General features: G+C 43.4%; 2 protein-coding genes across 2 annotated transcripts; one reads left to right on the plus strand and one right to left on the minus strand.

The window, feature by feature from the left end:
- Nucleotides 1-621: 621 nt before the first annotated feature.
- Nucleotides 622-44062, plus strand: kidins220a (kinase D-interacting substrate 220a). Its single transcript, XM_070919761.1, is given in 31 exon segments — nt 622-749; nt 4501-4659; nt 5778-5876; nt 6590-6688; nt 8035-8133; nt 8626-8724; nt 8906-9004; nt 10042-10239; nt 10390-10488; nt 10857-10955; nt 11307-11405; nt 11571-11748; nt 11906-12070; nt 12257-12436; nt 12945-13110; nt 13287-13446; nt 13934-14029; nt 14136-14321; nt 14527-14667; nt 15702-15939; nt 16157-16248; nt 18931-19075; nt 19670-19832; nt 32659-32837; nt 35242-35453; nt 35947-36063; nt 39619-39735; nt 39991-40089; nt 40923-41141; nt 41942-42163; nt 42584-44062. Coding segments are annotated over 30 exon segments (5073 nt in total). The 5' UTR covers nt 622-749; nt 4501-4527; the 3' UTR covers nt 43460-44062.
- A 1395-nt stretch (nt 44063-45457) lies between these two features.
- id2a (inhibitor of DNA binding 2a) lies at nt 45458-47861 on the minus strand. Its single transcript, XM_070920014.1, has 3 exons — nt 47433-47861; nt 47068-47128; nt 45458-46098 (listed from the first exon to the last, which is right to left on the minus strand). Exons 1-2 carry the CDS (start codon nt 47784-47786, stop codon nt 47072-47074), a joined length of 411 nt encoding a protein of 136 aa, XP_070776115.1. The 5' UTR covers nt 47787-47861; the 3' UTR covers nt 45458-46098; nt 47068-47071.
- Between the last annotated feature and the right edge of the window lie 24228 nt (nt 47862-72089).

Genomic DNA, 72089 nt, shown 5'->3' on the forward strand with positions numbered 1-72089 from the left:
ACTCAAGCCAAAGAAGCAATACCGTAATATAAAAATACTCCATTATGAGTAAAAGTTTTGCTTTTACTCAATTATTATCAGCACTTACTTGATGTATCAAAAGTATTGATTATGCAGAAATTACCCCTGTGAGTGGTATCGTGTTTATATAATTACATTATTCTTAATGACGCATTCATGTGTCAGCAGCATTTTAATGTTGTAGCTGGTTGAGCCAGAGCAATTATTTTATATTCTGTTGGGTAGTTTAATGTACCAATGTAACAATAATATTTTATATTCTCATTATAGGTTTTTAAGCTCTGAATCTGAAAAAATAGTAACTATGGTTGTCAAATAAATGTAGTGGAGTAAAAAGTACAATCTTTCTTACTACTTCTAACCTCACACACAGTATTTGAGTAGGGTACTTAATTATTAAATACGTGGATAGTTGTTATGACAAGTCCAATTGGTCCTTACAGTAAGATCTTTTTAAAAATTCAGTGAGACATCCCAACTGTCAACAGTAATCGTCCCGCTAGACAGATATGATCAGAGTGGGGGAGGGGCTCCTGGCCTCTGCCACATGTTACGCCGCTGTAACCGCAGATAGTAGGGGGCGGAGCTACTGACGTTACAGTAGCTGCCAGCAGGTTAACGTTACTGTGAAAAACATAGAAGCCAAGAAGCCACAGTATGACGTGAAAAGCGGCATTTTTGACTATATTCTCCCGACATAAACACGGATACAGAGCAGTCCAGTCTAGGTAAGATGGCTTTCAGGTTGAGCACTCTACTTGTTTTCCTCTTTTAGAGGTGTTAAAAGTAAGGAAGGACCTGTTGGAGAGCTAGCCACTCTGAGCTAACGTTAGCCTGTTAGCCGTGTTAGCGAGTGTTTTGCTGTTGCTTCCTCGTGATAGTACTAAACACGGGAAGTCAGTCTGTTTGTAACATCCTTGTCAAACCCCGGCCATTAGAAAAGTATATTATTACTTTACTCTGTGTCACTTTTGAGGCCACACAAGTGTGTCTGTATGTGTGTGTGTGTGTGTGTGTGTGTGTGTATCATCCAGATGTTTACTTTTTGACAGTCTGATGTGTCTGATAGCCGTTGCTGTTATAAATGTTATTTCAAGCTGCAGATGCAGGCAGGAAACATGCAGCATAAACCCACAGTATACTTGTCACCACTATGTTGAAACGGTGACCTGGTTGGCTGTTTGTCAAACCTTTAGTTTCTCAGCTGCTGTGACCAAGGATTTGTTAAATGGATATCCTTTCAGAGTAAAACGCAGACCCGCCTCAAATCTCGACCATAGACTGGTGTAAAAAGACCGGTTCTAGGCTTTCCAGACAACTCAGTAAACCTGTTTTTTGGAGCAGACCCTGGTATGTGTTAGGGAACTGAATCCTCAGCAGTTTCATACCCACATGACAAGCCATGAAGAGCTGACTGGTTAAATTTAGAGGTCCTATCCAGTGCTGCTTCCCCAAGTTCACATTTGTGTGTGTTCAGGTAACAACACAGCTGACAGGGAGTTTATTTGAATGTTCAAGATGATATCAAGTGTTTTGTGTTTTGACAAAAATACTGCACCATGTTTGACCTGTAAGTAGATGTTTTCTGTTTATTGATATAAATAATATTGATGTGTAGTGAACCCAGACAAGATCCTCTGGTTGCCCCAAATGTGTGTTTTCCTGCTTTAGAGTTGTGTAACGAACATTTCTCTGTTTATTTTTGTGTTTTCGTGGAAAGGCTGGAAAAAACAGAAACAGCTTGGTTTGGAGAAAAATTGTAACATGTATTTTTCACTATTTTCTGACATTTTATAGACCAAATGATTCATCAATTAATTGAGAAAATAATCGTCAGATTAATCTATAATGTTAATTGCATCCCTACTGTAAAGTATATTCCATTTATTGATACTTTATGCTTGTAATTTAAAATATAGTGACATTTCTTTCTGATTATGTAAATATTTCTCAGTCCAACCAATAGTGTAATATAGTAATGGCCAGTAGTAGTAGATATGTAAATAAAACAACAGTGTTTCAGGATTAGTTTATATTTAGTTTAGTTACATATTTTTAGCTTTAATTTGTGAGCTTTATTGCATTACCCCTAAAATTAAATCACACAAATCAGGCCAATAATTGATTTAATGAATTGTCTCTCCCCTTTTTATCTGTATCATTTGGTGTTGAGCCAGTGTATGCATAAATGAAAATCTGGTCGCGTGTCCATTGTGTTGGGAAGAGATGGGCGTAGTCCGGCCCCCTCATCTAATATTCAGCCCTGAGTGAAGGGGGGATGCTGAGCGTGAGCCCGGCAGTGCTTGTTGATACTGTGTGCGAGTGAGCAAGGGGTAAAGATTGGCGTTGAATAGACAAATAAATATAAGCTTCACTCTACACCAAGGTAAGGGGTTCCTCTGTTCACCTTTTAAGTCTTTCCTAGAGACCATGTGTCACTCTTTTAGTGGCTTTAATCATCTTTTTTAATGGATTTTCCTGCTTTTATTGGTGTTTTGTCTCTGCTGGTTCTTACTGGGTGCATGTTTTGTTGAAGGGATGTGTGTGAGCTCCCATCTGATCATTGCTCAATGGAGAGAGAGCTAAATGTTTACTGATTGGTTCTTGTGTGGTGTTATCATCCACCCATTGTGCTGAGAGACAAGGAGCTGAGGAGGGAGGGTGTGTCAATAGGCTCCTATTGCCTTCACTGTTAACAAAGGATTTTTTTTCATTTATGCGTGACACTGTCTGACATGAGAAAACAGTTGGCAGGTGATTCCTGACTGAAGACACAGACATTTTTTAGAAAAAAATATATAATATGTAGTTAATTGCTGAATTTGACTGAAATGTTTTGGGCCTTTGTACTGACAGCTCAACAGGCATGTGACATTTAAGCGTTTATTGACCTTTGCCTGAGCTGCTTGTCTCACAGATTATGTTGAAATATTGAGCAGCATGTTTGCTAGTCTTAATGTGAAACCCATTGCCAAGGTGGCTTTCCTTGACTGCAGCTGATTAATTCCATGTTCCTGTGGCAGGAAGTGAGTCTGACCATGATGGAAGAGCCCAACTTGATGAATCATTAATGAGTTTTTTATCGACTGGCTGAATCCTTACTACAGCAAAGACATCACTTTTAAGGGTGTTTTCTTTGTGAAATAATAATGTAATGTCTGCGAAGCTTTCACATTTTACTGTTTGTTATTTTTCTGAGGAGGTCTTGTCAGTGCAGAATAGTTACAGAAGTGTCATTTGTGAGTACGGCTGTTGAACTCTGGGGTAAAAATTGTTAAAAAATAATGACTCAGTGAAAAGAGGAGCATGCTAGTCTATGTCTGGGTTTAGAATAATTCTTTAGAATGGTGCAGCCTAATTATAGATAATCTCTCCAAAGTGGCCCATCTGCATTGATTTGTCAGATGCAATTGCCTAACTGCGTCCTACTGCTATTTTCCCATCAATGCAAAGCTGTTTCAGTGAAATAGTGCACAACTGTGCACCTATTGTACTTTCAGGCACTTAAAAGAAGCAGCACTTTTCTTGTTTAGTGTACACAAGTTCCACAAAGTCCTATTTAAGGCAGTGGAGGAGGGTAGAACTGAGGTTGGTCTGGATATAATTGGAGCACACAGTAGAGTGCACCAATTGTCCAAGTCATCATTATATCTATAAGGATGAAAGTTTAAAGACTTTGAGTTGTCTTCAGTGGTATTTGATGACTTAGTGGACTTTTGTGAGTGGAGCATTGTGATTGCTCTGCCTTCGTTATCCTGAGCAGACACACATTCAGTTCATGTTTTCAGCATGAGCAGGCAGACTGAACAAAACTGAACTGAACCAAGTGCCCCTGTTAGCTTTTGTATAATGAGCGTGTTCAGTGCATGGTCCTACTGGAACCATACTTTTACATTCTTGTTGAAACTGTGTCCTAAAGTGATGTCCCACTACATTTGTGGAAATGTGTACATGTGTGTATGTGCCTGGTATGGCAGGGACGTCAGACACAGGTGCTTGTACAGCCAAATAACTTTCTGACTATCTGCTTTCACTTTTAAAAGTAAAAAATAAATACAAAAATGCATGGAAACAATGCATATTGTACATACAAACAAGCACACACACACAGGCAACCCATACTGGTAAAATACTTGTTTAATACATTTATACAGCAGAATTTGTATGTTTTTTTTATAAGATTTGTGTATGTTTTTTGATATATACCTCTTGTTTGTGATATTTATAGCTGGGCAAAATGATTCAGCTTCTATTTTTTTGTTTGTATGGGTGAGTTAGTGCGTGTGAGCTGGGTCTGGACAGTACTTGTTTATTCCCTAGCATCACTTCAAAGATACACCACACCCTCTTCCTGGCTTCAATTTAACGACTCTGCTTCTCTCTTAGTAGTGTTGTACATTTAGCTGTGCAGGCCAGATAGATACCATTTGTATCTTTAGCCTTCTGTGAATGCCAATCTGCTTTCCTCTCGCTCTTCAGTGGTGTACAGGTGGTTAGCAGTCAGCCATGGATACCACCACCTCCCTGAAGATGACCTCTCTGGCCATCCAAAGTCTGTTCAGCTACGTGGAGGAGGAGAACCTGGCTGCCATCAAAGCACATTTGGACAAGTTCAAAGATGTGGACAGCAGGAGTGATGTAAGTCAGCTGTCTCTTCGAGATCATGTAACAAATGTTTTGTGGGAAAATGGATATTAGAATCTGTTGTGAAGCTGTAATGAAACAATACTACTGAAACTGATTGTAATGCCATTGTGTTTGGCTTATGGAGGGTTAATATTTTCCTTTACATCGGCCATGAATGAGCTACAGTGCTTATAAAAAGTATTCCCCCCTTGGACGTTTTCATGTTTCCTTGTCTGAATTATTTTAGATCACGTTGTAGATATCTGATTTGACATTCAAGGATCTTTTGTGTTGATCAGTGTCAAAAAAGCCACTTTGCACCCCCTTTGATTTAATGACGTAAAAGACCTTGTTAAAACTTCTAGGGGGGCAAATACTTTTTGTAGGCACTAAATACTAGAAAAACAATAGAAAAACACTGATGTAATGAAACAAATGGAGCATTTATAGGGGAAAGCAAGGACTACCTCCACACTACCCGTGCAGTATTTTGATGTATTTTAGATGCTTTTGTTGTGATGTACCTGTACATACTCATTAGATGGTATCCAAAGCCTGATATAGCTCATTACTGTGTGCCAGAGACCTGACTGTTGCACTGGCTGACCAGTTCACCCGTTCCTTCTTATTTCCAGTTTATTTTTTGGAGCATTTTCACCTTCATTGGGCAGTTTGATAAAGTCAGATAAGGGTATGATATGCAGCGAAGGTCACTGGGTGGAACCAAACTGGTGATGCTGCGGTTATGTGGCATGCGCTGTAACCACTCAGCTGCCATGGTACTCTGCTCTGCTCTCAGTCCCACAGAAATCGTAAAAGATTGACTAACGCACTCTTGGTTTTGGTCTTTTCATGAGATTTGTTGACAGTAATAAAAATAAAGAATAACACCATCTTTATCCTTCAACCTGACTTATAGAAAAAAAGACAAACTAATATACCATATTGCATTAAGGGATCGATTATCAGGTTGTACAGTATTAGAAGTAAATCATCAAATAGTAAAGCCTGCCATTTTTCCCACAGTGAGTTCTGAGAGACTTACAGAGAAAACGGTGTAATTAATTGGCTTGTTGGTGTGTTAAAATCTGTTTCACAGTGTCCGTTCCTTCCCTCTCTCCTTGTTTCAGAACGGACAGACTCCCCTGATGGTGGCAGCAGAGCAGGGCAATCTGGAGATAGTACAAGAGCTCATTAGGAGAGGAGCCAACATTAACTTGGATGATGTTGTAAGCATGCACACACGCACACACATAACCTCTCAAACTGCCTAATATGAACACACCGCCACACAGGTACACGTGGCGTTACAGAGGCACAGGTGAAAAACAATGCGGTCATTTTAACCACATCATCCACTTGACAAAGAAGACATCGCTGAACTAGTGACCTTGATGTTCCATCTTGCTGAACTCACCACACTCGGGGCTTAGTCCACAGCTATTATGAGCCATCATGAGCCATAATGACAACTTATTATACACTTTTACCTTCCCTCTTTTGACTAAATGACAGGATCCACTTGCTGGCCAACACCCTGTGCCTGCAGGAGCCAGCCCCCACACACGCACACACTCACGCATGCATATACCGTCCCACTCAGGCACAAGCACGCATGCTCACACACTACACCTGTCATTAACATCTCACGTACATGTAACCTGCTATTACACATGGCACACTCAAACCTGTGCTCATTCTCGCACTAATGCAGAAGAAGACAGGAGAAGCATTGCATACTGTAGTCTTTCACACTTAACTCTGTGACACTCCTGTCTGTCCATGCGACACCGTGTTCCCGTGAGCACCTGGTATGACCAGCTGGTAGGTACAATGCTTTGACCATTCCCGGGGCGTCCCACGTAGAGCTTGGATAGACGTTTGTCCAACTGGATTTGGAGTCTGATGGGTTCCAATGGTAACAGGTTGTCTGTGTGTGCAGGACTGCTGGACGGCGTTGATCTCGGCAGCTAAGGAGGGCCACATCGAGTCGGTGAGGGAACTGCTGGAGAACAATGCTAACCTGGAGCATCGAGACATGGTGAGAATATAGAGAGTCACTGGAAAGTTGTTCTTCATTTAAAATCTGCTGTTTACACTGATTTATGGTTTTATTTATGAAGAAATTAATGGTAACATGCCATTATCTAAAACTGTATACTGTATGAAAATAATGATGCCATGTTTGCCGGAAAGGCCACACACTGTTCAATATGAAGTCATAAGTTACATTTTTTTTTTAAATAAGTAAGAAAATTGCAGTGTAAGGCCATCCTGGTGGCTTAGTGGATGAGACGCAAGCCATGTAATCATAAAACCCTCAAGGGACCTGTATTGCATTTCATTGTCTCTCCTTGTTTCCTTTATATCTATACTATCTACTATTAATTATAAATGGCTTAAATGCCTTATTATCTTAAGAAGAGAAAATAAAACCAGGGTGCAGATGTATCCTCACTGCCAAAAAGATGTGATAGTTAAACAACATGGAACAATAAGACAGTGTTTCAAAATATAACTTCAGAGGTTGATTAGTAAGCTGCTCAAACTTGTATTTGTTACTGTAAGCTCTTGATAATGTAGCCATTATACAATTCAAAATACAATAAAGTTATGACATCTTGATTGTATGTACATTCATTTCTGTTTCTGAAAAAGGCAATGACCCCAATGCTGGTTGAACAGGATTATCCATTAGCATTGAAATGGACATAAAATAAAATTACTTTATGTGTGATGGCTCCTCTCTAGTAGTAATCCCATTTACTGAGCTCTGGTTGTCTCGTGGAGCAGTGATATGATTTAGTCTTGGAATTAGACTTGTCAGAGGCAGACAGTTGTTTGCAGGCTTGCTGGAACTATTCTGTATATTCATGAGCAGACTATTGGCAACATGCAGATGAGATACACATATTTACTACCTCGTGAAGCATCCTTCACTGTTTTTTCACGTGCAATGAGACATTTAGAGTTGATTTTAAATTCGTGGCCTTTGTGACTTTGTGGATGCGACTCAGGACATCGACTGACTCATTGCCGCACGGGGTGTGTCTAAGCTGCACAGGACAGATCACAGCTTGTCATCACAGTGGGATTTTAATAAACCACACTGTGTGATACTGTTCACTCACTGGAAAGTGTGTCACACCAGCTGTAAATAGCACATTTTCCTACCACAAAATCTGCCTATTTTGTAAGGCTTGAATTTGATACTTTATTACAATAAAACAATACATATAATTTTATGTCCAGAATATTACATACACAGTATATTTTCTATATCTAGAGCTGTTTTGTAATCATTTCCAAATCCTCTCTTCTCTCCTTTCCTATTGTCATAATTCTTCTACTGACCTCAGCTGTGTTCTGTGTATGTATCCTACTCAGGGAGGTTGGACTGCTCTCATGTGGGCAGCCTATAAAGGTCGTACAGATGTGGCCCAGCTGCTCTTGGAAAAAGGAGCCAACCCCAACATCACTGGTCAGGTACTGAGACCGAACACACTGTATAGCAGCATAGCATCATTGGAATCTGTTGTTCCTTTATATCAGATTTTATATAAATTCTTTATCACAGATAATAGGTATGTTTACAGTACGTGACATATTTTCATCTGTTGAACAGGAAAAGTTTATGCCACTTTTTTCAAACTGAATCTAATCTCAGAAAATAGTCCCTGAGTGGGGCGGTTTATTTTAAAGAAAGTGTTTAATTCTGATTGCTGTCTGATGTCTGCAATGTTTCAGCTCACTAGTTATAAACTGTTATAAACATAGTTGTAAACGTCAGTAAACATAACTTCAGAGTAACAAGAATGTGAACACAACCACAACTGTGCTCTTCACCTGCAAGTGCGATGCCTCCCCCATCCTCTGCTGTTTCAGTCAGGTGGCTTAAAGCGTTTGTACTACCGCAGGCCTGACACTGATCATTAGTTACTGTCAGCATGACTTCACCGCTGTCCTCTGCCCCAACAGTACAGCGTCTACCCCATTATCTGGGCGGCAGGTCGAGGCCATGCTGAGATTGTCCATCTCCTGCTGCAGCACGGAGCCAAGGTCAACTGCTCAGACAAGGTAACTACATACTGACATACTGTCATTTACTTGATTTTAATCACACTGAAGATGTAGTTAGTGGTATGAGCTTAAAGCCAGAGACCTTCATAATTATTTACAAGTCCCTGGGTTGTTGACTAAATAATCTCTTGCCACTCATGTCTCATGCACTCGATCATATTTCTTCTTAACTTCACAGTATGGTACCACTCCTTTGATCTGGGCAGCCAGGAAGGGCCACTATGACAGTGTGATGCATCTTCTGGCCAACGGAGCTGATGTGGACCAAGAAGGAACGGTAAAGAGATTGTAGATTTCCTGTGAATGGTTGTTTACTACTTGTCAGTAGCATTCAATAGAGATCCAACACTATCATGCTTTCATCTAGTAAGACTTCTCAGAGTTTGACTTTAAAAAGCCTCATTGGCCTTTTTACATACTATGCATTCTCAGTTGTTGTCTATGTGACTAGTGAATTATCTTGATTTAATTTAATGTAGAATGTCTGTCATAGCTCAAAATAGTCAAGATATTGATTAAAGTGCAATCTGATATTTTTATGAATCAAATAATAATATTATGGTGATTATTAGGTTTGATCACAATGTCTACATAATAATCTAGATGATAATTGCAGCTTTTATTGTCAGGGTTCTTAGATATGTTTGGAAAGCCTTTTTGAAAGTATGAAGTCTAGAAAAATATGGATTTTTTTTTTTGAGTACCAATTACCATATTACAATGCCTTCTATATTATTTAGAATAGAACGTTTGGCAGTGTTTCCTAAACAGTGTATTATTTGATTTGGAAGTCTGAACAGGTAGCTTAACAGCTGAGCCCATCAAATTTTGTTTTGGTGTGTAGTTTTCACACAATCAAGATTTAATGCTCCCAAGTGCCACAAACGCATTACTAAACTGCAATATTAAATAAATGATTGCATCTATGACGCGGCGCATCTGTGCTCCTTCGAGTCATGTTGCATCTGTGCTGACACAAACTGAACGTTGTGATAATTTGATATGTAGCATCAATAATCAGATGGAACTATAGTAGCTCATTTTGCAGAGCAGTTCATTCATATGTGATTAAGATACTCCAGTGCCTGGGAAAAATATGTGAGTTAATGGGCTTGTTCAATGATATGTCAGTAATAAATGGTCATTAAGCCTGTCTACCAGAGCTGCTGGAATAAACATTTGGGAAATACGGTTTGTTAATCTTTAGCTGTAAATTATTGAACACCAACCGAAACAGAGAAATATCTGTAATGTTAGGGCAAGAGGCACCTTCAAATCTGCACATTTAAATTCACTCTTTCTGTATATTTTCAGAACTCGATGACAGCTCTGATTGTGGCAGTGAAAGGAGGCTATACAGAGGTTGTTAAGGAGCTGCTGAAGAGGAACCCAAATGTCAACATGACGGACAAGGACGGCAACACCGCTTTGGCCATTGCTGCCAAGGAGGGACACACCGAGATCGTACACGACCTGCTGGATGCCGGCACCTATGTCAATATCCTAGACAGGGTGAGGCCACCCTACAGAAGCATTACAAGCTTGCTGTTTGAATATGTAGAAGAGTGGTTAATATGAAATACGGCGTGAATGAAATACAACCCACGTCTCTCTGTGTCTATGTGTTTTTCCTTTCTTTCACTCTTTTGCCATCTCTTTTAGAGTGGGGAGACAATGCTGATTGGAGCAGTGAGAGGAGGTCATGTGGAGATAGTCCGAGCTCTGCTGAACAAATACGCTGATATTGACATCAGGGGCCAGGTAGGAGCTCCTCTCCCACGGTCTTTGCTGCCTATGTGAAGTTTAAAGGCAGACAGGAGGCCTTCTTGTTTTTCTTGTGTGTATGAAATGTCGCACTGCTACTCTACTGTTTATTTAGCTCTGTTGTTTTTTGGTGAACTTTAACCCATGGGTTAGAAAACACAAATATACTGAATTATTGCAATATAAACAGACACACCTCAGTGCTCTATGTGTAATACTACACATTATACATAATGCACAATACAAAATAATATAACTGCATTCTCAGCTACACACACTAGGCCATATGTCTTTTTGTATTTCTGAGATGGTTTATTTTTTCTAAGATAAACAAGCAAGTATGTGCCTTGTCCTTTCCACATCAGGATGGAAAGACTGCCCTCTACTGGGCAGTGGAGAAAGGCAACGCTACCATGGTGAGAGACATCCTGCAGTGTAACCCTGACACCGAGAGCTGCACTAAGGTACGGCACACTCAGGGGTAAATAAGTAAAATGCACTCTCTCCTATGCTTTATATATCCTGATTGTTACTTCTAAAATATCATGTTCCTCTCTTTATTTCTCCCAATTTCTCATATACTGACTTTAACACATAAAAGTTGGAGGGAATATTGCCTTATAACAGCCTACTTTCTTTCTTTCTTTCTTTCTTTCTTTCTTTCTATCTGAAAAAGTATTGGGTGTAGGCAGTGGTAGCTTTTTTCACTTGTGTAGTGTTGAGTAATTGTAAATTTAAAGCAATGTGTATACTTTTCTGTTCAAAATACATTTCAGAATGATATTCATGAACTGTTGTGTAACTTTGTGTTTTAGGAGGGAGAGACCCCACTTATCAAAGCCACAAAAATGAGAAACATAGAGATAGTGGAACTGCTGCTGGATAAAGGAGCCAAAGTGTCTGCACTGGACAAGGTACTTTTTAATATACGCTGACACATTACACACACCTGTACTGAAAAAGGACTTGTCAGAACAGTACCTCCATAGGGTTATTTAGTTTTTTTTTACTTTTTTGCCCACTGTTTTTGGAGTGTTTGACAGACCTGTCCATAACAGCAAGTGTTTTTCTTCACTCAGAAAGGAGACACGCCCCTTCACATTGCCATCCGAGGGCGAAGCCGAAAATTGGCTGAGCTGCTGCTGAGGAACCCTAAAGATGGCCGCCTGCTTTACCGCCCCAACAAAGCTGGAGAGACACCATACAACATCGACTGTACCCACCAGAAAAGCATCCTCACACAGATATTTGGAGCCAGTATGACCCATTTCATCATGTCGTTTCCTTGTGGTTCAGAAATCAGAAAAGATTAAACTGCTTTAGGTTGTATTCTGTTATCTTCGTCTGCACTGTTTATCTTTTTCTCTCTTTACATTTCTCTCTCTCTCTCTCTCTCTTTCTCTTTCTCTCTTAGAGCACCTCTCCCCCTCTGAGTCAGATGGAGACATGTTGGGTTATGACCTGTATAGCAGTGCTCTAGCAGACATCCTTAGTGAGCCCACCATGCAGCCACCTATCTGTGTTGGACTGTACGCTCAGTGGGGCAGCGGAAAGTCTTTCCTTCTCAAGAAACTGGAGGGTATGTAATCTCACGGCATTAAAAAACGTCTCATATGAAGAGAAGTACAGAATTGTGGAAATTTCCTCAGTTTCTTCAACCAGGTTATGATGTTCAATGTTTTTTTTTCATATTGCTTCATATCCTCTCATAGTCTCCTATATTTTGATCTCCCCTTATATCTTTTTCCTTCCTGTCGTCCATCAGATGAGATGAAGACCTTTGCAGGCCAGCAGATAGAGCCATTGTTCGAGTTCTCTTGGCTGGTTGTCTTCCTTACCCTGCTGCTCTGCGGCTCAGTGGCCGCGGTTCTGGGCTTTACTGTTGATCCCAAGCTCGCAATTGCCGTATCCCTCAGCCTCCTCGCCCTGCTCTACATCTTCTTTGGTGAGGAGACAGATCTAGAGCTAGAAATGCAATACTGATGCGATAAGTGATGAAGAAGAAATTCTGTTTTCATTTGACCTGCCCCACAGGGAGAGCAGCCTCCTTGGAAGTTGTTGGATTACATAATGGAATATTTTTGTATTCATTTTTCAGGACCACAAAGCAGTTCCAAATGGATTAAATAGACATGCATACACAAAGCGGTTACCAAGCAAATGCCACCTAAGATAATTTTCAAATTATTTAGAAAACAAAAATAATACTTAATTAATTTATACAAAGTGAACCTCTTCTGTATGATGCTTTTGAAACTGCTCTGCTCACTGGAGCGTGCTATTATACAACTAATATCAAACATGATGATGACTTAAGCTTCTTATCTTACATTGTTATTGAACTTACTTACTTACTTACCCATAGTAATCATGAAATGTTATTATTTTGGCTTGTTACCTCACTAAAAAGCTAAAACAATTCCTCAGTTGACCACCTCTTCTGCTGTCTCCAGTGTTGGTGTACTTTGGAAGTCGGCGTGAGAGGGAGAGCTGGAACTGGGCGTGGGTCATCAGCACCCGTCTGGCTCGCCAGGTCGGTTACCTGGAGCTGCTGCTCAAACTGATGTTTGTCAACCCCCCTGAACTTCCTGAGCAGACCACCCGCGCACTTCCTGTCAGGTGACAGTGACAGATACACACACACACACACACACACACTCAGTCACTGCTGATTTCTGTCAGTTCCCCAGGTCAAGACAAAAAATGTAAACACCTCACATTTGCAGTCCCTCACTGCATTTATTATGAGTTGTAAAGCTATAGTAAGTAATTTCTATTTCTCACATGTCACACAGGTTCTTGTTCACGGATTATAATCGTCTGTCCAGTGTTGGAGGGGAGACCTCCATGGCAGAGATGATTGCCACACTCTCAGATGCCTGTGAGAGGGAGTTTGGCTTCATGGCCACCAGGCTCTTCAGGGTTTTCAAGAACGATGAGATCCAAGGTGACTGAGTGTCACTGTCTTTGGTTTTAGATGCCAGTCGTGTAATTACCTTTCAGCCAGCACAAAAAGACCTGTTATTGTGATTAAAAAGAATCTTACATTTACAATTACGAGCTTGCATTATTATTGGTCAATGGTTGACAAATTAAAATCTGTATGTGCCCTGGGCAGTAGACTGTAAAACCAAAATTTAGAGAAGTGAAATATATCCCTGTTTAATAACACAGTATACCAGGTTTCATGGTATTTACTTGCATCACTGCAAAATTTGATTGTGAGAGTTGTTTAAGAATGACACTCTTGAAAGAATAATGAATCTCTTATAATTAACTGCTTTGGCAGTCTTTTGTTCTATTTACTATATACTTTCTCAGATTATCTTAGGTTGTGGTAATTCTAGTGTGCATAGAAAATAATAGCTTTTCTTTGTGTTTTGTACTCTTAAGTGCATCTCTCTCACATAATCCTCTACCTTACTCTCATACCCCAGGAAAGAAGTGGAAGAAAACATGTTGTGTTCCCTCTTTCGTGCTGTTTGCCTTGACACTGGGATGCCTGATCACCGGTATGGCCCTGTTGGCCATCTTTAAGGTGGGTTAAAGCCATGGACCGGGGATGCTGTGTTTAAACAGTATGCATTCTAACCACTAGGTCACTGGACACCACAGTAATCAGTTTCAATGCTTTTATTTCCCAGGTGGACCCTGAGAACTTGACAGTGAATGCAGTGCTCATAGCCATGGCCAGTGTGGTGGGCCTGGCCTTACTGCTCAACTGTAGGACCTGGTGGCAGGTGGCTGACTCCGTCCTCAACTCCCAGAGGAAACGGCTGCACAGTGCTGCCAACAACCTGCATAAACTCAAGAGTGAAGGATTTATGAAGGTAGTCTAATACCCTTTTATCATTGTATCTAATCAAGGATGGATGGAAATCCTTTGACATCCTGCTCTCATGGCTGAAGGGGAATTCCATTTGCTTATGACGTTTTGAAGCTGTAGTTCCTAATCCAATCAATTTCCTTTCTCACATAAACATTGAAAATGAAATTGATTTGAGCCATTGATTTTCGTCCCCTGTCTCACACCAGGTTCTGAAGCATGAAGTGGAGCTGATGTCAAAAATGGCCAAAACCATCGATGGCTTTACCCAGAACCAGACACGCATGGCCGTCATCATCGACGGACTGGACGCCTGTGAGCAGGACAAAGTGCTGCAGATGCTGGACACGGTGTGTGTTTGCACGTGCTTCTGTGTGTGGACACATAATGATGAGTGCAGCGTCCTCTTGACTGATAATAAGATAATATGAAGGAATTACATTTTTCAACATTTGTCACTCAAGCAAATTTATAACCATGAGACAGACACACAGCAGCTGCCATGTGGCCTTAACTTTCAATGGGCCTTTCACCTGTGCACACAGAGCCCACATATCTCCAGCACTGTGCAGACACACTGGTGTTTACCAGCTGCGTCAGCTCGCCTCCAAGTTTAGATTCTTCCTCCCAGCTGCTGTAATAGAATTTCCTTTAGCCAAATGTTATTATTTGGTGAAGTAATCCCAGAGAAGATGGCAACCTCCTGTGTGCTAATGTAATCTTCTCATCTCTGAAAGCACCTCCCAGTCACTCTGAAACCATCTTCTGTTCAGAGAGATTCAAACACAGTACTCTGAAATCAATTTTTTCTAGGTTACACAAATGACCAAAAACTTTTTTTCCTTCAGTCTGTGTACTTTTTCTATAATGTGCATTAAAGAAACAGATCATGCGATGGCGCCTTAGTTGATGGTGCTGACAGCTGCTGTTGGGGCAGAGGTTCATCATCCTGCCTGGCTGAGGGTTTTGGCCAGGCGTTAACAAACCATGTATGCATGTAGCACAAATCGATGTCCTGTGACACTTGGACAATGTCCCTTAGTTATCCAAGTGGAAATCCCCGACACCATGTGCTGCGGACAGTCAGCTCTCACAGGGGTCATTAAGTTTAAGTACTCCAGCTGACTGTCGCCTCTAGCTGTCTTGTTGTTGATTGATTAGATTGTAAACTACCCATTTTGACATTTAGGTAATTGACACTCCACAGAGAGATCTACTGTGCTAAAAGCTAAGTTTTTCACATGACTGAACCAAATCAGTTTCATTACAAACGGTAGTGCAATAGGCTGATAGTGTAGTTTGAAAAACACATTTTATGGAATAACAAAAAAAGGTGGTGAAAATGTTCTTTACACTCTAACTTATGGTTCCTTTCTCATTCCAGGTGAGGGTACTCTTCTCCAAAGGCCCTTTCATCTCCATCTTTGCCAGCGACCCCCATATTATCATCAAAGCTATCAACCAAAACCTTAACAGTGTGCTGAGAGACTCAAACATCAACGGACACGACTACATGAGGAACATCGTTCACCTGCCAGTATTCCTCAACAGCAGAGGCCTCAGTACGGCCAAAAAGCTCTGCATGGTTGCCCCCACCAATGGAGAGGCATTGCCTGCTGAGGGTAAGGACTATATATGTACTATATATATTGTACGGTATACACATACATGGAGGATTGCACACAGTTTTGAGCCATTTGGGGGCATGAATTGACAGATTCTGAACATATAGTTTGAATAGAGACATCTAATATTTGTTTTCATTTTTTTTAATGCAAAGGCATTGGTCAGCTGTCATTCTCTTTGTCTCTTCCCCTCTCTCTCTCTCTCTCTCTCCAGGATGGCATGAAGACATGGACAGGAAGATGTCTCAGACCAGCCTGGGCCAAGACCAGGCCAAGTTTGGTAGCAAGAACGCCCTAAACCGCAGGGTAACAGCTATTCAAGTCAAGTTTATTTGTATAGGCCAATATTGTATACAATGTTTTTTGGGGATTTACAGCCCCCACACCAATGGTTCCCAACCCCACCCAAGCTCTCAAACTTAAGAAGACAAGGATGGAAGTGCCATGATTCTTCCTTGTCAAAAGACCTTGGAAGAGGCAGTTCAAAGAGAGATGTCAGATGACTGAGGATGCAATATGAGTTGTAGGTGGAAAAATAATGATAATAATAATAATAATAATAGACAGGCAATAATAAAAATAAAAGAGTAGGACTATAGTAAATCTTGGTATGATATGTCAAGCACTGTATATTCTACTTGTCACCCTAAATAGACAAAGGTCACACCCCACCCTGACTCATAACAACCAAATCAAAAGAAGCAAACAATAATTAGAAATTGCAGAGAAGCTTTTGGTACGAAATTAAAATGAAGACAAATGTGTTGTTTATAGAATGAGGTCAAATAAATATGTTTTCCCACCACACTTATTCTCTCACTCATGTCTTATCTGGAAATATCATAAAGCTGGAAATGAATGCTTGATGTCCTGACATTAATCAAACAAAATTAAACTTGAATAGAAAACATTGGATTAGGGTTAGAGATGCTGCCTTAAACCCTTGCTGCTTTTCTTTTTTGGCCCCTGAAGGGAGGGGGGGGCTCAGTACAGGCGTGATGTTGGCAGGCAGGAAGTGCAGAGGCCAGAGGACAGAAGGAGACACACAGAGACGAAAAGAGAGAGGTGCTCGGTGTGCGGCCAAGGTTCCCGGTGTAATTGATGTAATGACTGTTTATCCTTCCTGCTGCGTTGCCACAGCCTAATGACAAGGCCTAGCAGCAGTGGGTCCCTGTGACAAAACACTGGCACCAGGTCTGCTGGCAGGAGGCTAAGTGACTCTGCTGCTGTCGCTGATGCCTTCCTCCCCTCCTGCGAGACCTTCCCACTACCCCTCCTTCCTTCCCGCCTCCCTCTCTTGTTTGTTTGTTTGACATTTGTTTGTACCCTGGGTTTATCTAGTACCCTCAATTATTGGTGTTAGCTCTTTTATTATGGGGCGGCATGCTCTTTTTATTTGCCCTCTGCCACTAGCTAGCTCTTGGCAGGAGAGCCCTCTTTCTACAAGTGGAGATTAGAATGAGGGCAGGAGGGGAAAATGAATTAGTGGCTCTCCATTTTCATGTGGCTTGTCACGTTGTGGATGACGTTAGGAGTATCTCTTCCATCTTATTTCCATTTATTGGAATTAAATGAATCCCCACCATAAGGAAAATACCTGGAACTCATCATTCAGTATTTCTAAAAAACATAAAGAAACCACGCTCTCAAAGTATAACCATTTTTCACAGAATGATGGAGAGTGTATCAGCAAGGAGCTGGAGAACCAGTAGAAGTAAACAAATACAGAAACAAAACAATCATCTAAATGAACCAATAAAGCTGTAAAACTACAGTAAAAATCAATATATTTTGAAAAGTCAGCCACTCAGGGCTGCCTATATGAGGGACCTTTTCACTTCTCACTGAGTGGCGGCCATATGTTTCATCTCTCTGAGAAAGAGGTCATGAGACTGCGTTACGACTTCAAAGTCAACCAAAAGCCTCGCCTTGGCTCATGACCATGGCAGCTGTCTGATATCATCACAGATGTTCTCCGGTAGATCTATGTCAATAGCTCGCCTGTGTGTCATGACTGTTCAGCTTTGGACAGGGGCTCTTTGATTTTTATTTGCAGTCACAGGGAATTATATGTTTTTTCTCATGAAGAGATAGGCGATATAGAAAGGAAGAGAGAAGAAGCTGATCATTAGAGTGACAAAATGAAAGAAAAAATTGCTTTTAATTGGTTTCACTCATACCCCATTCATACGGTTAAGCTGCAAACCTTTGCTGGGTTATCTTTACAGCCAATAACTGCTTGTATGCTACTGAAAAAGTTGTGGTACCATTGATATGCTAAAATAAAATAATTTAATTTTGAATGAGAGCAAAATAGCCCATCAATGTATAATTGGGTTGCATGTAAGTACATTCAAACGTGGATAGGGTGCATAGGAAGTCAATAATATGAGAGCATGAGGCCCTTTCCACCCTTCTACATGTATTCCTCAATCTATTCAAGCATACGGTTTTACAATGACATGGCTTGAGATCACATGGTGACCCTGAAATGCCTCCTCTCCTGTCTCATGATGCACAGCTTGCGGCAGTGATGATGCACAAGAATCAAAATCTCTGCAAGGGTCAAAAGTGATGTTATGCTTTTGTGTCTCTTGTGCTTTCAATTTGTCTTTGGAGGGATATATTTTTTAAGACTTCCCTATACAGTATATGGCTGTTAAATGTTTCCCTTGGCTGTATTGGTTTTACATTTATGACTGTTAGTCACTGCTTGCTTTTCCTTTCCCACTGATATACTGCTTTTCTTGGCTCTGTGATAGGATTAGAATTCCAATAAAAATGCAATTCTCATTCTTTCCAAAATGTTGATATGATTGCCACGATTGGATGATACAAGTTGCATTAAAACGACAAATGAAACCGTAGTCTTGGAGACATATTAATCTTGCCAAGCCAGCTGGAAACATGACGGATCCAAACATGTAAAATGTCCAATCTTTTGCTTATTTGAGTTTTTTTTTTTCTTTGTACTCTGACTCCGTAAAGGACACATACCGGCGTCGGCAGATGCAGAGGACCATCACCAGACAGATGTCCTTCGACCTGACCAAGCTGCTGGTGACCGAGGACTGGTTCAGTGACATCAGCCCACAGACCATGAGGAGGCTGCTCAACATTGTTTCCATCACAGGTAAAGAATAAACCATATTCTGCTTTTGCACCATTTCGTAATACTAACAAATGACATTTTGTCTATACAGCAACATCTGTTATTGAGCCCTAATTAACTCATTTTAAGTGGATTGGATGGTTAATATAAGTAAATCATTGGGAAAATAATACTGAGGATGGAGGAGGAAAAAAACACACAAAACAAAGCGCTGATGAGATTTAATTCTAGACCAGTTGTGGCCAACATGTGGCTGCAGAGGCAGTGCAGTTAACCAGGCATTTTAATGAAGAGTATATTTTACTTGCAATACAATAAATATTCTTTGCAATCGCAATTATAATGACATGGCAGCAAGTTAGGATTTAAAAAATGATGGACACAAATTCTGTTGATCGCAGATTATACAAGGGTAACAGGGCCGAGCAGCAGTCGACACTAGATGGAAAACAGTTTGATGTTGACCAGCTTGTGTGAAAGTTGAGACAACAAGCCTCCATAGCTGAACTGCACTTTTCACAATCCTGAAAGGTTTGTTTTCTCAGCCCGACTGGGAGAAAGAGCAGACCAGTGACCAGTTCTAAGGCCACTAATCCTCTGCACCAATGTTGACAGGTCGTCTGTTGCGGGCCAATCAGATCATCTTCAACTGGGACCGGCTGGCGTCGTGGATCAACCTGACAGAGGAGTGGCCTTACAGGACATCGTGGATCATCCTGTTTTTGGAAGAGACTGACGGAGTGTCTGACCAGGTCGCTCTCAAGACCATCTATGAGAGGTACAAACTAACACAAACACATAGGTACAAACTAACACAAACACATAGACACATAGATTGTAGCTTTCCTTTCTTCTTTCTTGTGTTAATTTCTTTCCGTCACTCTCTTTCTAACTTGGGGCATGGCATTGGCAGACCTTTAACACTAGATAAAATGGAAATTGGGTCAAAGGAGTTTAGCTTAAGGACCTTGCATCATCAGTAAAACGCCAAACCCCTGCAGAGTTGCTCCAGTGTCCTGACCTTCCTGATGAGACCAAAAAGCTAGAACAGAATTTAACAGTTGGAGTCAATAAATAATCATATTTCTTGATGTTCTCTCTTGGAAATACTGATATAAGTAACTTTGACCAGCAGGTGGCAGTAGAGGATTTTGTTTTCCGTGTGGGCTGCATTAGTCCACAGTTACTGCCAATGACTCTGAGTGCCACACTAATTGGCAACTGACAGACAGATTTTGTAATTGATCATAATGCACAAGGCAAATAATGACTGTATTATAGACTGGACTTCAAGATTCATGAAGGGACACATTTCCTTAAAACTTGACAAGAGACAATGGACGCTCAGGCGTCTTTGAGCCGTCGTTGAGCAGTGAGAGACACATTTTGTATCTGTGTGTGTGTGTGTGTGTGTGTGTGTGTGTGTGTATACAGTATGACTGCTCATGCCTTTTGTATGTGTGTGGTCACGGATGCTTTTAGGCGTGCTCACCGCAGACAAGAGGAGCAGACAGACACAGGCTGAGTCGCTGGGTTTGGGTGCTGTTGTGCATCATTCGCTGGCCTTTAAAGGTTGCACTCTGTCACAATACACTAGTGCCTACAACTCCTGCGGCAGTGAAGTGTCACAGACAGTTACTGTCAGCCAGTCAGCCAGCTAGATTCAGCAGACAACCCTCCCTCCCCCATCTCCAAGGCAAACCACTGCCTCATTAGACTAGGTTTTTGCTGTTTGGTTTTCAAAGGACAATAGGCATTACCTTCAATTTTTTTATATGGCAGGTAAGTGTTTTATGGGATGTGTACAGTATGAGGGGAGGACAGAGTACAAGGTAGTAGATGTGAAGCATCTTAGTCAGAAAACTATAACTTGATCATTTTGCTGGATGTGATGATCTCTGCCTTTTAGAATTGCTAATTTTGGTGGAAAAATATGTCACGACATTACACTGTTGTATATGTTTATCATGTGTAAGTATAGTGGACACCCTAAAGGAACTGTCCATACTTTTACCATAATTATTGTGGAAAATAAAATGGGGAGAAATAATTATACACCAGGGCAGCCATAAGATTCTGCAGTGTCTCTACATGCCGTTACCACAGCATGGGATTGTGCTTACACTGTTCATTAAGCCTGATACAGCCATCATCTTGTTTTTAACCAACGGTCCTGTCTTTCTTTATCTTCCTCCTCACTGGCTATCTTTCCAAATGGCTGCTCTGTTCCGCAGTGGCCGTCGGAGAAGCGGCCTTAATGATGATGACAGGAAGCCTCAAACAGGCTAAACACAACGCCTTGCCTAGAGGCCTTATCTCTTGCACTAATCTTCCGCTGATACGACTCAGGCCTCTGTCTGCGTATCTTTTTCTGTCTCTCTGCTCTTTTCTTCCTCTTTCTTATGATCTGAGGCTCTTTAGGTCCCTTTTTTGTTCTGAATGTGATATTCTGTCTTTTTCCCTTAGCGATGGATGGGCACTTGATTGGCCTCTCAGAACCTCAGGCCCCTTCTCTCGACTGTCTGCCTGCTTGAGAAATGGATAGCTACATGTCTTTGCGTTCCTTTTCAGCAGTGTATACGGATACGCACGCAAGCGCACAGCACATGTGCACACCCTCACACACATCACATCTTATTTTGTAACTTAAATTCAACATATGGACCATTTCCTGTATCTTATAGTCAATATAGTTTTGTTTAATTCTGTTGCCACAAGACCAGTATGGTTCAGACCTCATGTGTGCACTTTGTTTGTGTTTTAGCATGCGTACATGGGTGCGAGACGTTGTGCTCAACCATTTTTACACAGCGGAACTGCACATCCCCTGAGCGTTACTAAGTGAATATATTAGTGGTGAAGTGAACGTGGGGGTGAGTCAGCCCCTTATAGGTCAACTGTCGCCCTGCATCTCAGTCACAAGACAGCATGCGCTTCTTCCTCTCCTCTTTGTAAGGCATGCTACAGCTCGGTCTACTGAGCTGTAGCTTGCAGTGCACCGAGAACATCAGAAATATTATATTTTGTAAAATCCTCGTGTAGATGAACCATACAACTAAGGTGGGTCTAAAAAGATGCTTTCAGTTTCCATCTTCATAAAATGCAGGTTTGCTTTGCCTGAGGTCCTTTAATTTTGACTCAGTGTCAAGAGACGGTCTCAGTTTAACTTTATGCCCTTCCTAGCCTTCTAAATTAACGCTAAATTAACCCATACACCACTAAACCATGGGGAAGGGTTGTAACATAGAGTGCCTCTCAGTGACAGCTACTCTCTATGGCGTGTACCTGAACTCCTAGAAAAGAGAGAAAAAATAGGAACACTCGCCCACCTTCCCTCATATCTCACACAAACACACATGCTTTCAAAACGGCTAAAAGCTGTTTTTAGCAACTTGCCTGGCAATAACAAGCGTCCATGAAGGGCTGTGAAGTGTCATTGTAGGACACGGCGTGAAGAGAAATGTGTAGCGCTAATTCCCGTAGCGGGACTGGGCCAGTTCAGCCTTCCTAATCTGATGGAGAATGTGTAATCGGTTAATAACCTCAGCGATTTCTATCATTAACGGTAAGAACGGGGGCTGCCCAGACTAATGCAAGGTAGCAGGGGGAAAGAACTGTGTAACAAAGATGGCACTGTCTGTAGGAGATATTGGCTCAAAGCAATCAAGCGTACACACACACTCATGCAGACAGAAAGCGTAACTAAAATGTTTGTTCCACTGGTTCTGCAGGACAAACTACCCATTACACCTCGAGCAGTGAGCCAGCGTCGTGGCCTCTCCAGCACACTGACAGAAACGGAACAGAAAACAAAACAAGAAGTGTTTTGGACCGAGGCTCATATTTGTAGACGTCAAATTAACAACCCTAAATCGAATGCAGTTTTTTTGATCACCGGCAAATTGAATTTGTAGCCTACAGCCATGTGACTATCATTTTCATCTTCATCATTTCTTCCTCAGCATCGTCTCTTCTCAGGAGTCAGTTGTTCCTTGTTTTAGCTGCCATTAGAGACTTAATGACTACAGCTAACCTAGCTCTCTCCTGCTTCATGGTTATTGCTTTAAAGCAGCCCTTCCATTTCCAAAGACTGTTAATGGGCTTTTGTATTTTTTATTTCATTGATGTTGTTTAGAGTCATTACATTACATTTAGCCATTTAGTGGAAGCTCTTCAGTAGAGTGATTTCAAGTGACTGAGCAAATACAGGTTCTGGGTGTTGCTCAAGGACACTCTTGTTGGACACACGGCTGTTGTTATGACCTTTGCTATGTTTTTGGAAATCTTCTTCTTATTTTAATTCTGTATTTAGATCCCCATTAGCTTTTATATAACGATTGATAGTCTTCCTCGGGGCCTGTGTGTGTGTGTGTGTGTGTGTTCTTAAATTGTAAATGTCCACTTTAAAGATGATAATCTGATTGGATTTCATAGCACCTTACTGCATACATTTGCTTTATAATGTAGAGACATGGCCGGACATCAAGCATTTCACTTTGTTATCCTCGATCAATTGATTAGTCAATCGACAGAAAATTAATGAGCACCTTTTTTTGATAATCTATTTATCATTTAAGTCATTTTTCCAAGCAAAGAAATACTTAACATTTCATTGTTTTCTGTGATGGTAAACTCAATATCTTTGGATATTGTTTTAGACTGTTGATCGGACAAAACAAGCAATTTGAAGATATCAACTTGAATTCTCAGAAATTATGATGGGCAATGTTTTCTAATGTGTTCGTTAGCGAACGATTAATTGACAAATTGAGAGCTCAGCTCCTGTATCTCTGGGCACACCTTCAAGGACTTTTAAAGGACTATTCATGCAGTCTGTAGGCAGCAGTGTCAGTCAATGCCTCTAATTATTAGTTTTTAATGTTTTGACAGTGGTGATTTGTTTGAAAGTGAAATAGTTCTGTGTTTCGGTAGAGGGGTTAACATATTTGGACCTAATGATGTGTGGGGGCGGGCCCCTCAGAGAGTTTATTCCTGGACGCCCAGATCCCGTTTTCAGCTCTAGATAAAAAAAAAAGTGTCACTGGTCCACTGAGCAGGTTCCTGCACTGCTCTGACATCTGGTGCCCTGTCTGTGCCAGGATGCCCCCGCCGCACTCAGGAGTGTGTTTCTGGCGCTGCACCTGAATCCTCTGTTCATTACACACACCCACACATACATACACACAAACTACTGCATGCCAGACGCCTATAGACACACTTTACACACACATTCACAAATTGTGGTAAAATGCATGCTGTAACTGAAACGAGCACACATACAAACACTATTTGTCACTACAAGCATTTGGGGTGAACATATGCATGCACGCACCTCTGATCACACATAAAACTGGTGCGTGTGGTACACATGCAACACACACACACACACACACACATACACCTAGCTCTCACACCAGTGCAAGAACATATGTCACCCCCAACTCCTCTGAGAATCAGTGTAATTAATCAGGCCCTGAGATGCAGGCTGCGTTCAACAAACACGCATATGCACACACACACGTTCACGCAGCGCAGGAAGCAGAACACAGCAGAGAAACTGTTGTCTCGTAAAATTGTAGTGTTTGGAAGTACTGTTCATTGCAGTGTCACTGTGTTTGCCAGTATTTGTGTGTAAAAAAACAAATCTCCAAAACCTGATGCACTTTATGCTTTTACTTTTTATGCCATGGCTTGTGAAGAATCAGCTATTCCTCTCAGCCCTTCATCCTCTCCTCCCCTCTGCTTTGTTGGTCTGACCTCGCATTCATCCACCAAACAATCCCCCTCTCAGAGACGTGACTAGAGCCAGGCACTTCTCGGACACTTCAAAACTTTTTTTTTTTTTTCCACTAATCGCACTCTGAATGAATATGTAGCCAGGCAATTCAGTCTTAATTAGAGAGACTCTTATCCCAAGTACTGAAACATTAAGATGACGCTCTCTTCATTCAGGATTACTTTAATTGGCACAATTATTGTAATTTGGTTGCAATTATGTGCCGGGATAAAAGTGCTGTTCCAAAGCTCATGCGGGTGATTCCCTTTATGTGGAATCCTTTAATAAGCTCTTAAATATCTTGCTGCAAAAAATGGCGAGATCCTATTCTTTTCTTTTGCTGAATACTTTTGAACTTTTCCTGCCCTCAAATGAAAAGTCTTTATTCTTTGCCACGCGGCCTATTGTTCATGTGAATTCCCGTCACATTCGTGACACTTTCTATCATCTAGATGCACGGCAAATGCTCAAAAATGGTTTTTACCTCTTTCTGTGTCCTCCAGTCAGGGAACCCATTGTCCCTGTGCTAAATCCCTCCAGGAGGTATTTCAGTGAAAGACGGCGTAAAACTGGTAATGCCATCGCTCATTGCACTGCCATTTGCCAAGAGGCCTGAAGACGTGTGTGAATTTGTAAAGGCTGGTGTGAAGCCACCTATGTCTCAATAGAGTTCTGGCTCCATCACTGATAGGACCCCGGCATTGATTCTTCACACCAGCGTGCAGACAGACCACCTGACTGACAAGCAGATAAATACAGACAGAGACAAAAAAGAAAGTATGGTAGGCATGAGATAAAGACGGAAAAGGGAGAGAGGGTTGGTATTAAGATAAGAAAGGGCATTAAAAGAGAGTCCAGTCTCAGGAGGTAAAACGAGGTAAAGGAATCAAAGTGTGTGAACACTGTGGAGGATCAGACCAGATACCAGCAGGATTACTGCTAGACGAGTTGGTGTGTTTCACGTCTCGGGTCTATTCAAAGCCTCAGGTGATGCTGCTGCTGCTCAAAGTGAGATAGTCCAGGTGGTGGACACACACAGATTCATGCACATGTCCCCTGAGTCCCACATGGCTGTTTATACGGTGAAACTGGTCCTCTGCTGATTCTATTTGAGTGTGTGTGTGTATGTGTGTGTGTCGGCCCGGCCTGCATTGTCGTCCCTCCATCCCTCAGGTGTTTGGCGGTGGTGACTCAGGCATGAATCAGCCACAGCCAACTCCAGCACCACTCAACCCCCGCCGAGCTGCTCAAAATGTTCAAATAAAACAAACCATGGCAGCAACGGCCAGTGTGTACAGGTGACACAGGAGGTGGTGTATGAGTGTGTGTGCAAGTGAGGTTTTGATTGTGTGTGCGTATCAGTGTATTTTGTGTGTAGAGGCTACAACGTGAGGACGGAAAGAACGTCATGCAGCATTCTTTGTTAGAAAATCCTTAAAGCCTTTTTCATTTCTGCCCATAAGCCGAAGTTGAAGGATTAGTCTAATTGGTCTGAAACAAGAGAACTGCTCTGTTCCCTTTTTGTGCAAAGCATAAAGAATCATTTCAAATGCAATAAAAGCCTCTGCTACACCTCTGACTGGCCTCCGCTCTTTAGTCATAGAGTTGTCCATCAGTGACGACAAGGTTGGATTAACATTTAAATGTGACACTGAGATGGAAGCAAAGGAGTAGAGGGCTGAGACGTCAGCCTGATACTCTGGTATTTCTGTGGTGTTGTGCAATATCGCTGATCTCTTTCCTGCTCTGCTGTCGAATCTCTGTGCTGGAAGCTGGAAACTGCTGGAAGGTGGGGGGCTGATTATAAATAGCAGCGCAGGGTTGCAAGAGGGTCAGTGCTGACCTTTAAGTGGACAACGAGATTTGCCACTCAGCCGCCCGTGGGAGCCACCGGCACACTTGATAACTACACACACGCGTGCACACAGACACGCACACGCACACACACACACATATCCAGCCCCTTAACTGATGTTAACATCCTGGCCCTTCAAAAGTCAATGGAGGTCAGGCCCTTTTTAGGGTGTGTGCACATGTGTGTAGAAACCACACTGAAATGGCAAAGAACGACAAGGCAAGCGAGCAAGCCCAAAGAAGGCGAATTGAAGATTGAGCATATCCAGCCTATATTGGGAGGGGTCATGAGTGTCCTTTTCTTCCCCATCTTTGCTTTTGAAGCAGCTTTTAGCTTTTAATTTGGCAAGTGATCATGCTACCAGCCACTGTATAGCTCAAGGATTTAGTTATCAGATTTGTCTGCTGGGGTCCCTTGAGCAATGTTCTTCAGATTCTAAAGAAAGTTCTTAATAATCAGAAGAGGCTTTTCCTCGCTGCCTCTGACTCAGACACAGATTGGGGTAGAGAAGCTTTTGTAAAAGTCAGTTTCACTATATAACATGTTCTCTTTGTCTAGCTCTTTCTCTCCCATGCTCATGCACTCATTGACATTCTCCTATCCCTCTCTCATCTTATTTCTGGTGCACACATCCCACTCTGTGAAGTTAACTGGAAGATAACTGGTTCCGCCTGAGGATCTCAAGCTTTATTTGTCACATTCATCATTCACTGTATGGATTTTAGCTCTATAACAGACTTATTCCAGATGTATTATCTGCTGCAGAAGAGCACATTTGTCTTCACTTTAGCAGTCCATCCCACTTAATTCGGCATCATACGGCCTATCAACTGGCCATTACGGCTATCAAACAACCACATGCGCTGATATGAACTCCATGGTGCAATTAGTGTCACAATGAACGAACTCTGCCATGGCCCTAGGATTCTCCAAACTCTCCTCTGGAGTATAAATCACCAAGCTGAGGTTTTAGTGTTTTACTATTTGTCAAGAATGAGGCCTTAGCTACTCTGAGTGGAGGGTTCAGTTAAGGTTTTTGGGGTCTGGAACAAGGAGGCTCCGTTTCGGCGCTACACATGAGTTTAATCAACATTTCAGGGAACCACTGAAAGTCCTGAGCCCGTCTCAAAGGGAGGCCACTCGCTCCGAAGCAGCTCGGTTTTTATCAGCCTGGTGTGTTTCCCATTAGCCTGCTTGTCTCTGTGGTTTGCTTTGGGATGCACAGGTCCAGCTTAGTACAAGAGAGTTTCAATTATTGGACTAAACTTTGCCACGAATGTATATGGAAAGCAGACGCTGCCACAAGTTGTCAGCTGGCACTGCCAAGACAAGGAAGCAAGAAAGAGAGAAAGTCAGAGACAGAGAGGGAAGCAGAGCGAGAGGGTGTCCACATTACTTGAAGCATTTGATTCAAATCAAGGAAATACGTCTGGATTTTAAGGAGACAAAGAACATGGCGTCATCTAAAGTGAAAACATATTTTTGCTCCCCCCCTCTGCCTTTGGGGTGGTGGAGGCTTTGGCAGCTTCCACTGTAACAATAACCTCTCTCAGCATTGATGCTGCGAGTCCACGCGCCAGCTTGCTGGTCTGTCCGCCTGTCCACTGTTTTCCCAGAGAGGGCCTCGCTGGTTTCATCCACACGCTTGGCAGACGCTGTGCCAGCGACTATGACCAGGAGAGGAATGTGCCGGACCTGGGCCTGGTTAACTTCTTCACCCACACACTGTTGCACTGGTCACAGTATCTGACACTGAAACTCTTGAGCTTCTCAAACACAATGTGCACAGGCGTTTGTCTGTTCTGCAGGCATCTCTCTCTGTCTTTGGGCCCCTTTATGGAAATGTTTGGCAGCGAGACCACCTCTTTGTGGCGTGTGTGCGCATGTCATCTGTAAGCACAGAGGGCAGCTGTAAAGAAAAGTCAAGTGGCACATTCATACTTTCAGTGCCCAAATAGCGGATGGAAGGGATAGAGAGATGAATTCTGCTCATTCCCGTCAGCTGCAGCGTGTGGGAGGTTGAGAGGAGAAGAAAGGCTATGCTCCAGTCAGCTTTGGGACCTATTAGCATTTGGATAAGCTCAGAAAGCTCCCAGTGGCCACGCCACACAGAGAGTGGTTGGGCCTGAGTGCCTGTACTGCTGCAGCTATAAGCTGGGTCCTGTCAATGGACCCATTGTGCAGGGACGGCTGCCGGGATGCCTGACAGCCTTTATCTCACTCGTTCTCGGCCTGCTTGAAAGTAGCACGGCGGTTTCCTTGGCACTCCAACCCGAGCATCCATCTTGTCATTTGGCAACTGATTGCCGATAAGAAAGGCTTTGTTCATTTTGTCTGTCTCGTCTGTTCACTGTGAGGATGACTAAGTCTGACGTTATTTGTGTCAATTACTTAATGCCAAGGCCAACAACTCATCATTAGTTAACTGCAAAGGATGTCATTTGAAGTGATCAAACCTCCTTGACAAACTGCTGTTGTCAATTAATGAGTACTGTTTGTTCTGTAATACCATGCAGTTCAGTATGTTGGCCAGAGTCACACTAATGGATTATCAGCTGTCAATCCATCAGTATTCCAGTAATTGTTTCTTCCTTCGTTTTTGCTTTTCTTTAATTCTCCATCACCATCCATTGTGTGGTGCCCTCTGATCTTTACCAATGATTTTACAAGGCCAGTGTTGAAGTGTGAGCTCCACTTGGTGTCTGGCCAGCCGCTACTGCAGACATGTCTGATCAGTCAGCTGGGAGCATCAGGAATGGACCTCTGACTCTCTCGCACTCTCCTTTTTTCTTTCCATCTGTCTGGCTGTAACTCAGTGACGGATGCCCTTGATTTGTTCTTCTCAGCAGCTCCTGGTTGTCTTTGGAAGATGCAGCTGTTTGTGCTACCGTGTGTTTGCAGTGTGTTTGCAGTGTACGACAGCAGGCCAGAGCAAACACACAGGTCAGCAAAATATGCGCAAATCATAGCCAGCTTCTTGGATGCCATTGTTGTTGGGCGGTGAACATGAAGGATTTTATTTGTATGTAGCACAGTTCTTGAACTTTTGTCAGTTGTAATAACTAGCAGTTATAATATCAACTATATAACTATTTTGGCTCTAATAAATGAAATAAAAAATCTGAAGTGGCCAAAAGTGTCTGATATCACTACAGCTTGATTTTTAGTTGTGTTATTATTGTCCATTCTCTGTTTTGGCACAGTAAGACCAAAGTGTGTATACATAGCATTGAGTTATGTTAGATGGTCCTATAAAAAGACTCAAGATTCCTTAGAAAGACATCTTTGGAGGATGTTCTCTATATAGCAAAAGGAAGTGCCCTGTGTGTGTATGTGTATGTGTGTGTGTGTGTGTGTGTGTGTGTGTGTGTGTGTGTGTGTGTGTGTGTGTGTGTGTGTGTGTGTGTGTGTGTGTGTGAGTCACTGGCTCCTGTTGGTCTGTGTCTGCAGACCCACAAATAAACAGCAGTAAGCCAGCTGGAAATGGGGAAAAGCACAGGCTTCTCTCAGTCTGTATACGGGTTAATACAGTTCATGGGAAAAGGAACCAAACACCCACACATACTGTACATGTACTTGCACATGCACGAAAACACACACTCCAACCCCTCATCTGTGCCTTTGAATTTCCCCATCCTCACCGCCCAGGTGCACACGGACATTACACAGTTGTTTTTGTCGATGTCGTTTGAATCAGCACCATTGTCGCTCACTGTTGGTGCTGTTTATGTGTGTGTGTGTGCATGCAGGTAACATCTGTGCCTTCAGAGTCCCACTCATTCTCCCCAGCAGGCGTCACATGAGCGGGGGTTCATCTGTGTGCCAACATGGAGCTTCCTTGACCTTTTGGGTCTTGTTAAAGGTTCTAATGGAAGAAACACTGAGAGGGCTTTGTCCACTGGAGCCCAGCTGTGTCTCTGTGTCCTCCCTGCTCATGGCCTATTCTCTCTCCTTTCAGTCTACATGTGTCTATACTGGCAGTTGGGTGGGGACAGTGGGATTGGGGTGACTCACCTGAGTCTGATGAGAAGTGAATCTCTTCAGGAGGATCAAACAGGGGGAGAGGTGTATGAATGGGGCACATGTGCAAAAATATAGATTTAATGTCAATATTTTAGATTGCACCTAAAACATTACAGTGAAATTGTAATATCTACACATTTGAGTTTTAACTTTTATTTTTCAGCATGTCAAAATGCCTCTCTAGGACACCCCCATCCCTATATTTCTTGCCAGACTTGTACATTTGGTTAGAGACATCCTGTAACCACAAGGTCACAGGTTTGAGCCCTGCAACAGCAGATGTGTCCATCACCAGCCATCTGTCCTGTCAAAATGTCCTTGAACAGAAGACTGGACCCCTACCTGTTTGCTCGCTGTAAGCAGTCTGGATAGGAGTATCAGCTAACATCTTAAAATGGAAATGATGTAACCCATCACTGAGGTTGTCATACCTCCATGGATTGGGCTGACAGGGAACATTTCAGCCAGTTTGTTAACTGGATTGCATTAGCTGATAGCTTGGATTATTAGCTAACAGGGTGCTGTGTTGAACCCTCGTCAGATTCTGACCTCACGCTGACTTAGCTAGCGGGTTGCAGCAACGGTACTAATCATCCAATCAAGTTGCAGAAAGGCCAGCTTGTGTTCACTCTCCAAAGCAGATCAGACCCAGGGAAAAACCCAACTCATCAGGCCGTGTTCTCAGCAGAGCATACCAGTACACAGACTGGGTGATGTATGGGGAGGAGGGTGAGTTGGGCTTGAACTGGTAGGAGGGAAGGTTAAGCCGGATGTAGCGAGAGAAAAGTATCCACTGAGAGAATGATGAAGGGTTCGGATGAGAAATGGAGACGGAGATGGAAAAAAATGTCTGCTCCCTGCTGGAGTCTCCTCATTCATCTGATAAGAGCGGCACATTCTGGTGATGAATGGCCAGTGTCATAAGTCACTCCGAGTTTCATATTTTCATGTCTGAATGATGGGATTAACGAGATGTACTGATTGCTCTGGGTTGTTGGTGTTTGCTTTTCTTGTAGCCTCGGCCACATGTTATGCTGTCCTTGATTAAACTGATATCTTTTTTAACCTTGTGCAGCTGAAATTGGATTTCCCACCTCATAGCACTTCAGTATTTATGCTCAGTATTCATCACTTCAGAGATGCTGTTGCCACTTCTACACTGCTGGTTTAAGCTTTAGTTTATATTGTATGGTGCCAGAGTTTGTACCGTTTTTTTAAGGATTTTAAACTGAAGACAGTGTCTATAAATTGTTGTTTTTTCTGCAGTACAGACAGGAAAAACTATATCACACAGTAATGGAACAATCTCCAAACATGGTGTTTACTTAGGATCTGTGATAACAAACATCATGTTAACTGTAGCAGCGCATCATGATGCGCTTCCGTCTGCTGCTTGCTAAATTACCCTGATTGTCATCTTCTCAGGTTTCCTCCTCTGCTGAGAAAAGATAACATCCCTCACTCTATCTGTCCTCAAACATCCCCCCTTTCACTATCTTGCCTTCTCTAAATCCAGTTATCTCTCTGCTCTCATGACGATGATGACCGTTACATATCTCTTCAATCTTAACAGTACTGCTTGCTATTTCCTCTTTTCTTTTTTCGTCAGAACGTGATGCTTTGTGTGTTTTTTTTTACTATGAATCTAGCAGTCAGAATTTAGTGTAAACTGACATGTTGACATATTTGTGTCAAATGCCAGTAAGACTGCACATGTCATTGTATTGTCTTTTATAAGAATTTGGTTTTCCACGGTAAAGAGTTGTAGAATTCAGTCATATAGTAACTTGTTTCCGTTTATTTTTTCCAATTCATTCAGAATTTAAAGATCCTGAGTTCCAACAACCAAATAGTCTTGTTCTCCAAATCATTGAGATTAATATTTGTGAATAATTATCATGTCACTAAATTAACTCATGCTGAAAAACACCTTCTCTTTTTCCTCTGAAGAATCTCCAAGAACATCCCCACCACTAAGGACGTGGAGCCGCTGCTGGAGATCGATGGAGACATCCGCAGCTTTGAGGTCTTCCTCTCCTCCAGGACGCCCGTCCTCACTGCCAGAGATGTGGAGATGTTCCTGCCCTGCACCGTCAACCTGGACCCCAAACTCAGGGAGATCATAGCAGGTTCATACACACTCAGTGTTTGTACAGATGGGTGAAAATTCATGGAAAAACCAGCATAAAATGTATTAGTAAGGTTCAGTGCACCTATATTCTACAAGTCTCTGAGGCTCTGCTGCAGGGATTTACATTCTTCCAAAAGATATTCCTTCATTTGGTGCCTCATTGATGGTGTTGTAGAGTCCTGTCTGACACGTCAAAATTGGTGTTCTATTGGGCTGAGATCTGGTGACTGCGAAGACCACGACATATTAAGCCTGGTTTATATTTGCACTGACGTTTACTTGTAATTAAAGCCATTTTTATTTACGCTTAGCTTTACATTTATCCTTACCGAGTAGTCATTGACACAGACTGACTTGGACCTCTAAGTACAATGAGTATTGAATTGTTAACACTTTGCATGTAAATCAACACATAAACAACTGTTCAAAACTGAGGCTGGCCATTCTTCTAAAAAACTGAATTTTGCAATAGAAGTTGTATGCCTAAGAGCTTTAAATTCTTTAAAGTCCCTCTTATTCAAAAATATTTATATGCAGTGAAAGCAGATAGCTATATTAACTGGTATCTCAACATAATGTTTCTTTATTTTGTCAACATTTGAGTAAACAACACATTTCTTTTCTCCAAGCTTCCTCAGTTTAGATCAAGGTGAAATTGTTGTCAGGCTTTCAATTTGTCATCATGATATGGAGCGCGTGCATATATGTGTGTGTTTCTTTGTGTGTGTGTGTGAAAGAGAAAGAGGTTAATCGCAATCGTCGTGTCTAAAGGACATAAAAGGGTTGGGTATACAATAGCATGGAGAAACAAAGAACTGTCCTCTATGTGATGTGTTGAATTCATTGCCAGCTCATTTGGCAGTGACATTACTCATAACATTGCAGCAGGGTCTGCTCTAAAATCACCCACTGCAGGGGCTCTCAGAAACCCACAGCTTGCTTCTCATTTCCAAACAATCAAATGTCAAGCAGGTTTCCACTACAGCACTGTGGGATCAGGACAATATTTTCACTCACTGTCACCAATCTGCCTCCAGTGCTGCACCAAATTTCACAGTTTGTAGTTACGGTGACGTAATAGTGCATCACTATTAAACTACAAGCCAGAGTGGCGCTGTGCTTGTGCTACCGTGCGTCAGCGTCCATTCAGCCTATACGGGAGTGTCAATGACGCCTAGTGTGAAGCTGCTGCATCATAGTGTTATGAGACCACAGAAAACACACAAACTCACACACACAAAGTCTGTTCCATTGACCCAAGGTTGAGTCATGGAGGGCGCAGCGGACGAAGCTCTACAACCAGACGTCCAGTCTGTAAGTGCTGGACTCCTGTCCTAAAAGTGCGTAGGGGTGTAAATGTATCCACGGAACATGTGTTTATTTGTGTGTGTGTACTCAAAAGTGTGTGGGTGTTTTCACCTCCACACGTGTCCCCAGAGAGCGGAAGGTGACCAACGCTCCTACCCAGTCATCCCGCTCCCTCCACTCCCTCCGTGGCCGGTCGGTACTTGGTGCCCAGTGTCCTGTGGCCAGCCAGTGGGCAGTGCTGTCAGTGATACCCGCCCATGAGCCTGACTCACATCATAAGGCCCCCATTGTGTTCGCAGGCTGGATTGGGTCTCACTCAGCGTGTCATTCAGCAGCCACTTGTATAACCAGGAGACATTCTGGTGCCTGCTTCTGTTTCTGGTCCGTACTTTCTTGCCAGCCACACAGAGCCACACTGTTCTGTCTGCAGGCTTATTTAACTTTAATTTGGGAGGTTTTCCCTCCTCAGCTCCTGCTCGACTCCTCTCGAAGTCAAGTTGATTTATGTGCAAACAATTGTGGCAAAGTACTTATGGGATAGTGTGTATGAGTTCACACGGTCTGCTTTGTTTGTTTACATGGGTGCATTTATTTGTCAGGGACAGCAAGGGGCTCCATGTGCCAGAGGCATCACGTGGCTGGCATATCATTTGGAAAAGGCAGAATATCAGCACGCCTGCTGGTTTGTGAGCAAACGGAGTAATAGAAATCAAAGTGAGAATGGAATTCACAGTTGAAGATCGTTATAATCGTAACATCTGTGCCCGATTTCTCTCCAGCATTTAGCTGTTTGATTGTCTTCTATTTTGGATAAAGAGAACATGTTCAGGGACAACGTTCTTGTTGTATTCCCCACAGTGCTTCGAGAATCAAGGAATTCTGCTCTTGTGTACGTCGGTTGTTTGATATGTATTTTTCTCTGTGGATTCACAACTGTCCAAACTCTCTTGAGATGATGAAATAAAGCTAAATTATTGATGCGTGGGTGGATCTGAAGGGTCTTTATAGTCATAGCCAAGACATGATCATCAGCATCGCAGATAAACACTTCTTGCCCCCCCCCCCCCCCCCCCCCCGGCTCTACCCTCTCTTAGATGTCCGTGCGGCCAGGGAGCAGATGCACATGGGAGGAGTGACCTATCCCACACTGCCCCTGCAAGAAGCAGCGCCCCGTCCCCAGTCAGGTTATGGCCAGCACTCTTCCGCCTGCTCTCCGGCGGGCTCCTTCTCCGGACCCCTGCCTCCTCAGCCCCACAGTGCCTACTTCAGTGGGATGACTGGCCCTCAGCACCCCTTCTACAACCGGGTGAGACAGGAATGGGACCTATGTTTAGATAATCAGTCCTCTGCCTACTACTGAAAGGTGTTCGTATTAATGTAGAAAGTGAGAAAAGCATCATCTTGATAATCTTAAAAGAAACCGAGTGAATGTTATTCAGTGTCTTCACTACATTAAATACAATTGGAATCACTGGCCACTATCTAACAGCGACAGAAGGAACAGTTCCTGCCACCTGAGTGATACTCACTGATCCCCACAAACACGAACAACCAGTTTTTAAAAAGGCCCTTTCTGAATTTAGCTGCTCAGTCCTCTGCACGTTATAATGTAGCATAGCATTGACCCACTTGTGCAGTATTTGTATGCACCATATGATGGTTTTTAAACAACCAGCACTTTACTGAGAAAGAACGAGCAAGTTAGGAGCATGTTTGTTTTTTGTGTTCCTGGCCTCCCTCATATGATTTTCATTTTTATTTTGACCTCCTCTCCACATTCCTTTCCTTTCCCCTCATAGCCTTATTTCCCCCATCATGTGTATCACCCGCCACGGCATTACCTCCACCATGTCCCCTCATCCTCGCACCCCTCCAATAAACAACCTGGTCAACTTAAGGACAACACCAATGGACTTGTAAGTAAAGAAGCGGTGCTAGATCCACCCGACGTGTGCCTCTAAACATTTTGCAGTTTCTCCCATCTGAATTATTCAATGTTTCCTAGCAGTACCAGTTGAGGGTGATCTTGATCCATTTTTATAAGTCTATCTATCTATTATATAAATATAGTTCAACTCACAAAGGCTCGGGATATAGTGCCATCATATCACTCAATGTTTAATATGCTATCAGATCCGTTGTGTCGACCTACTGCATGAACATACCACAATCTGACTCTAAATCTTTTTTGTAACACTTCCTCTTCTCTCACGCACTTCTTTCCTCCATTTACTTGTTTCCCTATCCTCAGTGTGATGTCACATGTTTTACCTTTACATTTTACCTCCTGATGATTTTAATATCGCCCTGTTTTCACTTCTCTTGTGCCCAACCACTATCCAGCTCCTGACGCTGGTGGCGGTATTTCTCAGTTTGTGAGCCCAAAGTGAAGTAAAACACTTGAACCCACATTAGCCCTTCTCTCTATACAATCCTTGTCTCCATTCTGTGCCTATGTCAGGATGTTATTGCAGAGGATGCCAGAGAAGGCCTCCCCTCCTGTCCCTCTGAACCTACCATGGTAACATGTAGTTGCAGTTGTCGAGCACTACTGATATGCAACTAGTCCATCATTATCTGCCTGTTGACTTGAAGCTTAAACCTCATTTGTCATTTCTTGTGTTGCATGCACACTTATATGTTTGACAGACTGTTGCTGTGGTTTACAAAAGCTGAGAAAACAAATATAGACACTTACAATAAATACTTCAGCTGCATCCGGTGTGACTACGACCTCCCGCTTAACCATCAAGAGATGTATTTGGTCACAAACTTCAGCATATGTAAATATAACACGCTAAAAGTGATGCTGGCACAGTAGCAGGTCCCATTCTCTTAAAAATGAACATAAAAGTGTTCACTTCAGGAATGCATGGAGTTGCAGTGACAAGAACTACACCCAGATATTCACACATTCTTAGGGAAAGCAGCCACTGCTAGAACAATTTGAAGATAATACTACTCAGGAGATTTCTGCTCCACAGCCACTTATCAGGGCACTGCCAGCATGCGTTTAAAGGAGCTGTATGAAAGATTTAAATATAGATTACTATGTAATGTCCCTTCCCTTTTCTGTCTGTAGTTTTCTGTCTTTATGTTTTTGCTCCTTTTTTTTAAACCTTCATTGCTGTCTTAAAATTTCACTCCCTTTTTTGTTCTTCATATCTTCCTTTTCGCTTTTGTTTCCTTTCCTCCCAAATATGAATTTTCTCAGTTTCATCCCATTCTGGCTTTTTTATGTACATTAGCCCATCTCATCCCTCCTTGGTTCACACTTGATCTCTTTGTGTAGTGTTCACATGTGCCTGTATTGCTGCAAATCTGCGAGTGTGGATGTGTGTGCACACTCGCTCATTTGTGCGAGTCTTTGGATATGTAAGCGGGCCTAGCCCAGTGTAATTGCCTAGCTGATATAAGTGTGAGTATGGATTCCTTGGGCTGCCGGGATTATCATCAGAGCAACTGTTGGGGCTGGCAGCACACACACACACACACACACACACACACACACACACACACACACACTGACAATGAGCCCAGCGCTGGTAGAGCTTATCTCCTTACCAAGACGCTTCCTCCCTCACAGAGCTCTGTTTCCTCTTCCCCATCCTTCTGCCCAGCCCTGAGCTCAGCCCAGCTGTAATTACAGTCTTATCACACACACACTGGGAGGGTTCACACAAACACACATACACGCAGACATTTACGCTCACGTTCTTAGAACACGCTTGCCGTCTGAATCGAGGAGTCGTATTCAAGGCCTTCCCTGAATTGAAACATCTGCTTTTTCTGCGCAGAGTGAGAGACATCTCATTCTCTTACTGGGTCTTTTCTCTCTGTCTCTGTCTCTGTCTCGTCTGCAGTCCTTTCTGTCTGCAAAGATTATGAGTGTAAAAGCCTGCTGACTCCAGCGAAAACAAGATCTCCTTGTGTAATAATTGTACTTCCAATAGCCTCTTCTTCTTCAGTCCGACATGGTGGAGTCTCCTGTGGTGCTGTGAGACAGATAAATGTCCGTCTGCTCTGTTTGTCAATGTCTCTCCTGTCCCCTGATGATGAGTTCAACATGTGCGCCTTTGTGCTTGTCTGTCTGTCTTAATTTCTGCTTCTGCACCCTTCCTCTCCCTCCTTTTTTTTCACAGGTACAGCCCCGGCTCCATGATGTTATAAATGTCTGCTCGTCTTTTTGTCTGACTATTTGTCCGTCTGCTTCTTTTTGTCTCCTTATTCAAGCATTTAAAGTCGCTGCCTTACAAATTAAAGCAGGTACACCTTTGGTTTCATGGCTACTTTCATCTCCGCATCCAACCCTTTACTCCACCCTCCATGGATCTCTACCTCATTTCTAACACACTGGTTCAACACTACCAAGCATGCTGTAGAAAGAGATATTATAGACTCATTACTTAGTAAGTAAATGCAAAATGCAACTTCACGTCCTGTCGTAGTTCAGTAGATTCACTAACATAGTTTCATTCTAGAGTAAATCCTTTACTGTGTGGACATGACAGAACTACACTCCCAGAGTGCCAGTCTTCATCCTCTTGCCCACCACTACAGAAAGTTGGCACCTACTATTGTGTACTGTATTGTGTGAGCTGCTTATTTATTTGTTTAACAACCAGTCATAGTCCGACTAAGCTCTGCTCTTCTCTCCCTCGAAAGCAGAAACAAAGCCGGGGGGCTTAGTCTGAAGCCATGTCTTAATGGTGTTAATAGCTGAGAGAGAGCAGAGATGACGAGGGAGGGAGGAGGAGGAAGAGATGGGGGAGAGAGAGAAACACAGTGATGGAAAAGAGAGTAGGAGGTCAGTGCAGGAGGCTTAAGGGGAAGGAATGTGAGAGGAAGGAAGGAAGGAAGGAAGAAAGGAACAAGAGTGAGGGTTCATAAAAGACAAGCAGAACCAGAGGGAGAGGGGTGAGGGAAGGAAGGGAGGGGAGTGGGTCGAGGAGGGTGGATGAGGTTTGTTTAGTTTCTGTGCCAGCGAGTGGCATGTTGGCTGTGTGTGAGGCCTTAGACAGCATCAACAGGCCAACGTTATTAGTCACATCAGGCCGCCGCTTCAGTGCGGCTCAGCTCAACAGCGACCCACAGACTTACAGACTCCATCCCTTAAGTGTTGTGCGCACACTTTACGTGCTTAAATATACACTGAGAAAAGAATAAGAGCAGGTAACAGTGTATTTGGATAGGTTGGCAGCTTTGTTTACTTTTACACGTACACTGTGTGACTGATAGAGAGAATTACTGTGTGGGATTGCGGTTTTGCACCTCTGTGTGCCTCACAGTAACAAGCCTGCACGTCTCTTTGCCAGGAATTGTTGCTCGCTTTGCCCTAATCAATGTGTTAGGAGTGATGAGTTAGTCTAACAGAGTGTGCTAAAGGTGCAAGTTTGCCTTGGTAACCTTAACTCACAAAAACACTCTGAATAAGCTGTTTATATTCTAATTAAATGTGTGTGTGTGTGTAGGTATCTCCTGCGGTCATGCTCAGCTCTATGAACACAGATGCAGTGTGTGAACGTCTCAAACTGATCGATGGAATCGACGCCAACATGCTGCCTCAGTACAACTCCACCATTAAGAAGGTGCGTCTGTCAGTGACAAAATTTTATCCATGTAGTCTCTACTTAACATGATAGACTTCAACTTATTTAACGGTTTTCTGATACTTTCTCAGACACTTAATGTTTGCTTTTCATGCTCTTTGTTCAGCTTATCTTCCTCGTGCAGTTCCTTCTGTGCTGCCTCCCCATTTGATTGTGCAGTATTCTGACCTGATGCAACTTTGCACATGTTCATAAAGTCAATCAATCAGTCAATCCCTTCACTGTCCATTGCAGGCTAATATAAATGGTCGAGTGCTGTCTCAGTGCAACCTGGACGAGCTGAAGAAAGAAATGGAGATGAACTTTGGCGACTGGCAGCTCTTCAGGGGAACGGTGAGACTAAATTCCTCTTCTGGAGTGTCTTTACTTGCCTCACAGCCTGGTTTATAATGTTGCTATGGGTCAGCATCAGTCCACCAACAACAATAACAACTAGTCCGTCATTGCTCTAGAGTAAAGGCCTGAAATAGATTTATAATAGCATACATTCTCCTCACTCTGTGATAATTTGCAGGCACTCAGCCCTGCCAGGGCCCTCCTGTTGATATATGTCATGTCTTGTTTATTCCAAAAAGAAGTGAGACAGCATCTCGTAATTCGACATCTTGTGCTGCACTGAGATATTGGGATGGAGATTTTTATAATCCGTATTACGAGAAGGGCGCTAGTCAGTCAGCCAGGAGTCCAGTGGGCTGAGCCGCCGCTGAAATCACTAACACATGTAGCCGGCTCCACTTCATCAGATGACAGTCTGCGCTCCTAATACCAAACCAGAGCCCTGGATTGGTCGTGTTTTACAGGATATCCAATGCAGAGCTCTCGTAGGAGCAGCTGGAAAGTGCAGTGGCCTTACAGCTCCGTGTACTAACTAGTGTTGTGTTGCCAGGACGCAGCCAGCACAGACATCTGGTCCAAGATGGCTGACTGGTATCTGGATGAAGGGAGGTTATTGTCGGGGAGGAGTGGACAGCTGAATGGCTCTACTTAAGAAACAGCTCACTCTTGCAAGCACATGTTTTTGTTGTTGCTGTCTGCCATACTTGTTTTTCATGTCACATGCTTGAAAAAACATGTTAACATTGACTCTGTGTTCTGACACAAAAGTCAGATGACTTGTTGATCTGAAATGTTGATCTGAAATGTTGAATTGTGATGTCTTTTCCCAGGTGATGGAGCAGCGTCATGCTGAAAGCCAGGCTCTGCTTCAGGATGAGTCCCGAGCTGCTAGCGAGCAGGGCAGCAGCGTGCACCACGGGGAGCCCAACAGACGCTCAGGGGGGGCCCAGCATGAAGCGGCGGCCTTCAGCCTCAACCTCAGCTTTGAGGAGCTCAGCGGAGCGGGGCTGGAGGAGCCTCCGAGACACAGTAACACCTCACACTGGCCGGTCAGTCTTCCTGTCAGAAGCTTAGTGTGAACATACCACGACAGCAGATACGATCAGACAGACGAGAACTGCGTGCGTGCACTTTATACTCACCATATACACCCATACACAGCAAGATAAGAGGTATGCAAATTGCTGGTGTAAGCAGTGAGCAGTGCATGTGTGAGCATGTAACAGTCAAATGGGATCACAAGATCACACACCCCAAACGGTTGCATGGCCACAAGTTCTCTGCACCAAGCCAGTGTGTTGGTGACCTCAGTGGTTTCACGTTAACATAGTTTTGAGTGAGAAAAGAGGACGGCAGAGGAAGCTTATGGTGCGTTCGAACATGGCAGAATTAAAAATACACACACATACACACACACTGCAGTGCACTAAAAGGTGTCAAGGGGCCCCCTGTTTATTTTCACCTTCCCTATTCCCAATTTGCAAAATCTCTGAGACACGATCAGACACTCACACGTAGACAGCTGGCTCTGCTGCTATTTTTTTATGATCTCACTTTGTGATCTTTTTTCAAATCATCCAACACTGAAAACACACCACGGCTTTCATTGCCACTCCGTCTGCGCGCTTTGCCAGTAACTTTTTCACTGTATCCAATTCTCACATTTTGAATGTTTATAATTACATTTTTTACTAGTGTAATTATAGCATTTTTAAACACTGTCACATTTTTATATTTATTATATTCGGGTGTCAATTCAGGTTATCAACCAGCAACCATACATTCTCACTCTGCAGTTACATATACTCCTCAACAAACTCACCAATCCAACTTTTTTCCGTCTTGTCAGGTGGCAAATCTCCACACCTCAAGCATGTCCAGCCTCAACTCTCAGGAATCCTCTAATGACATCTGCAAGCTGACAGACAAGCAGCAGGATGAGTACCGTGATGCCTACAGGGAGTACATCGCTCAGATGGCCCAGCTGGAGATGTCCGGCAGTGGGGGGGAGAGGCCCGTGCAGCCCCACCCTGGACAATTCCTTCAGGCTGCCAGCTCAGAGGACAAAGGGGTGGGTGGACAGTCACAAGTACACTGTTGAGGTTTTGTCATCGCGTCACTGACAGCATCAATAGTTCAGTCAAATCAGTGTGGACGTTCCCACTGTTAGATTACAGAAAAAGACTTTGTGGTAACTGCTGGCATTAACTTGTGCAGACATAGTTTCTGAGCCTGCATGTTATGTCGTTCTTAAACCCATGTTTTTAAATGTTATATTCCTCTGGCCTGTGCAATGGCCAAAGTCTAATTCTGGGCTGAGAAAGGGCAGATCACTGCTTCTTGCGTTTCTTAATTATTGGCTTATACTCTTTGTTTCTCTTGGCACATAGAGGGGAGACAGGAATCCCCTCTTCAGAGGCCTCTCAGCCAATAGCACAGGATTCTGTATATTTTCATGTTCTTCTCACTGAATCCTCTTCCCTCTCCTCAGGCCAAGGAAGGCGCTGACCAAGACAGCCGCAAGTCCTTCTCCAAGAGAAGCTCCAAGACGAGTGATGCCACAGACTACCCCTCAGGGACCGATGCCCAGCCCCTAGACCCCATCAGCGAAGAGGATGAGAAGCTGGACCACAGCGCGTCCTCAAGGACTCCAGGAACCAGGAAGAAGGGAGCCGGGGCATTGTACCACAAGCTGCCTAACGATGAATACTCAGGCCCAGAAGACGCCGACAACACCACACCTCTCCTCCACAAAGATGCTGGTGCGCTGTCCGCCCACAGAGGCTCCCAGCCCACTGGGCTGCTGACCAAACCTGGCTTCCTCACTGAAAGCCTCCTGGATAAGAAGGACTCGTCCAGCTCGGGGATGCACTCCAGCGACAGCTCCTCAGACCCTTCCCTGGAGGAGGCTGAAGGAGACGCTGACAGAGAGAGAGAAGCACTGAAGCCCGGCCTAATTGAACTGGAGCTGGAGGGCCTGGTGAAGAAGAGAGGCCTCCTCCCCAGCAGCCTGAGCGGCCTGCAGGACGCGGCGGTGGCCCGCATGTCCATCTGCTCCGAGGCTCCGTCCGAGGCCAGCCTAATGGCCAGCAGCCCTGATGAAGGGTGGCCGTCCAGCGGGGTCAGCAACCTCAACCTCACCGACAGCAACACCACCCTCAATAACAACACAAACAGCCCTAACAACACCACCACCAACACCAACAACATCACAGAGTCCACCACCTCCTCCTCCAGCATCGACGTCTCCCCAGCTGTCATCATCACCCCCGGCAGCAGCAGCACTGCCAACACCACGGCTGCCACCATCCACAACCAGAACCTGCGCACCATCAGCCTGGGAGATGAGAGGGAGAGTGTCCTCTGAGACGCTGGTTGTTATTCTGAGAAGGGTCATGGAGACGGTTGTTCTTGATGTTGTTGCTGACGTTATTAAACTGTTGGTGTTGTGATGTGCTGCAAAGACTTAGAGTAGTACGTGTTCTACTGTTAGGAAGTGTTGCTGTGAATCAAGAGTGGTAGTTGGTTAATTAAAAAAAAAATCATTTTTTATCTAAAAATTACAAATCTTAAGACACATTCATAATTACATTTGGAATTGATTGATACCAAAAAATGCTTCAGTCAGGTAAAATTGCTTTAACTTCTATTTATGTTACAAGGCCTTTTGCTGTCCCGTGTGTTCGGATGGTTTCAGTGTGATTTCTTTATCACGTGAATGTGTTTAGTGATGACATGTTACATGTTGTGTTTTTTCAGGAAATGTAGCCTCCAGACAAAGACAGACTTCTGTCTGTGAAGAGTTGTTGTGTGGTGCTGTGTTATTTAAAATAGATGGCAGTGTAGAGAGTGTTTCTGTGATAGAAGAAGTGCATGCACTAGTCCCCAAAGTGGTGAGTGTCTCTTCCAAACATCCTCCTGAAATGGTGTTTCTGGATCAATAAACATTTCGCTATGTGGACCCTTGAAATTGCTTTCATGTTTTTGTCTTTTCTGCTCTTTTCTTGCAGGAAAATCAGCTATTTGTAGAGTGCCACCTGGTGGACTGGGATTTAGTGTTTAAATAAACCAGAATGTTTAAAGTAAGAGTTTTCTCTACAGCAATTGAATATTTTACCAGTTTAAGGGAAAAGAGAGGGTGACATGCAAGGGGAGAGCGTCATTGACAGGAATAATATTGTCCGATAGATGGCGCACTCTCCATACAAACGTGCCGCAGGCTGCTGTCACGGACGCTGTCTGTCAGTGTTATAAACTACTGAGGGCAACAACTTCAGCTCAGTGACTCGGCTCGCAATGGGGACCAGCAGGTTACTGAGCTACTTTTGCATTTAACTGTAAAGAAATCTGAATTAGAGTTAATGTAGAAATGACTTGGATTCATAGTTTTCATGTGTTTTATCAGGGGAAGAGTTTTTATACAGCTTCCACACGAGATAAAATCAGTATATGTGGGTCTATAGTTATAGTTGGCGGGTCTGTGGTGTGAACATATTTGAGAAGTCATGCTGGGTTGTAGTGAGGAGATGATTGACAGTTTTTCGCTACAGGGTACCAACTATGTCACACAATCGCACAGATTATCCGCCCCTGCCTTTCTCACCAGTGTCATCTATAGCTATGATGCCACCTCCACAGCACAGCGCGCACTGCCTGATAATATAGGGCGTTTAAAAACCAGCTGACTTGTCAAACATTGGATACCAGTGCTATGTGGTCTGCCACATGACACGAGAGGTCACCAGGTTTTTGAGGTGTATTTGGCAGACTGGAGTAACGGAAGGAAGCACAGTCCCAACCAAACTACTGTTAAAAAAAGAAAAAAAGAAGAAATAAAAGGAATTACTGCTCAACTGAAGTAATAAGTTGAATATTACTTTTGGAATCAGTAACGCATCACCGACCCAGTTTCACCTTGAGTTATTATAGTTATATTTCCATAATTGTCTACTTTTGTTTTAAAAACAGCCTTCAGCCCGCTGCTTTAATGGCTCAGGCCGTCACGCCAAACCATCTAATCCCATTTACTTTACATAGCATGTGAGAAAGTAAAAGTGCAGCCAGGGCGCCCTAAATAAGCTTTTTATGCAACTGTGTGCCTCCAGGTCGTGTTTGCCTCGGGGAAGTGTTGACGCTGTGTTTCAGACTATTAGAAGTCGCAGGGCAGGTCTGATGAGGACACTTTGTTGTGGGATTTGTTTGTGAAGGGAGATGTTCACTGGACACACAGCGCGGTCCATATACTTATGCAGAGAGTCAGCTGGAGAAACTGGTTTTACGCACTGGTTTTGAAGTCTTCTGAACCACAACACTGAACCCCCCCCCTCCCCCACTGTGTTCTTCCCCAAAATGAAACATGTTCAAATTGCGTTTTTGATTTATTTTTGTATAAAAAAGGTACAATTTACATTACTTTTATAAAAAGTTTCAGCATAATTAAGTACAACATTACACTTTTGCAGAAGTTTCAAATTTCTGCAACTATACAAGATAAACTCCCGATAAGAGTTCACACGGTTTCATTCTTTCATTTTTACTTTTTTTTTCTTAAACAACGTCCAGTCCTTCATGTGCCAACAATTCTGACAAGACAAGACTAAACTTTTTACAGTAACTAACCAAGTTGTCTTTTCTATTCACGTTCCCACCTCCGCAAAAAAGCGAAGACTTCAACAAGGAGAGGGACAGGGGGTGAGGGGGGGGGGGGTAATCCTTGTGACAATAATCTCGTTTTTCCTCCCACTGTCGGGAATATAACGCGCCCTCCATTTCCAGAAAGGACCCACAAATAAAAAAAGTCTTAAGTTAAATAATAATGAAGTGTCCAAACAGAAAACACATCACATAAGATTGTCCCATAATAAGCAAAAGTCTCTTGATTTCAGCGTCAGAAGAAAAAGAAAAAAAAATCCAGGACTGGAGGACAGAGGTTGGAGGAGGAGGGAGAGGGGGGGGAAAGTCCTGCTCCCCAGGTCCTGTGTGTGTTTTTGCGTCTTGACCAAACACCTGCAAAAGATTGAGAAAGAGAGGCGTGTTTAGAAAATGCAAACAGGGCAGAGATCCGGACAGACTGGCGCCAGGGAGGAAGCCGCAGTTTTTAACATTTAACCAAACACTCCCAATACTAAGCAAACCCTGCGCTCCAGATGTACACACACACACACACACACACACACACACACACACACACACACACACACACACACACACACACACAGGGCAGAGAGAAGGGGGGACACACACACACACACACACACACACACACACACACACACACACACACACTTTTCGTACAACTTCAGCCTACAATCTGGGGAAGAATCATCGTAATTGCCGCTCAGCTGGCGCCTACCCACTTCTTGTACCAATTATGTGCAGACATCGTAGTAGCAGTAATCCAAACAGCCATTATTTTCCTGTTGCAGAAGCTCTTCATTATAGACACAAGAGGGTATAATACAACCCTGACGACTGCTACTTATATACAGTAACCCAAGCAGCCTGGAGCGAATATCTCCCATTTCATTCCACCAAACTCCCAAATATGTGCCAGCAAAATGAGTCTGTGGATGACTCACAGAATGATTTGATTAATCCGGGTCACCTTACTGACACACTGAAGTCCTGAAGGAGCCCGCGGTGTGATCTTTTGTTTTTGTTTGCGGCTACATATCTGCTTTTCAAAAAGGCTGGTAAAATAGAATAAAATCACATGACCAAATTTGGATTCAAGTCAAGCCAAGTGTCCGCGCCTCGTCATAACTGACGCCCCGGTGTTGCAGCGCATTCGCATGCAAAAAACATATTGGGACCATTTTCAGCAACGTGAGACGACAACCACAGAAGCAGGGAACAAATGGACTGGTAAATGGTAATTCTAGCCCATTCTGCTCCAGCAGACTGGGAGACAGAATGTAGCGGAGCCTAAGAGCCCTGGACAGAATGCAGCAGCAGACATGAGGACAGCCTACTTACCGCTTTAACGATGCAGAGTCCGGCTGTCATCTGTCATCAGCTCTGATGGCAACTCCGGGGACTGAAAACAAACAAACAAACAGACCAAATGTTAATTCTTTGCGCAGCATCCGATTGAGGTGTCGGACGTTGCAACAGTGTTATGTAGGTCGAATCTCTTCCTCCTCTGATTCTGTACAAAAGAAAAAAAAAAAAAAAAAAACCATGCCATCTTCTTTTCCAACAAGCCATTTTGTGCGAGTTACGCATAGGCTACAGAGGCGCACTGGCTATGCGCACGAATAAAAATCCACTAAATATCTCCCACAACACACCATGGATATCGCTTCCCAATTAGGATGCTGGTTTAGCGACGGTGTAATTACCTGTAATGACAAGATGCTGATATCTGTGTTGAGGGTGGTCAGAGGGGTCCTGGACGGAGCCTGCCCCGGCCGCGCAGGGTGATGCAGGCTGGTTAGTGCGACACTGGAGTCCAGCGCGATCTGCAGGTCCAGGATGTAGTCGATGACATGCTGCAGGATTTCCATCTTGCTGACGTTCTTGTTCTGGGGGATGCTGGGCACCAGCTCCTTCAGCTTGGAGTAGCAGTCGTTCATGTTGTACAGCAGGCTGAGCGGGTCATCCACCGGGGTCTTGCTCCGAGAGATTCCCAAGGAGTGCTCTGATAAATTCGCGTTGCTTTTCCGGAAGGACCGCACGGGGCTTATTGCTTTCATTTTGTCAGTGTTGAGTTGGGCGAGAGGGTTTGCGTGTGTCGATATCTTGCTTCTTTAAGTCCTGTTTTTGCCAGACGATCAGCGATCAGACTGGATTACCAAGCTGTCAGTGTGGTTTATATAGGCAGCAGGCAGGGCATGCGACGCAGGCGGGTCCAACGCGCTGATTGGCCAAGGACACTGTGTCGCTCAACGCCGCTTAGCTCTACCATTGGCTCCTCGTACTCAAATCCCTCCCTTTCCCCTCCGCGTTACCAGTGGCAACGCATGTTGGAGGCGGAACCCAGAGGGCGCCTCAGCAGCTCCGGTGGGCAATTTGGAAAATTAAGCCCTTACCTGTTTCTGATCAAGAAAATTAATGATTCGCATGGCTGTCAATTGACTATGACAAAGTGTGAGCACGCGCCAACACCTTTGCCTACACCGTTTCAGTTTCATCTGGCAGTTCTGTCATGGAGATCAGGCAGAAATGTGTTTGGAAACATGTATGTACATTTCAGAAGCGTTCCAGCCAGAATAAAAATGCATTTATGAATGTACGACAGTGCAGGAGTTAAAGTCTGATAACTTTGTCTTCCACACAGAACAATCACATATTGTCAGCCATCACTCATTCTGGGACATGTGCGGCTTTTGGAGGTGTGGAGCAGTGATGATATCAGGCGCGCCTGATGATTCCTAATTCAGTCCAGCCCGGACCGGTGTGAAGGCAAGTCTCTGAGACTGAATAACAAACTGAGAGAGAAATGTTTGAGAGGCAAACTGAAACAGCTTCCACCAGGAAAATGGTCAGCGATAAGACAAATGCTTTTTCTTTTAGTGTTTTTACGTATGAGAAAATAAAGCTCGGAGTTCTATTTGAGAGTATGTGGTAGGCTAATACTTCAAAATATATGATTCAGTCATTTGACGCACTTCAGGATTGTTTATTCTTTATTCTTTATTCACAGTTACCAACAGTGTCTCCGTTTACCACAGTGAAGTGTATTAAGTGTAATCTATCACCATTTTATGAAAAATGAAAAATAAATAAATTATTAGGAGTTGACTTGAAGGCATTGTTTTACACGGTTCTGCCTTCATAACAAATATAGCAGGTATCGTTATTGAAGGCTTTGTGTGTGCACCAAATTCGACTTTGAGATGTGTGGTTTTAACGCAGCCTTGTAGCCCTACATGGTTGTGAAGTGGCTGTTCGTATCTACCTGAATGCATCACTAAAAGGGCTCGTGCACTTCAGAGTTAATTGTCACCTGAGTGTGTTGTGTGTCAAAGTTCATTCAGTCATGGCCTACAAATGTGGCTTTCATATCTGAGCACGTGAAGAGGTGATTAACGACTATTGACACTTTAATGTTTTCTGAATGAGCCATTTGTTTGTAGGAATTACACGCTCCATTCTTCAGCTGGAGGTGGGAGTCTGTTTGATGCCGCACTAACTAATTGCCCCCGGGGGCAGTTGTGGACTGTCGTGGTGTGCTTGACTTTTAAAATAAAATCAATGCATTTTTAAAGAGGCGAGCAGAGGGGTCACTGTTAAAACTCGGGCTGGAGCGAGGACTTGAGAGAGGGGAGGATTATACATTTTGATGTTTTCGGTTTATTTTAATGACAATTCAGCTGAAAGACACAAACAAGGAAATCCTTAAATCCGAAGTAATCCTAATGGACAAAAAGAGCCGCAGTTAGGAGTGCGCAGCCTGCAGAGGCAGGTAGGATCTTTATGAAAAGCACGAGCAAGCTGTTCTTCCCTGGATTACTGTGAGCAGAAGAGGAGGAAAGTTGCTCTAGCCTATAATAATCTGTACAGTGATGATGATTTTGCGTCCGGGAGGCTAGTCGGAGAAAATGTCAGTGAAATGTTTTGCAGTATTTTACAAAACCCAGCAAAACACCATCTGTGTCATTGTTTTTACGCGCGGTTGTGTTCACCAGGCACGGACACCTTCTCCTTCAGCTGTCTGCAGATCCTGTTTTTTATTCATTTCTAATATAATGTGGAACTCCTGCAGTCTGTGTCCACATCTGGTGCAATAGGATTTTTCCATTTTCTGCCCGTCTTCCTTTCGCTCCCACAGCTGTGTACATTTCGCACGACGCCCCTGACTGATGCCTGACAGGCAGGTGATGGATTGGCGCAAGAGCACGTCGGTGCAAAGCCGAGCGAGCCTCCTCCTCCTCCACCTCTTCCTCCTCCTCCACCTCCAGCAGCAGCAGCAGCAGCAGCACCCCTACCTCTCTCCTCTTCCCTGTTCCTCTCTCCCTCCTTCTCTCCCCTCTCTCGCTCTCTCTTTGGAGCAGACTCTCTGGCGCCGGCGCCGTGACGTCACCCCATTCACAGCAGCCCTCGAGCCAACCCTCGCGGCGCCGCTGAGGCGGTTTCCATGGAGACGGGGTTTCGGGGTTGTCAATCAGAGGTGACTCTCAGCTGATCAACCCGGGGGCCGAACCGGGGAACTCGCTGCGGGTCTCTTCTTCTGTGGTGGCCGGCACATTGACTCAAGTACTGTACTTAAGTACACATTACTTGTACTGTACTTGAGTATTTCCATTACACTTACAATTCAGAGGAAGACATTAAGCTACTCTTGACCCCATGAATCATATTGATCTGACAGCTAAAGTTCCTCCTTTACAGATTAAATTTGTATAAACAAAATATGATCTTATGAAATATAATGCACTGTTAAACTACATAACAACATATACACTTGTTAAAATGAGCTCCACCTCGACCAACTACAACACCAACTACTTACACCTTAATGCGTCAGTAGCGAGTATATCTCAGGGCCGATTCTCTGCATTATGAGTAGGTCTACTAGTGTATTTAATAGGGGAATAATAATAATAATAATAATGATAGCCCACTTAGAGACATTTTCAATGTAGGGCTTTTGTAATTGAGTATTTATATATTGAAGTATTGCTATTGTAAAGCATCTGAAATCCAACAATCCTTACTTTTATTGCTGCCATAATCTTTACTTTATGGTGATAAAATTAATAGCATCTTTTTGTTTTCTGAAATTTGGATTTGATAAAGTATTTATTAAGGTTCAACGTTGACAGAAAGTGCAAGAAATCGACTTGAGGGGTATTTTCACTCTGATATTTTTCACTTTTCCTACCTCGGGAAAAACGTTAAAATGGCCCCATAAGCATTGAACTTGTGCTGTGAAGCTCAAGTTTAACCAGAGCTAATGTAAGTTTGTATTTGTGTATTCAGGGAGGACTCGATCTGCTCTGAGACATGTTACAGATGAAACTGCCCAACAGTGAGACATGCTTGTTTCCAGATGTGGCAGTATGATGACCAACCTCAGCTAAATCGGACCCTGTATACAGTAAAGCTGCCAAAGCGCATGAAAGGCCAAGTGAATTTATTTATGTATTCACCGTATGCCTTTTAAACTTCAGGGGCGAGAACCGAGAAAAAAGTTTGTGACCAAACAGCCCAACTTTTCCCATGCAGCCCACACACAAGTAAACAGCCACAAGTCATTTTCAAAAGTTTCTTTTGCCCCTCCGAGACTCAAAGACATTCCTCAGTCGCAGCGAACAAACTTAAAGCCTCCGAGTCCCCCCTTCTCTTCCCGGTCACCGACCTATTAGTTTGGGTTCAGGAGATAAGGTTTAGAAAACAAAGCGGAGCTGCCAGCCGGCTGTAGAGCGCCCTGCAGCCCCGGCGTCGGTCTGTCTGCGCTCCGGTCAACTGGCTGATCCTCCGCCCTGCAGCTGCACTTATTTCTCTGAGTAAATATTGAGCTGATTTGAAATGATTTACCTGTTTTCTCCTCATGCCAAAATCATTTTTATGGCAGAAAATACACACACAAAAAAATAACTTTTTGTGTGTCACCTGTCCTGAAGTTAAAGGTAAAGACATAAAATAAGACTTAAGACAGAATGACGTTTTATCCGCAATTCAACAAGTTAAACGACACAATATACTGCATGCTCTCTGCAGGGAACTGTAAACAAATAGCCGAATATCACGCAACTGTTAAAGGTCAGAAACTACAAAAATCCTACAGAAAATTAAAACCCAACTTAAAAAGTGAGATGAAGTCGCTTTGATCGTGCTGAGGAGCAAACACCGACATGAAGTCCCTAAAAGTAGAAAATATGTACAGTCGAGTTGTTGTTTTTCCACTTAATTTCGACTCACTCGCCTTGATTTACAATTTTTATTTATCAAATTTGACCCTGCATGTACAAACCGCGCAGTTTGTTTTTTACACAAAATACATGCATGAATTCCGCTCGTTTCACAGTCCGAGTCCTTCGAGGCGACAGCAGCCGTGAACACCGTCCCAGAGTGCTGCGAAGTCTCGCGCTCTACTCTTCTTCGCCGGGCTGCCACGCGCCTGTCGCGTGGAGGAGTGCACACATCTCGACAGTGGCGCAGGGACTCTTGTAGCAGCGTCGACCCTACGGGGCGTGGTCTATACACCCCCAAACAGCAGTGATGTGGTGTCACAAAAAGGGGGGGTGAACTGTGATCTCCTGGGGGTGAACACGCAGCTGAAATACCTACAAAATCTGACAAATACTTAGTGGCGTTTACATGCTTGCAATGCAGTCTGGTGCTACAACTAACATTATTTTTATTATCTATGAATCAGCCAATTATTATTTTTTGATTATTCAGGTAATCCTTATGTCTATAAATTGTCAGTGAATAATAAAAAAATGCCCATTATAATTTCCCAGAGGCCAAGGTAGCGTATAACCCCAAAGACATTTAGTTTACTGTCATATATGACAAGCAAAGGTGGCAAATCCTCATATTTGAGAAGCTGCAATCAGAGAAAGTTTTGCATTTTTGTTAAAATTGACTCAAATTAACTGATTATCAAAATTGTTGCTGATTAATTTTCTATTGATGGATTTATTGATTATTTATTTTATTACACAGTTCAGCTCTGATGCAGTCACACGTAAAAAAAAATGTTATGTAAACTGAGTTTAGCAGCCAGTCAGCATTCATAACTTCGTTAGTGTGAAATAATGAAGTTCAGATCTCTGTGAGTAGTGTTATTGGGCACGTTTTACGATCATTACAAGCTCTGCCTGGAAAAAACACAATCGCAGATTTCGCACGAGTTCATCTGTTTGGAATGCATTTATTTTCTTTGTGAAAATGAAAACTACTGATTCAAGGTAGAAAGTAGCTCTGATGTAACCAGTCTTTGGCCTGGACTAAAATACATCTGGTCTGTCGCTCTCCTCCTCTCGGTCCACCTCCCGCCTCTCTTCAGTCTCTCCTGTGGTCCAGATGGGACTCTCTCTGCTCTCTGAGCAACAGCCATCGAGGCCTGGCTCTATTGTAACGTGAGAGGCTGCAGCAGGCACACGGGCAGGCAGGAAGCACTGGGAGAGATGGACGGATGGGGGAGATGAGGTGGCCAGATTGGACTGGGAGACAAAAGCACCATGGCTGCCCGAGTGCCTTCCAGGCTGGTCATGGAGTGGCCACTCCAAGCCTCCCTGGAGGCCGGCCCTCCTCACACCACTCCTCCACAACACACAGCTGGCTGCAGGAGATGAGACAGGAGGTAGAGGACGGAGGTGGACAGCTGAGATATGGAAATATATATTATGCTATAACCTACAACTATAATGTAGACAACTCAAGCAACTAGTCATGTGAAGTTGTTAAAAGTCCACTTATTTTCTGTTCGAGTTGAACCACTCAGATCTTTTGGCCAGCGTGACAACCACCAACCAGTTGGCAGTGTGGAAAAGTTGGCTGCAGTTAAACTTTTGGGCTATATTGCCCGTTGGCATACAATCACACGTTAACATTGCAGTGTCGCCCACCTATCACTGCGGCACAGCTGTCACTGCAGCTCGCAGTCTGTACCCCAGTAATCAGATATCTGCATATCTCCACTTTCACACAGGGAGTATGACAGTGTGGTATCTAGTCGAACGTACTGTCAGAAGATGATTATTGAAATCTGATTTTTTTTATGCAGCAGGGAGGACGGAGGTGAGGTGGTGTCTGTACGTACCTTACGTTAGGGTGCTTTTATCTGTCAGAGTTATGTTTCAGAAAATGATCAACATTAACATTTGGTGTTAATGACCAGTGAGTCAGTTGCTGTGGGGATGTAACAGGTGCAGGTACAGTGTAATGTCTTTTCACTGGGCCTTTGCTTGTCAGCTCTAACGGAAGCCTTAGTGAGTGAATTGATGAAGTTGGTGTCATTTCAATCCCAGTGTGCAGGCAGTCAGGTTCCTCTATTCCAAGGGGAATTGAGACTGTATGTGAGACCTGAAACTAGCTTCTGATACCACCTTAGCCTGAGACTTCTTGGATTCTGCGGTAACACGGTTTAGTGTGTGAGTGTCTTGAAGACGGCGTGTGTCAAACGGTCCACACTGAAGCTGCATTTAATTTCAGGGAACTTCACCCGTGTATATGTCGTTGATCGCTGCTCTTTCACAGTGTTTCACTTTTGTATTTAAGAACAAAAATGAGATTGTTCAAGACTGTTGTGCCCGTACTATTATTACATTTATCCCAGTTTCATTAAAGCCATCGTAAATATGTTGCAACTGAAAGTTCATTCTTGATCTTGAAGCCAGTAGTGGACAAAACAATCTCACCACAAGTTCTGGAGCTTTCGATCTTATCACGCGATCTTCTTCAACAGACCTCAGTTCAAGAATGACCTTTTCAGTCAAAGTACTAGTAGTACTAGTACATTTGAACATCTACAGCTCCATGACAACTGGGAAAACCCCATCTGCTGAGGAAAACCATGTGATGTGATTAAAAGCTACTAAATGGTCCTTGTGGTGAGATTGTTTTGTCAGCCATCATAAATATGATATACTGCACATACTGTAATGACAGTTGATTCTTCTAGCATACCACATGTGCCATGTAAAATAAAATATGCCATTTTTGCTGAACAGAGATGCACAAGCTAATAAATCCATCAAAGTCCTTCTTAAATTCTTAGTAACAACGAGCTAGTCTCAAACGAGTGATTCTGTAAATCTGGTTGCACAATTTAAACTTTTTTTAAACGTTTTAGCTAGTAAAGACTCAAGTCATGTGTCAGTTGGTTGCTAAACATCTATAGCGCTGTCCAATCAAGCAACCAACTACGTAAACAGGAATTCACTGTAGCATCACAAGCTGTAGCATGACTTCCAAAAATGAATAAAATGTTTTAGGAGGCCAGATGATATACTTAACTAATGTAGGTATACACTAACTTTGTTTTATTTATATCATCATACATGGAGAAATGTGGTTCGCAGTAAAGTGGGGAAATATCAAATTTTGCTAACCTTGCTGATGCTAATAGATCATTTAGGCTAATGCTAGTGGTAGCTGTAAGTTTGTTATTCCAGCTATGCAATGTTATTATTGTGAAATGTAATTAGTTTATCATTCAGGTCAGATGTGTCCTTATTGCCTCCTCACTCTAAACGGGTCATGTGTTAGCTAATGTTAATTTTGTCAGTTAGCTCAGTTACATTAGCTAAGCGACAGCTACACCCGGCAGTTACTGGGTTTAAATATTTAGTCACAGCTTATCGCGTTTTAATTGTAGTGATGCGTAAATCTCCTCTTAGTAAGAACTTATGTTATAACCAGTTTGAGCTTGTGTGTTCGGGTCATGGTCCACTATTGTGTCCCTCTCCGACTCGTGCAGACACAACAGAGCAGGAGCAGGACAACACTTTGGACTGAGCCCCCCCTCAGCAGAACTCTGCTTCCTGCTGCATCTGTATCTCTTTGTTGCAGCAGAGCCCACTTCCTTATAACCCTAAACCCTCTGACCACAGTCATCTCGCTCTTACTCAATCTTTATCTATTTATACGGCGCAGAGGGAAGAGAGAGTTAATGTAGGAAACACACTTTCTGTGAAAACGGAGAACGGGTCAGTCATGGCTGATTCATTGCTCTGTCCTGTGCCTTCTCTGACCACCCATGCTGCTGTTGTTTCCACTCAGGTAAATTATATGTTTGGTGTTTGGAAAATAAAATGTATTCAGGTGTAATATGGGAGCTGGAAAAGGCACGCACACATTCATAACGCCTCAAGACATCTTTAAATGAGATTCAATGACAGAAGAAGCTACAGTGTCTTTTGATGCTTTTGTGGGTTTTAATAAACATGGCCATACTAAAGAAACGTCTATACTAATACAGAGTATGTCATATTTTTCAATCCCACAAGCATTTTCTCATCATTCTCTAAAAATCTTCCATCCAAACTGAAATGCCAAAACGATAGAAAAACACTTAAATCTTTTCTATTCTAAGCCAAATGCTTGACACTATTACTGCCAAGATGCTTTCCACTCTCTTTGAAGCGTTATTTATTGTTTACAGAGCAAGTGTGAAAAATGTAGCGCACCAGCAAGTCCAGATTCTCCCAACTGTATCACATGTTGGTGAGAGTGGTGTCCGAAGTCATTCACTCAATCTCTCATTCACTATTTTGCCATTATCATAAAGGCAGTTCTGCGTAGAGGACAGGGCAGGAACCAGGACATTAGAAATACTGAAGTCATAAGTCAAAGTCACACCAGACACCAAAAGGAAAGGCTCTAAATTATTTGAATTTATTATATTTTACGCAACTTGTATTTAAATGGAGTTGATTTTAAAGCAAATTCTTCTGTAGGTGAAAAAGTCTACAAAGCACCCAGGAAGTCTTTTAGGTGTGTCGGATCAAAAACTGACTACGAAAAGAACCAAAAACATCCTGCACACTCTCGATCACATGAGATCACATTTTATTTACAATCTTCTTCTGGTCCCAAAACATAAAGTGAGTGTGGGTGATCAACAGTGTGCAGGATTTTTTTCAGTCAAGGAAATTCCTCTGGAAATCAACAAGTCAACACAATTAAATTCAAATAACTGTGTCAGATGTTTGTCTCTATTCTCCTTGTAATTGGTAGCAGATTACATCATTCTTTCCAGGAAACTATTGGACCAGTGAAATAAGCTGTTTCAACGCCCTCTCAACTCAGGAATTTAAATTCTGGTGGGAAAATACCAGATCATTTATTTATTATGTTGACCTCAAAGCAGTGTCAAATTTAAAGCTGCAATATTTCTATATCAACAATGGATGAAATTACTTTTTCACTCGTAGTGTCGATCCCACAGATAATTATCGCCCAACTCTACAGTTCCTCTCAGCTTTACGGAGCGTTTCAGCCTCATTGTTTTGCTTTTTACGGCCCGCAGCTTCACTGTTTTGGTTCACTCTCGCCGCTCTCGTTGCGTCATTTTGCTTCACAGCAGGCAGCTGTTGTTAGTGAAAAGGTTCATTTGACTCCTTTATAGTTTATAATTCTCACTAGAAATATGGAGAATAGTGAAGGATTTCGGACACAGCATTTCCAAAGGAGCACTTTTCTCCGTTCACACTGCAATGCGACACTTTTATTTCCAGACTTGAGCCTTTTGCAGAGACTTTTAGATAAACAGTCATCAAAAAATTTAAAATTTGCCCGAGTCGCTGCAGACGTGGCCTTGCGTGCTTCGCTCTGTTTCAAAGAGCTGCTGAAGGCGACTTGTCATCCCTCGCATGCATATTTTTGCTGCTGTAAGCACGCTGAAGTGGTCAGGTGGATCATTGAGAGCCAGTGCTTTTAACTGATCACAACAAGAAAGGTTCTCACGGCCCTAATCCTCTTTGGCTCTTATCTCTCACCCCTCCCCACCCGTCACCCATCTCATCGGCTCACGTAGGATCAGACCTAGCAGCGCAGACTTTCTCATGCCTTTCTCTTTTGGCATTCTCTTAACATCCCTATTACCTCTTTCCTCCCTCTCAGATTATCTGTCTTGCGCGTCTTTTTTTTTCAGTCTCAGTTTTTCTTTTTCCACCTCTCTCACTTTTACCAGTTTGTCTGTTCTTTTCCACCAAGGGCATCTGGGTCTTAAAGGACCCTCTTCACCCTTTTGACTAACAAAAGCTGAGTCACTTTTGAAATGAAGAGTCTTTGAGCGACGCTTGCTAAGCCCCATTTGAAGAGAAGCTTCAGTCTCTTATCAACAATAGATTCAGCCCCTGTGTGTGGACTATGATCAAGCATAAGGCGGTTCATTCAGGATGGTGGGAAACTAAGCGGCAGCGGGAGGGAAAAAGCATTTGAATAACAACTTTCTTCAGCTGTGGCATCTTTACATCTTTGTGCTGTAATTATATTAAATCCTCAAAACCTGCTGTGTTTCATATTGCCACCAGTTTTTACTTCCTCACTATGGCAAGCTCCACTACAGTCAGTCCCAGCCAACACAGGTTAATGTGGCCATTTGCTTTTATATCAGTAGAATGAATCAACCTTTAAAGGCTATTAGTGTTATTAAAAATACCCCAGAGGGAGCAGCTATGGCTCGTGTATTTCCAGCGTCTGTGTTGCAGTTAGCTTTAGATTATTGGGACTTATTGGAGTAACAAGCTAATGGAATTAAGGTGCTGGATTTCATGCGCCGTTGCCAAGATTCAGCATTAAAAGGATGTGTGCTGAATAAATAGTGCTTTAAGTAGATGAGATTCCGACACAGGAGAGATTCGCTTGTCAGAGCAGCATTGTTTGCTTGGCTCCTCAGCCAGTGAAACTGTCAAGTGTGCTTGTGGCCACGGATAGACGGATGGATGGAGGATTCAGAGAGCGGATTTCTCCTCTTAAAGTGCATTTTTAGAAGCTGAAGTTGACAAACTCTTCAAATGCCGAAGGCGAATAAACTTTCCTCTCATATCTAGTTTACACATGGAGCAGTTCTGAAAGGAGCTGCTGGAAGCACACCTAAAGAGACCAACACCCTCTTGATGAAAAAAGCAAGGATTTCTATACCAATCTATATTTGCCAGCTAATTACGTACATGAAAAGCAGAATCAAACTGAAATCCAAATATTTACCAAAATAAACTCATGTTTTGTTTCATTTCTCCGTCAGCGGTGCCAGAACAGAGTCCTCTCCATTACAGATAATTCATCTGATGTTTGTGTTTGTTGGTGGATTAGCTGGGAGGCGTTGCTGTTGGCCCAGGCTGTAAAACGCTCTCATCTGTATTTTAATGGACTACGAAGCAGTGGGAGGATGTGGCTCCGTGCCACAATTTCACAGTGAAAGAGGGGATCGTATGTAGCAGGTAATCTATTTGTGAGAGTGTTTTATCCGTATAAATGGAATTAGTGGATGGTTTGACAACACATTAAAAAGGCAACACTGAGTGAGTGTGTACGTGTGCGCCTCTGTGCTCGAGGAGCCATGTTTGATCGACCCTAATTGAGATTTCTGTGCAAAATCTTTCTTTGCTTTAATGATGCTGGGGATGTGAGGTGAAATAAAAATGAAATTAGAGTGTGCACAGACTTGAAGTGGGAGGGGATTCACAAAATACACATGGCATGAAATCAACACTGAAAGAGATACAGCTGTATGTAGATGTATGTGTGAAGTACATTAGCTACTGTAAATAAGATGGCAGTGATTGTGTTAGGTGGTGTGATGGTGTCTTTTCACAGAAGTGGCTATACATTTGATTTAAATGCTCAATCATCCCTGCCAGTTTCCTGCAAAGATGAAGAAGCTGGTCACAGAGCCTGCAGATGCTTTATTTCCTACATTTCACAGCAAACGTTTCAAAGTTGAAAGCAAAAATGACAGCATGCACACGCATACGAATACACACACAGAGCTTGCAGATGGTAGGGTCTCTCTAACCCGACTCTTTGTAGCCCTCTCACAGTGTGAGTAGAGGAAGAAAAGACTCGTCTTTTATCAGGCACCGAACGCAGCAGTGTTGACATTGGGATGGCACCTAATTAGGTTAGGCCCAGCGCAGCATGCATGGTTAACTAGGCTGGCCCAGGCCTCAGGCTCCACAGATCCCAAGGTGAATGCCACACCACAAGCTGAGGAATGATACCTATGACTGCTAATGTACTTTTAACGCTATCTGTCTTCTAAAAATATGACCACAGGAAATACACACAGCCACAGTTATTTTTCCTCTCCCTGTGCAATTAGCAGGTAAAACTCTTGGTGCTGGCAGAGTTTGATGAATATGGTGGGAGGTGGGATTTAAACCGAAGCCAGGTTTTGTCTGTCAGAGTTACAGTTCCTATTGCTTTTTATAAAACAGTCTAATGTACTAAATAGACTGCTCATATTTTGTTAACATTATGACTTTGACATACTTCCTGTAGCACTTCCTATTTTCCTTTTCCAAATGAGTTTGACTAACCTGGGAGTTTGTCTACAACCTGTTTGTTTCCCCGGCAGGATACATTTTTAGAGATGTTGCTGCTTCTTGAGATGTCAGCATTTACTTTGGTGAGTATAATGTTATCGTAGCTGGAAGAACTGATGGTCATGAAAGCCACGAAAATAAATTCCAAGTTTTAATAAACCATAGTTTTTCTTTGAGGCAGAGTGAGGTCCCAGTAAGCTAGGTTAAAACTGGGCTACATTTGGTTGAAAAGTAAAATACTTTTTCAACATAAGAGTTACAAATAAACATCGTTTTTATAACATTTCATTGTTTTGTTAATGTTTTCTTTTCATTGTTTTTTTAAGTATTTGACATATAGACAATTAAATGCCAGTGAAAAAACTGTTGATGTAATCTATCTAATTATTTAATTTAAATCAAAGGATATGTCTGGTAATATTGTATACTAAACCAACACATTAGTTCATCTCTCAGTACTTTCTGACTACTAGATAATTTGCTAAAACAGATGGGTGCTGTAGTTTTTCAGCAAACGTTTCTCAAACAGGAGTAAATAGTGCATTTGTTTGGGACGGTTTTTTAGTTGGGATTTGGTGCTCTGGTGAGTGTTTACGGCAGCAGGACAATGTTTGTGGCGTTGGATCAAAATAAACTACATTGCACATGTTCATCATGATGAAGGAACGCCTCATTGATGGGATTTTTGGAGTGGAGGTCTGTGGCACAGAGAGGGATAAGCTTACAAAAGATATGATGATAAGCTACATCAGCTACACAGACAATACCTTTTGGTTTTGGCCTTTTATTGCCAGTAAGAAAAATAAAGAATATCTCAAGACGTGTCCTTTAAATTGTCTGTTTTAAAAGTTGTCGTCAGTTTCACCGACTCTTGAGCTAGAAGTTCACAAAACCATGCATACTGGGGTGCACCAGTTTATAGTCCTGTCACTAACAGGGCTGTAAAAAGAAAAAGCCTTTCATTGCAGTTTCCTATTTGTCCACCGACTAAAGGACCAAGTGCGACAGAGGGAGGCTGACAGAAGCTCTGTTTGTGTTTAGTTTCACAGTCCTCTTACTTCCCCCAAGGGGCTGCGCTTTGTAGCATCATTAACAGTTTCCTTGTGTGGAATCCCCTCCTCTGATTCCATTTCCGCTTTATTGCCAGTTTGGCCTCATTGAAGTGAGATGGTCAAACTGGAAAGGGGATGTGAGCTGAAAAAAAGAGGATGTGGTCTGGGAGTATCCAATCTTTGTGCTGACATGTGACACTGATGATTAAAAAACCAAAAACATTTTGACTCATTGCTGCTTCAGTGTATAAATGTAATGTATCCGTGTTGATGGGGATGGAGATGCACATGTGTGTATAGTAAAATGGCAACACAACATTTCAACCACTTAAGGTCACATTAGCTCTTCGCAGGTGTCAGGGAATGAAATGAGATCATTTGAATGTCTGAGAGTGGGTAAAGGGAGGAGAGGAGAGTGTCTGGGCTGCTTGTAAAGAAAGACAGAAGGAGAGAGGAGGAGGAGGAGGAGGGAGAGAGAGTAATAGGAAGAGAACAGGAGGGAAGGAGGAGGAGGGGGTGTCCGGTCATGCTCAAGCCCGGCTTCTTTGAGAGAGAAGAGGGGAAAGACACAGGGAGAAAGAGGGGGAAAAAAGAAAGGAGAGCGCTTTGCAAGCCACCCAGGCTTCATTACCACGTCAATCTGAAGAGAGAGAGATAGAGAGGGAGAAACAGGCCGGCCAGAGCCCAGCAGTGGGGCCGGATCCATATGGTGCTGCCGGCTCTGGAATGAATAGTGAATGGAGCGGCTGGGCGCTGGGCTGCTGGAATCTGCCTCCAAGCCTTTGTGAACAGGATGACCAAAGACAAGAGGGAGCTTTGCAGATGGCCCGGGCTATAAATAGGTAGCTAGTCTATCTCCGTGCTGTCACTCTTCTTGTCTATCTGCCTCCCAGCTTCCCCTCACCCCACCCTCACCCCACCCCACATGCTGCCAGGCCCCTGGACACCCCTAAACCCAGGAAATAAAAGCCTATGGTTGCATGCCTCTATGATATCGCCACTGGGCTGAGAATCAGAGTTGTCTTCTCTTTTTTCCCCCAGCCCCCCAACCCTGTCTTCAAACATTTATCATTCAGACTTGTTACAGATGCAGAGAGGTATGGGACTCAATGTGTGGGAAAGTGTGCGAGCGAGTGAGAGAGTTGCTAAGTTGCTCAAACATGAGCCCGAGGAAGGCAGAGAGATTGTGCAGTTGTGTTTTCAGTCCAAACTTCTCGCAGATGGACTTTAAAGTGAGTGATAAATCCGTGTCCAGATTGAGGGTCCTTTTGTCATTAAACTAAGCCTTAGCACTGCTGTCCATCTGGCTCTGTGTATATGTGTGTGTGTGTGTGCGTGTGTGCATGCGCATGTTTGTAGTGTGTCTTTGTGTGTACACGCTGGACATGATCCGGTAGCGGGAAGAGCACTTCAAGCCTTCCTTTTAAAGTGTTGCTGACTGTAGCACACTATAAGCTAGCCTTCTGCTCTTACTTCTCATACATTTTCTTTCTCACACACTTCTCTCTCACACACACACACACACACACACACACACACACTTTACCCCCAGTTCTTGTAAACATCTCCAGGCCAGCGTGTGCTTCGTCTGTAACAGACTCGGAGGTGCCCAATGTGTGAGCTAACACCAAAGATAATTGTTAGGAGTGATGGAGCTCAGAACCAGACCTGTGGAGACAGAGATGACGTGTGTGTGTGTGTGTGTGTGTGTGTGTGTGTAAGAAGTAACCCACTAGTAAATAGAGTGAAGCAAGTGGCCTGGATGACTTACGTCTGGACCACACAGAGTAGAAGGCATCAATCAGGCTGGTGCTGCGTAAAAGCTGTGGCATCGCAACCGAGGCTGGGCGGTACCAGAGAGAGAGAGACAGGCAGAAAGACAGACAGACAGGCAGGCAGGCAGACAGTGAGAGAGAGCTCTTTCCAAATTGACCAGGTTTCTGTACCATCCAATGCATCATGTTCCAAGTTTTATTGTTTTGTCCAGTTGGAGTTGCATAGCAGCTGATGGCTCTGTATGTGTGTGTGTGTAATGCGCTCTAAACACCTTCCCGACATGTAATGGCTCTCTTGTGGTGAAAGCAGCCAGGTGCTCACCGCAGGCGACATCATCGGGGTCAGCCGCTGATGTGATGCACCGGCTCGGCTTGATGACATCATCGCCCTCCTTCTCCTTGACAGACTTGGGTTGGGCCGACCAAGCAGCTTGTGTGTGTGCACGCAACGAAAAAAAAAAAACTTAATTAAGTGATTAAATCTAGTATTGAGAACATTAAAATCATATTTTTCCCAGAACCAATGACAACGATTTTCCAAAAGCTAATTAGCAGATAATTTCAGTTGTTTCCAATACGTATCAAATTGTTTCAAGATTTTCCCGAGGTCAAGTCATTTTTTGAACATATTTTCACCCATTTTGAAGTCAAACTGTTTTGGAAACAATTACCTCTTCCTCACAGCAGGTATTGTTCTGCCTCTAAATGAAACCAAGATTGTAAGATTGAATATGAGAATAAAAGGCTTGTTAAGGCAGACATATTTTGCTGTGTTTTTTTTGTTTTTTTTGAAGGAAACTCTTTAAAAGGCCTTCCCAGTAGAGGCCCTCCATCTGTTTAAACTCCAGCAGACACCTTGTATCTGTATCTTCACTCCTAGAAGATGGTACAGAGCAGAGACAGATGAATTTGCGCATGTTATCCGGGCCAAACAGTCAGATATGCTGCTGGGAAAAATGAAAAATACAGTGTTTATCAGCTGGAGTGACTTTTTTGTTTTGGTGTGAGGCAACAGTCATTATCCATCACAGCGGTGTTGTGTTGTGTCACGGCAACCCAGAGGTTGTTAAACGTCTGCTACTGTTGCTGTGGTGCTCATCTATGAGAATGGGCTATTATCAAGCATGCTCTACGCGGATGAACATAAAAATATCTGTGCAGTGGCGCCATGACATCACAGACGCTCTATTTGGGTGGGGAAAAGGTCATGTAATTGCAACATACTCTGTCATTAAAAGGCCAGAGTGTCATTATATTACATGAGTTACTACAATGATAAAAACACATTCTTCTCCTGCTTTGACCTCAACTTTCTGCTGGTGTTTTCCCATTTTGTCTCTCTGGCTGTCCGTCTGCTAAAAGCTTCAGCTCCCAGCTGGCCTGGGTGTGATTCAGCTCACCTCCGTGCTGTTCAGGCTTTAGGACGGTGAGGGACTTAGTAGGTTTAGACCACAGCAAACAGGAGACCACCAAAGAGGGAGGGATGAAGGAGATAGAGGGAGTTGTGAGAAGCAGGACAGATGGGACAGGGATCAAGGCCCCGCGTCCCTCCGTCCGCCTGCCTCTCTGCCACTCTTTGACTTGTCTTCCATTCTTGGTTCAGGTCTTTTAGCCATTATGTGGGACCAGATGACAACCAGCCTGTGAGTCTCTCTCATTATGCCCACAGATGTCCTCTCACCGTTGCTCTTAAACTGTTGTGATTTTACTATTTCTATCACATTATGACTTTCTATTTCTAAGATGTTGTTTTTTATTTTGCACGCTACTTTGGGCGTAAAGGATTTTACCCTGCAGAGCTTAATCTGGCAACCTGCCTTTCCCATGACCCCCCTCCCTCGCCACCACCACTGACACATGCACATAGAAAGCACCAGAAAATGACAGACAGTGAGACAGAAGTTGTTTTTGTCTTTTCCTTTTTCTCCCTCGCTTCCGCATATGGTCATCCGTTCTGCCTGTCTATCTGTCTGTCTGTCATTACAGTAAATCAGAGGGCTCTTCGGCTTTATCCGAGCGTCCTTCTGGCTGGGACGGCTGCAGCAGATGTTGGAGCCTGGGACAAAATGGATTTCCCCCCGCTGAGAGCAGCTTTTCTTGCCCTCCTTAATGGAGGCTCCTTGAAATGCTAATGCCCCACCATTAGTATAGTGGTGGTCTAGCATAGTGATGGTGGGAAAAAAAGGAAAGACCGCGATCCCGACTGAAAAAGACCTTTGTCGCTGAACAACCCCTGGAAAATATACTTTGCTGATCCAGACAGACAAGCGTCTCGTAGAGGTTTGAGAAAGAGAAGGCGAGAGAGGGAGATATTTGTCCCACCACACACAGAGTTAGGGTGTGTGATGGCATCTTGTCCACTGGCCTCCTCCCCCTTTCCTCCCCTGTCTCTCCACCCCCTCCATCCCTTCCTCTAAATGCAGCTCAAAAGAGGGATAATGATGATCGAGCATATGAATGGAGCAAAAAAAAAGCAAAGAAAAAAAGAACCAATTTCTACTTTGCCCCAAGCACTGGCATTTCAAGGATCAGGCGGCGATTCTCGAAATTAGAAGGCTTAACTCGTCGAAAACATATGATGATCAGGCGCTGCTCACTGTTATCGGAGGAATCGAACGGCGAAAAAAAGCAAAGCTACTTTGCTTGAACAGCATGTACCACATGTTTTCACTCCTGGATGCACACTGTACACTGTAGGTAGGAGGACAGCAGTTGTGGGAATTTATATTTCTGTTTTGTAAGGCAGCTTACGAGCAGATGAAAGGGTTTGCAGGTACGAGTGAGGCAAGCTTTGACAAGGATATCAGGCTAACTTCATACTTTCATGCAAATCGGTGACTGTTACGCTATACAGTGACTTCTGTGTAGCATGTGAGGCTAGAAGAGGCTTTTTGCTCTTTTGCTATTTCTTCCCTAACCCCACTCCCTCACACACACACACACACACACACACACACACACACACACACACACACACACATGCTCACAGATTTATCGCTCTGGACACTCTTGTCCCTGTCAGCAGCTGGCGGGCTGAGTCTTGTTTGAGATTGTGTGTGTTTCAATGCTTGTGCATGAATGTGTGTGTGTGTGTATGTGTGTGTGTGTGCAGAGCCCCAGTAAAGCCTGCTGCTCTGCTCTGCTGTGCTGGCCAGGCCATGTGGCCACTTTAAAGCTCCTTTCTGAGAGTCCTGTGAAGTTGTTAAGGAGCTCCACTACACTGGCAGTTGGCTCTGGGAATCCCTCTGCCAGCTGTAGCCTGCACACACCCCTCCCTGCTTCACTTCCCTCTCTCTGTCTCTCATGTTCTCCCTCTTACGCTTACACTTGCTCTGTGTTTGCTCCCATCTCTGTCCTCTCTTCCTGTCTGTATTTGTTTGTCGCCTGCTTTCCGTCTCCTGTTTCTCGCGTTCTCTTTCTCCCTCTCCCCGCTCTTCTCTCTCTGTCTGTTCCTCGTTCTGACCGCGGTATCTGCATAATCTATGTAGTGAAACATCATTGCGGACCTTCTGTCTCTTCTGGCACTGGTCCGCCTGCACATGTTTCCTCCTGTATACCTGCTCAGATCGCTGGAAATGCACTTTGGCAACCAACTCAAAGCCACGTGTGGCAATGATGGCTATTTAGAAAAAACAGTCTGTGGTGAAGATGAGCTGCAGGGAATAGACTGCAGCACTAATTCTGCAATAGATATTTACTGTACATATCCAGACTATATATTTAACATAATGGTTATTGTGTCACTCTCTCACACTTTTAGCTTTTTTTTTTACAGGCTCACACACAAACGCTGGAAGGTTGCATCTCTCTCTGAATTTGGCTGACCTTTCATCTAGAGCAGAGAACAGGTGCACCTGTGTCCTGTTCCCTGGCTTATACTCCCAAGGTCTGCAGTGCACATCTGCTTGAGTGCACTTGCTTGCACACACAAGGAGGACATTTGCTTGTATTGTCATCAACTCCATTTGCGGAGGAAGTCCCTGGCTGCAGGGTTATGGATGTATTGTTGAAGAAGGCCAACGTCTCCAGTATCTATTCACTGATCTGCTGATATCCACTGAGGGCACTTGTGAACGTTTTTTTCCCGCAGAGGTACTTTTTATTCTGTATAGATCACACAGAAGCGCTTATACAAATGAACTCATCACTATGGCAGACATTACCAATACTTTTATTTATGGCTTTTATGTTCAAGGTTTATGTTCTCAAAGTCACCACGAAATCGCATGCAATTATCGCTCAGCTTGCTCATTATCAACTTAATATGGTGGGTCAGGAGTACGACATCAACAGATCCCTGAAAGAATGTTAATCTTGAAAAGTGACGGAAACTTATCAATTGATGGGATAACAAATAGTTAATTATTTTCTTATTTGTCTGAAAAACAAAGAATACTTATTGTGAAATAAGGTTATAATTTGAGACTTTGGGAACGGGCTGTGTTTGGAAAGATTTAAAGTTGACTGCCATGTTCACTTATTTTACTTCAGGACTCGATTGAGCAACTTGTTCAGATTAAACATTTTCATCTCTGTCTAAACTAGACGGGACTTCTCCTCTAATTATCGGCTGACAGACAAGGTTTGGAGCTCCTGCCGACTCTCCTCCATCCTCCTGCCCGTTCCTCTTCCTCTTCCTACTCCTCTCCTCTCCTCATCCTCTCCTCCTCCCATCCTCTTCTTTCTCCAGAGACGGCCATGCAAGCTGGCGTCCTTTCACTCCACAGATGTCTCTGTTCCTATAGGGCTCTCGCTGCGAGGAGATGTGTTGGCAATCCTGTGAAACACACCTAACACACGCGCCCGGGCACACACACACATTCACAGACGCTCGCAGAAACACCCAAACACACGGTGTGATACTGCTGTTGTCGCTGCTGGAGTCGATGTCTGTGCAGACTCTCATCTTCGCTCCCTCACTCTCTTGTTCCTTCCTTTTCCTGTGTGTCTCTGTTCAAAAGAAAGAGAGAAAAGTGAAGAGAAGAAGCAGAACATGTGTGTGTGTGTGTGTGTGTGTGTGTGTGTGTGTGTGTGTGCACACAACACATCCTGTGTGACAACCTGGCGTAGCCTAGATCCGCCAGAGCTCTCAAGTTGGGTGTGAGAAGGTTGTCACCACATACCTGAGGCTGGCAGGATTAACACCTGTTCTGAGCGCGAGTGTGTCATGTATGTTCGTCAGTGAGCATCTCGCTGTATTCTTTGTGGATTTTACATTTTAGGCATTTAGCTGAGATTTTATGCAAAGAAACTTGCAATGAATCACTCAAGCAAGGCTCAGCTCCTTGATTAAACCATAGGAAGAAGTTCTCTGTGGAGTCAAGAGACAATGGATGCAGCTGATAAATATGACGTCTTGTGAAGTGAACTTTGGCGCGTCTAGTTTTGTTTGCACATTTCATCCGTTGTGTGTGAGTCCGTGCCGCCTGTTTAGGCTAGCATGTTGGTGTGTTTTTCTGTTTTCAGCAGTCGTGCTCTGATATGTTCTCTTGCTGGCTGTACTGTTGTGTGTCACTCTTCGTGTGCGTGAGTTTGTGTGTGTGTGTGTCCACAGCATGGCAGTCCATCTGTCTCCAGGAGAGCAGCTTCCTGTTCTCTCCCTCTCATCTCTGCCACTGCAGGAACGCACAACCTGGTCTGACATCCGCTCACACACACACACACACACACACACACACACACACATATACACACGCACGCACAAACACACATGTATATATACCTTCTGTCTGTCTATCTGTCTGTCTGTTTGCCGACACACATTTGTCTGTCTGTCTTTCCTCTTACATCCCCATAAAGCTCATCAAAGCCAGTCATCTGCCTTCCTTCTGTCTCTCTGTCTGCCTGCGTGTCTGCCCATCTATTTGTCTGTCATCCAAACGGTCACAAATGAAGGGGGGGGGGGGGGGGGGGTTCACACGTGCCATTTGGCATCCCCAGCTGAAGCTCAATAGAGTGCTAAATGGCAGGGACACAAAATGGCTGCAACAAAGTAGCCGCTGCAAAATGGCGACGGATGGGAGGTGTGACGTCGAGTCAAAGGTTTCAGGATCTCTCCGGCCTTCTCTAGGTTGTGATTATTTTGAAGGCCGAGTGAAGTTCAAGGAGGATGCAACAGCCGCGTTGACTCTGTACGAGACAAGATGATCGATCGCCTTCGCTGCTGGCCGCAGTGGTTTACAATGATTGTTCCACAGACCCTTGTTTGCTGGAGAACAGCGGTGCCGGGGGTGTATGCGAGCGTAGCATGTGTGTGTGTGTGTGTGTGTGTGTCCGAGGGGGACATTGATTGGAGCTATTTCTGCTTTGCCACATGACAGATGCAGCCTGTTCACAGCAGAAACGTCAATGCCCACACCTGCTTGGGTGGTGAATGTGAGGCATCACTGACGATTGCCTCTGTGGAGCCAGACTGAGAGACTGACAAAGTAGGAAGAGGAAGGACTTTGTTAGGACGCAGATATCTAGTAGAATTATCGCTCTGGCACCCCATCAGCACTTTAAGCATGTTTCTCTTAAAGTCAATCGTTATCGTAAAATATCCACTCTGTCCTGGGTGTGCCACAAACACAGTCAGTAACATGGGCTCTCAACATGATTTCAAATGATGAGTTGTTTATTGTTGCTATGAGTGCAATATATAGACCAAAACAGTGCAATATTATGAAAATAAATATTATTGTGTATGACTCTCCTTTACAGTTGGTGAAAATTACCGTCCGCCGCATGTTTCGCCTGCATTTCTGTCCAGTACTATCAGCTTCCAGCTCTGCGCCATCGTGGGGCAATCTGTTGACTGTTGATTTAAAGGAAAGATAACCCTATATCGTATTATCCCTGCACATATGTGTCAACCACGCAGTTTGCAGATTAAAAATACAGAGAGAGAAAGAGAGACAGAGAAAATCGTGATGAGGACTTTTCTGGCACATAGAACTGTTTTAAATGAGGCGAAGAAAAAAAAAAAAAGAGCCAGCCCTAAGCGTTGGGGCGTGTTTGACGCAGGTAGGATTATAGGCCCTAATAAGTTATAAATGATAGTAATGGCCATCTGTTCGCCTATAGGGAGCTCCTAGCCAGCTCTGATTTGGCACGCCGAGCCGCGGCACGACAGACACTCCTTTGAGCATTGGGCATTTAGAACGCAGCCACCTCGTGCCTGGGCATTTGCTAAATTCAGACGTGACACTCTGACAGCAGATGCTCAAAGCTAGACTTCAAGACGAGGATAAGTAGAGATTTTTCCCTCCTCACCAGGAGCATTATGAACGCTGTAGTTATGGAACTGTCAAATGTGCCTCCTCCATGGCCGATTAATACCAACCAATTAGGACTGATAGTTGCAGCATGGAGACAGAAAATCCACACACCGCAGGAAATACACAGTTCTAAATGGAAATATGGTTTGAAACTGTACAAAAACACCTGAATGTCACACTGCTTAGGCAGTAATCGAGTGACTGCTTTGTCCATGGTAACTGTGGCCTCTCCATCTGTGTGTGTTTGTGCGTCAGGGCTCTGGTCTTAGCCCTGTGGCAGGTGTCTCATCCCAGTGCAGTGTTTGCAGTCTGGCCCCTTTAAGCGCTGTAGCCTGTCTGAGGCAGATTACACACACAAGGAGCAGATGGGTGCAGACCTAAGCACCCACAAATACACAAAGCAAGGCCAGGCCAGCTGAATGTACTGGATCCATAAGAGAGTGTGTGTGTATATACATATATATATATCTGAAATTATGCATATGCAACACGTCTGTTCTTTCACGATTGCATGTATAGTATCTACATTATGTGTGTCAGAGTGTGTATGTATTTGTGTGTGTGTTTCTTGCTTCAGCGTAGCTAAAGACATTAGCGGGTAAACATTCTAATCCTGCTGCCCAGAGATGAGGAGAAGAGTCTCTCTGCTTCTTCGTCTATCTCCCACACACGTCTTGTCCCATATCAAGGCTAGCTTAACTGGCATGGCTGGCTAAGATATTTCTCTCGTCCTCCTCAGGTTCGCTCATATCAAAACAGGAATAACTAGCCTGGCTGGCTAAGATGCTACACTAATGCACCACATGTCTTCTCTCTTATCAGACCTTGTGTGGCTGGGATAAAATGCTACGCCTTGCTAAATGTTAAAGTGCCCAAGGCTAGAACCGTGCCAAAGCTTGCTGACACAAGAACATGGGTGGAAATGCTGTTGTAAATCTAGACAGGCATCTTAAGGGTCATATATGCTTAAAGCTACACTAGGCATTTTTTTTAATGTGAAAGTACTCCGGTCAGATCAGGATAATCCACAAAGAGGACCCATATTTCCCTTCACTGAAGCACTCGATTCACCTTATTTCCTACAGGGATTTTTTTGGTCTTGCCATTATGGGCTCACAACAAATAAATCAATCTTTGAGAGGAAGACCTTTACGCCCAAGGAGTGCACAGTAAATCAAACCAGTATACTGGATTTATGGTTATTGAATCCACTGTAAATAAAGTTTATTATCATTATCACTGCAGCTACAGTCTGAATGGTTTTCTCAGTGATAGTAAAATGTTTACCAGTTAAGAATGGCAAACATACCGTTAATAGTCAGGTGGTTGTCAGCCTGCATACACAATCTGTAACCCAAACATGTTAATACACTATGTGGCCAAAGGTATGCAGACACCTGGACAAAATATGTGGACGCATAAACATTACACCCATATTTGGTTGTTAAACATCTTATTCCAAAACATAAAAACAGGCTATGCTAGGATAAGCCAGGCTAGGCTAATGGTTATTGGGCAGCTAGCAGCAGGCTTTCAGCATACCTGCACCTGAACTGAACCACCTTTCAACTCCAACAACAAACTCCCCAGACAATCTTCTACCCCTTACTTTTAAACAGGAAGCATCCTCCTACAGACAAACCAAAGTTAGTTCATAATCAATTAAGACATTCAAACAACATTTCTATGTAAAAACAATAAAGATATGTTCTAATCGTTATTCCAATTGTCCTAATATGGAAATATTAACAATATCGGTATGCTTAGGATACTTTAAAACATGGACCCCCACCATCTGTACTCTACTCAACATGGTACAGTCTGACTTCCTCTTCCCATTGGATGGTCTCACTTCCTGTTTGGCAGTTTGACCAGCATGTGATATGGATGGGAGCTCATGCAACAAACATTTGGTTAACTGAAGTTGAATAAAGCCAATACATTCATATGAATGTAAAAATAGAATAG

This window comes from Enoplosus armatus, chromosome 15 (genome assembly GCF_043641665.1).
Source record: "Enoplosus armatus isolate fEnoArm2 chromosome 15, fEnoArm2.hap1, whole genome shotgun sequence".
In the NCBI taxonomy this organism is placed as follows: domain Eukaryota; kingdom Metazoa; phylum Chordata; class Actinopteri; order Centrarchiformes; family Enoplosidae; genus Enoplosus; species Enoplosus armatus.

What these genes read in the sequence shown, in the direction of transcription:
- id2a (XM_070920014.1), bottom strand. Translation starts at nt 47,786, where the DNA reads ATGAAAGCAATAAGCCCCGTGCGGTCCTTCCGGAAAAGCAACGCGAAT. An exon ending in TCAGCATCTTGTCATTACAG is followed by an intron (nt 47,129 to 47,432) that starts GTAATTACACCG and finishes GTTTGTTTTCAG; the next exon opens with TCCCCGGAGTTGCCATCAGA.